Raw genomic sequence first — 72089 nt, 5'->3', positions numbered from 1 at the left:
TTTTTAGTGCCATAAAAATGGCACTAAATAAGTGTTTAAAATTTATACTATACCTTCATATAGTTTTATTTATTTCATATTAGGCAGCCAAGACACAGTTATAAATAACTGATTGTTTTCTGGTCACAAAACACATTTGAATCTTTTTAAAGTGTGTTTAAGCTAGGTCCACACTATGCTTGTGGCCATTGTTGGGTGAATATGCTAAGCAGATAAGTGCCCAACATTGGCCACAGTTAGGATGGCTAACCAGGCATCCATTCATCATAGGGACCCATTGTAATGAAGTGTATACCGTATGGTACATCATTCTTTGCAGTGGTCCTCTGTACAGGAAAAGTACAGTCTGCTGCGCATTATGATAAAGTTAAAGTTAGACTGTCACAACCAAAATGTCTTTTAGACTAACTATATACAGTAGTGATATAGGGGATTCCACCTCTATAAAATTCATATTAGCATTGTACTTGTTACTGATAGGGGGCTTGTGAAAATAGTTTTTAATTCATATGCTTTGGTGCACGCATAGCTGCTGGGTACACTGTTACGACTCTCAATTTGTGTTTTGGGGACTGTCCTAACTTGAGATGGTAGCAAGATGATACTGACTCTGCCAGTGTCATGTCGGACGCTGTTCACACCACAGCATCCGGCAGGCAGAGGTAGTTCCACCTCCAGCCACTATAGCCTCAGTGGCGCCGGTTTGATCTTCAGACTCTCGGGGGTTAATCCTGCTGGAGACCAGGTTGGAAGGTTAGTCACGCCCACGGTCTTTAAATAGTCATACTGGCATATGGGCGTCGCCGATTATAGCTTGTGTTTCATACCAAGTGGTTCCGGTCTGGAGTGGAGGTGTTCAAGAGAGAGAGATTCATATCTGGTGTCGTATGATCCGTCGTTATCCTTTCTCCTTCCCATATTTGTGTTTAGTTGTGCCCTGTTCACATTACTGTTTATTCCTGTGTGTGTGCGGCGCAGTGCAGTTTAAGTTCTCCCTGTCTGTCATTATTTGTGTGGGAGCTTTGGTGGTGTGACTCCTCACTGGGTGGAGGGTTAAGTGCAGGGCTGAGCAGGAGATAAGGAAAGGTCGGAGGCTCAGGCATTTGCACCTTCAGCAAAAACCCTGGGTTGAGGGTCAGACAGGGTTTCCCCTAGTAAAAGGGACACCACAGGGGCCCCGGGTATTTCAGCCTTAGTTGAACTAAGCCCCCGTGACATTATAATCGGCCCACATTTTTTCCAGGAGTTGCCCTTTTTGGGATATATTGTGTCCGCAGCCGGTTTTAAAATGGACACCGCTAAGGTGCAAGCGGTGTTGCAATGGGAGAGGCCGGAGAGTCTGAAAGCACTCCAGCGGTTCCTTGGGTTTGCGAATTATTATAGGAAATTTATAAGACACTTTTCGACTGTCGCCAAACCGCTCACGGACATGACAAAAAAGGGTGCCGATCTGGCGAACTGGCCTGAGGTGGCTATACGTGCATTTGAGCGTCTGAAGAATAGTTTTGCTTCAGCCCCCATTCTGGTGCAACCAGACGTGTCTAAACCTTTTGTGGTAGAGGTTGATGCGTCGGAGGTGGGAGTGGGGGCAGTACTGTCTCAAGGCTCGTCCTTGAGCGAGATGCATCCATGCGCCTACTTCTCCAAGAAGCTGTCACCGGCCGAACGGAATTATGATATCGGCAACAGGGAGTTGTTGGCCATCAAACTGGCTTTTGAGGAATGGCGACACTTCTTGGAGGGGGCGGCTCACCAGGTCACAGTTATCACCGACCATAAGAATCTGCTCTACCTGGAGTCGGCCAAGCGTCTGTCTCCTAGGCAGGCTCGCTGGGCATTGTTTTTTACTCGTTTCAATTTTCTTGTGACGTACCGTCCCGGGGCTAAAAACACCAAGGCGGATGCTTTGTCTAGGTGTTTTCCGGGGGGAGAACCTCGGGAAGAGCCGGTACCCATCCTCCAGAAAGGGGTAGTGGTCTCGGCTCTCACGACTGAGGTAGAGGCGGAGATTGCTGAGGCCCAAGAGGAGGTACCACCAGGACTTCCCGCCAACAAATCATTTGTACCCCTGCATCTTCGGCTTAAGGTGTTGAAGGAACACCACGATTCGGTACTGGCTGGTCACCCAGGGGTGAAGGGCACCTTAGAGCTGGTATCGCGTCGTTTCTGGTGGCCCAAAATCCGGCAGGATGTGGTCTCGTACGTGGCAGCTTGCATCACGTGCGCTAGGGCTAAGTCACCCCGAACCCGTCCTGCTGGCACGCTACAGCCTCTGGGGGTACCCAATAGGCCATGGACAGAAATCTCCATGGATTTTATCACTGACTTGCCAGCCTCGGCAGGGAACACGGTCATCCTGGTGGTGGTTGACCGTTTTTCAAAGATGGCGCATTTTGTGGCGTTGTCCTCTTTGCCCAATGCTAAGACGTTGGCTCAGGTATTTGTGAAGGAGGTGGTCAGACTCCACGGAGTACCGTCTGACATAGTATCTGATAGGGGTACGCAATTTGTGGCGAGGTTTTGGAAAGCTTTTTGCTCAAGGTTGGGGATCAAGTTGTCACATTCATCGGCGTTTCATCCACAGTCTAATGGACAAACTGAGCGCATGAACCAAAATCTAGAACAGTATTTACGATGCTTTGTGTCCGACAACCAGGAGGAGTGGTCTACTTTCCTTCCTCTGGCCGAATTCGCATTAAATAATCACCGCCAAGAGTCATCAGGAGAGTCTCCATTCTTTTGTGTGTACGGTCAACATCCTCAGTTTTGTACCTTACGTCAGGGTGACTCCGGGGGTGTCCCGGAGGAGGATCAGCTAGGAGCCCAATTGTCGTCAGTCTGGAGGCGGGTGAAACAGCGTTTGTTGAGCATGAGTGCCAGGTACAAACGGGTGGCTGACAGTAGACGCGTGCCAGGTCCGGACCTGTGTGTGGGTGAATGGGTGTGGTTAGCTACGAAGAACATAAAACTCAAAATCCCATCTTTAAAACTGGGTCCAAGGTTTATTGGGCCTTTTAGGATTTCTGCCATCATTAACCCAGTGGCTTATCGGTTGGAACTTCCTGCGGTGTACAGAATACATAACGTTTTTCACAGGGCTTTATTGAAAAAGGTGGTAGGCTTGGTGGACACGACGCCGATGCCACCTCCAGTCATGGTGGATGGCGAGTTAGAGTTCGAGGTCGCCAAGGTAGTGGACTCTCGAGTAGTACGCCGTACTCTTCAGTATTTGGTGCACTGGCGGGGGTATGGTCCAGAGGAGAGGTCTTGGGTTCCAGCCTCAGACATACATGCGGATCGGCTGGTCAGTTCTTTTCACCGTCGTCATCCGGACAAGCCGGGTCCTATGAGTCTTGAGGGCCCTGGGGTCCCTCGTAGAAGATGGGGTACTGTCATGTCGGACGCTGTTCACACCACAGCATCCGGCAGGCAGAGGTAGTTCCACCTCCAGCCACTATAGCCTCAGTGGCGCCGGTTTGATCTTCAGACTCTCGGGGGTTAATCCTGCTGGAGACCAGGTTGGAAGGTTAGTCACGCCCACGGTCTTTAAATAGTCATACAGGCATATGGGCGTCGCCGATTATAGCTTGTGTTTCATACCAAGTGGTTCCGGTCTGGAGTGGAGGTGTTCAAGAGAGAGAGATTCATATCTGGTGTCGTATGATCCGTCGTTATCCTTTCTCCTTCCCATATTTGTGTTTAGTTGTGCCCTGTTCACATTACTGTTTATTCCTGTGTGTGTGCGGCGCAGTGCAGTTTAAGTTCTCCCTGTCTGTCATTATTTGTGTGGGAGCTTTGGTGGTGTGACTCCTCACTGGGTGGAGGGTGGAGGGTTAAGTGCAGGGCTGAGCAGGAGATAAGGAAAGGTCGGAGGCTCAGGCATTTGCACCTTCAGCAAAAACCCTGGGTTGAGGGTCAGACAGGGTTTCCCCTAGTAAAAGGGACACCACAGGGGCCCCGGGTATTTCAGCCTTAGTTGAACTAAGCCCCGTGACAGCCAGCTGTGCACACAGTAGATAGCCATGTTCTACCTGGCTCTTTGCAGTTGATGCTCACTATACCTCCTGATATATGAGTAGCATCAGTAGATAGGAACCAGGAAAGAGAACGCGCTCAGCCACTGTGTGCTCTCGCAGGTGGCCCGGCCCCTGTGTGCTCACGCAGCTGGCCCAGACAGTATCATTATGCATACGCACACTCCTAGGACAGCGTTTACTCTAGGAGTGAACACTGTCCATCACAAGCTAGGACAGTCCCCAAGACACAAATTGAGAAGGTGTAACCTTGCATTCAGTTCGCAGTCACAGCATGGCTGTACCGAAGTCCCTTTATGCGCATATGGATTAAAAAGTATTTTCACAAGTACTTTATCGGTAACAGATACACTGCTAATATGATTTTTATAGTAGTGAAGTCCGCTTTATTGCTAAATAGCCTAAAAGGCATGTGGGTGGTGACAGACTCCCTTTTCACATACCTGTCAAATAGAGGTTGAAAGAAAACAGTTTTGGACTCTACCTGATGAATGCGGATATGGCACATTACAGTGTACATCGGGAAAAGCTCCTAACGTATAATATAGGCTAAATTCAAAGATACAATAAGCACCTGGCTATAGAGGCACTAGCATTACAGATAGTGGCATAACTAAAGTTCAATGGACCCAAGTGAAAAAACTGTAACAGGCCTCCCCCTATCTCAGCCCTTGTAGCATTTAAAATCTTTTAATGACATGCGTGTCGCCCCCTCCCTCATTATGCAGCAATGCCCCACATCCTGTACTAATGTCCCCCATCCTGGACCCCTTCCTGCTATATATCTACCTCATCATGGGACCATCCTAGTATATATGTCCATCTTCCATTATATATGTTCCCCATCCTGGTATATATGTCCCCCATCCTGAGACTATCTTGGTATATATGTTGTCCATCTTTGGCCCTTTCTGGATTATATGTCCCCCATCCTTGGTTTCTTCCTGGTATATATGTCCCACATCCTGGTATATATGTACTCCATCCTGGTATATATGTCCCCCACCCTGAGCTTATCCCGGTATATATGTGGTTCGTCTTGTGCCCATGCTGATATATATGTCTCCCATCCTGGTAAATATATATCCATTCTCCTGTGCCCCATCCTGGTATATATGTTTCCCATCCTGAGCCCAATCTGGTATATATGTCCCCACCTGCTGGTATGTATATATATGTCTCCCATCCTGGTATATATGTGGTGCCACGGCAGTCACAGTCACCACGAGCTACTGCACTTCATCCAGAGGTGTGGTACTCTGCTCTCAGGTAAGGATGGGACACTGCCTGAACTCACACACCAACACCCAACATTAGTCCCCATCTGGCCAGGGGGGAGTTAATTAGAGGGTGTGGTTGGAGAATGTAGAGAAGAGGTGGAGCTTAAGGGAGTGACAGTTGGTGGGTGGAGTTAGTGCTTAGGAAAAGAGATTGTTCTGGAAAGAGTCAGTCAGAGTGGTGTAAGAGGACAGAAGTCAGTCAGGAGGGTGAGAGAAGGAGTCGCTTGTGGAGATTGAAGTTGAGTGCAGCTTGTCTTCAATCTAAAGAGTGAGAGAGACGGAGTGAAAATAGAGACGAAAGGAAGGAAAGCTCCAGGAGGAGACGAAGAAGAGGTCTTAGGGGCACGGATAGTGAACAATCTATCCGTGGGGCCCGCATCCACCGGCGTGGTTGGTGGAGGGACCAGGTCGCAGTTAGGTGACCGGCCCCAAACTAGTGGAGAAACTAAGGACTCAGCTAGAAAACCGGAGGTGGCAGTATCTTTAAGTGCTCCAGCCGACCCCACATTCATTCGCCGAAAAGGCAGACATTTAGTATCCAGGAGTCTGACCAACATCGCTCGACGAGATCCAAGTTTGCTGGTTCGGGACACTGTGTGTGAAGATGCAGATCAGGAGAGGTAGTAGCCAGCGTAGTGAGATGGCCAGGAAAAGGAACATCAAAAGGAGCCCTGGCAGTGTGCACCCCAAGCTACCTGAGAGCTGTCTGGACCACAAGCCTGGAGGACACAGCACCCCAGCTTGGGACTGTAACAATTGAACTGTAAGTAAAAGTGTGAAGACTGCACTCTGCTGTGTCCTCAGAATCATTTACTGCGTCATCCACCCTGCACTGCACTATCTCCACTATCACCATCTTAAATCATATCACTACAACTGCCCTGGTGCCCAGCTCTGCCTGTGGAGAGCTGAACAAACTCTGCTGTATCAACAACAGCCCCAGCGGACTGAATCTGCAGCGTCGGCTAACACCTTATTTGCCGAATACCACAGGTGGCTTCACGAATAATCCCTATAAACTTTATTTCCCCTTTCAATCATCATTTTTTATTGGACCCCCAGAGCCACGAACTGGGTCACCGCTGCCATGACACATTCCCCCAAGAACTGGCCCGACACGAGTATCCCCATGGCCCTGGAGGGCGCTCCATTTTGGCTTCACAAATCTTTTATAAACTTTAAACCCCTTTTCATCATTTTTAGTGGATGCCTAAAGCCACGGACCGGATCACCGCTGCCGTGACACATCCCTTTAAGAACTGACTGGGCCCGGTACCGAGTATCCCCACGGCCCTGGAGGCGCTCCATATACGTCTCCCATCCTGGGCCCATCCTAATATATATGTCCTCCATTCTGGTATAAATATGTCTCCAATCCTGGTAGATATGTCTCCCATCCTAGTATACAGGTGCATCTCACAAAATTAGAATATCATCAAAAAGGTAAATTATTTCAGTTCTCCAATACAAAAAGTGAAACTCATATTATATGGAGTCATTACAAACAGAGTGATCTATTTCAAGTGTTTATTTATGTTCATGATTATGACTTACAGCTAATGAAAACCCAAAAGTCATTATCTCAGTAAATTAGAATATTTTATAATACCAGCTTGAAAAAATAATTTTAAAAGCCGAAATGTTGGCCTACTGAAATGTGTGTACAGTAAATGCACTCAATACTTGGTTGGGGCTCCTTTGGCATCAATTACTGCTTCAGTGCAGCGTGGCATGGAGGCGATCAGCCTGTGGCACTGCTGAGTTGTTATAGAAGCCCAGGTTACTTTGATAGCAGCCTTCAGCTCATCTGCATTGTTGGGTCTGGTGTCTCTGATCTTCCTCTTGACAATACCCCATAGATTCTCTATAGGGTTAAGGCAAGTTTGCTGGCCAAACAAACACCATGATACTGTTGTTTTTAACCCCTTCATGACCCAGCTTATTTTGTCCTTAATGACCTGGCCATTTTTTTCAAATCTGACCAGTGTCCCTTTATGAGGTAATAACTCAGGAACGCTTCAACGCATCCTAGCGATTCTGAGATTGTTTTTTCATGACATATTGGGCTTCATGTTAGTGGCAAATTTAGGTCGATAATTTTTGCGTTTATTTGTGAAAAAAACAGAAATTTGGTAAAAATTTTGAAATTTTAAAATGTTGAATTTTTATTCTGTTAAACCAGAGAGTTATGTGACACAAAATAGTTAATAAAAAACATTTCCCACATGTCTACTTTACATCAGCAAAATTTTGGAAACAAAGTTTTTTGTTAGGAAGTTATAAGGGTTAAAAGTTGACCAGCGATTTCTCATTTTTACAACAAAATTTACAAAACCATTTTTTTTAGGGACCACCTCACGTTTGAAGTCACTTTGAGGGGTCTATATGGCAGAAAAAACCCAAAAGTGACACCAGTCTAAAAACTGCACCCCTCAAGCTACTCAAAACTACATTCAAGAAGGTTATTAACTCTTCAGGTGCTTCACAGGAACTAAAGCAACGTGGAAGGAAAAAATGGACATTTTAATTTTTCCAACAAAAATTTTCTTTTAGCATCAGTGTTTTCATTTTCACATGGGTAACAGGATAAAATGGATCCTAAAATTTGTTGGGCAATTTCTCCTGAGTACAATGATACCTGATATGTGGTCATAAACCACTGTTTGGGCGCACGGCAGGGCTCAGAAGGGAAGGAGCGCCATTTGACTTTTTGAATGGAAAATATGCTTGAATATTTAGCGGTTGCCATGTCACGTTTGGAGAGCCACTGTGCGCCTAAACATTGGATCTCCCCCACAAGTGACCTCATTTTGGAAACTAGACCCTCCAAGGAACTTATCTAGATGCATAGTGAGCACTTTGAACCACCAGGTGCTTCACAAATTTTTTCATTTTCACATTGGCAACAGGATAAAATGGATACTAAAATTTGTTGGGCAATTTCTCCTGAGTACACCGATACCTCATATGTGGTCATAAACCATTGTTTGGGCACACGGCAGGGCCCGGAAGGGATGGAGCGCCATTTACTTTTTGATTGGAAAATTAGCTCCAATCATTAGCGGACACCATGTCGCGTTTGGAGAGCCCCTGTGTGCCTAAACATTGGAGCTCCCCCCACAAGTGACCCCATTTTGGAAACTAGACCCCCGAAGGAACTTATCTAGATGTGTGGTGAGCACTTTGAACCCCCAAGTGCTTCACAGAAGTTTATAACGCAGAGCAGTGAAAATAAAAAATCATTTTTTTTTGCTCAAAAATGATATTTTAGCCCCCTATTTTTATTTTAACAAGGCTAACAGGAGAAATTGAACCACAAAAGTTGTTGTCCAATTTGTCCTGAGTACACCGATACCTCATATGTTGGGGGAACCACTGTTTGGGAGCATGGGAGAGCTCAGAAGGGAAGGAGCGCCATTTTGGAATGCAGACTTTGATGGAATGTTCTGCGGGCGTCATGTTGCGTTAGCAGAGCCCCTGATGTGCCTAAACAGTAGAAACCCCCACAAGTGACCCCATTTTAGAAACTAGAACCCCCAAGGAGCTTATCTAGATGTGTGGTGAGCACTCTGATCCCCCAAGTGCTTCACAGAAGTTTATAAACGCAGAGCCATGAAAATAAAAAAATATTTTTTTTCCTCAAAAATGATTTTTTAGCCCGCTATTTTTTTATTTTCCCAAGGGTAACAGGATAAATTGGACCCCAAAAGTTGTTGGCCAGTTTGTCCTTAGTACGCTGGTACCCCATATGTGGGGGGAACCACTGTTTGGGCACACAGCAGGGCTCAGAAGGGAAGGAGCGTCATTTGACTTTTTGAATGGAAAATTAGCTCCAATCGCTAGCGGACACCATGTCGTGTTTGCAGAGTCCCTGTGTGCCTAAACTTTGGAGCCCCCCCACAAATGACCCCATTTTGGAAACTAAACCCCCTAGGGAACTTATTTAGATGCATAGTGAGCACTTTGAACCCCCATGTGCTTCACAGAAGTTTATAACGCAGAGCCGTGAAAATAAAAATATTTTTTTTCCTCAAAAAATGATTTTTTAGCCCACTATTTTTTATTTTCACAATGGCAACAGGATAAATTGGACCCCAAAAGTTGTTGTCCAGTTTGTCCTGAGTACGCTGGTACCCCATAAGTGGGCGGGATCACTGTTTGGGCACACGATGGGGTTCGGAAGGGAAGTAGTGACGTTTTGAAATGCCGACTTGATTGAATGGTCTGCGGGCGTCATGTGACGTTTGCAGAGCTCCTGATGTACCTAAACAGTGTAAACCCCCCACAAGTGACCCCATATTGGAAACTAGACCACCGAAGGAACTAATCTAGATGTGTGGTGAGCACTTTGAACCCCCAAGTGCTTCACAGAAGTTTATAATGCAGAGCCGTGAAAATAAAAAATATTTTTTTTTCCACAAAAATAATTAATCTAGCCCCCAATTTTTTATTTTTCCAAGGGTAACAGGAGAAATTAGACCCCCAAAGTTGTTGTGCAATTTTTCCTGAGTACGCTGATACCCCATATGTGGGGGTAAACCACTGTTTGGGCACACGTCAGGGCTGGAAATGGAGGGAGCACTGTTTGACTTTTTGAACGCAAAATTGGCTGGCATAAATGGTGGCGCCATGTAGCGTTTGTAGACCCCATGATGTGCCTAAACAGTGGAAACCCCTCAATTCTATCTCCAACCCTAACCCCAACACACCCCTAACCCTAATCCCAACCCTAATCATAACCCTAACCCTAACCATAATCCCAACCCACCCCTAACCCTAATCCCAATCCTAATTACAACCCTAACCCTAATTCCAACCCTAACCCTAATTCCAACCCTAACCCTATTACTAACCCTAACCCTATTTCTAACCCTAACCCTAATGGAAAAATAAAACTAAAAATATTTTCTTTAGTTTATTATTTGCCCCTACCTATGGGGGTGATAAGGGGGCGGTGATTTATTTTTTTTTATTTTGATCACTGTGAAAGTTTATCATAGTGATCAAAATAAATTAATGAATCTGCAGAGTTGCAGATTCAATTTGGCGCTCAGCACATGCGCCCGCCATTTTCCAAGATGGCGGCGCCCATGATCCTGGACGGCGGGACGGCGGGACACCGGGATGGCCAGAGGGAGTTCGGAGGCACCGTGGAGGGTGAGAGGGGATGATCGGAGGGCGGGGGGAGCAGAGGGAAGGTGGGGTGAGTAGATTATGATGGTGGCTGCTGATTGGTCCTGTCAGTCGGTGGCGGCAGCCGATCGGTGCCGTGAGTTGGTGTGGGGGGTCGGGTCTCGGTCTCCAGCCATGTCCGATGCTATTTCAGCATCAGCCATGGCTGGATTGTAATATTTCACCAAATTTCATTGGTGAAATATTACAATCACTCTGATTGGCTGTTTCACTTTTAACAGCCAATCAGAGCGATCATAGGCATGTGGGGGCTAAGCTACGCCCCCTGGGGTTAACCATCAAGTGTCCTGTGTGTGCGGGTCGGGTGACCTTTTAGTGACCCCGGTCACCCAACCCGCAGGAGGGCAATTAATTCATGACGCCACATAGGCGTCATGGGTCGTATTGACATGACTTTTCATGACGCCTATGTGGCGTCAAAGGTTGGGAAGGGGTTAAACCAGGAATTGGGACTTTTGGCAATGTGGACAGGTGCCAATTCCTGCTGGAGAATAAATCTTCACACTAGACCTTGGAAATCAAGGTCCCACCCAGAGTCTGAAGGAAGAGTGGAGAGACTGATATCCAAGCTACTTGAGGTCTAGTATGAAGATTCCACAATCAGTGATAGTTTGGGGAGCCATGTCATCTGCTGGTATAGGTCCACTGTGTTTTATCAAGACCAAAGTCAGCGCAGCTGTCTACCAGGAAATTTTAGAGCACTTCATGCTTCCCTCTGCCGACAAGCTTTTTGGAGTTGGAAATTTCATTCTCCAGCAAGACTTGGCACCTGTCCACACTGCCAAAAGTACCAATACCTGGTTTAAAAACAACAGTATCACTGTGCTTGATTGGCTAGCAAACTCGCCTAACCTTAACCATGCAAAGAATCTATGAGGTATTGTAAAGAGGAAGATGAGGGACACTAGACCACACAATGCAGACAAGCTGAATGTTGCTATCAAAGCAACCTGGGCTTCCATAACTCCTCAGCAGTGCCACAAATTATGAGTTTCACTTTTTGTGTTGAAGAACTGAAATAAATTAACTTTTTGATGATATTCTAAATTTTTGAGATGCACATGTATATGTCCCCTATCCTGGGCCCATCCTGGTATACATATCCCTCAACCTGGTATATATGTCCCCCATCTTGGTATATATATCTCCCATCCTGGCAATCGTGACCCCCATTCTGTCACAGTTCCTTAACGCATTAAAAAATGATTCTATTCACCTTCTTCCGACTCCCACGCTGTGTGGCACCCTCTTCCATAGAAGCCAGCAGCTGTCTTCAGCATACAAGCAAAGGTTCTCACATGTGCCGCTATTGACTTGCACACAGATATCAGCTGTTGGCCTCTGATTGGCCGGCGGTGTGTATTGCGGTGCTGGGCGCTATCGCAGTAGGTCTCTGTACCACAATGCATTTCAGCTGAATGTGCATTCTTGGACACACATCCAGCTAAAATATGTGCTGGCCTCGGCGGGCCTCCCTCTTGCTCGGGCCTGGTCGCAGTCGCATCCTCTGCAAATACAGTCATTACCCCCTGATTACCATTCCATGCCTCAAGGCACATACAGTATTTTTCCTATCCATCTGTATCCACATATCCAGTGCCCCTGATGTTCAGCATTTAGCACAAATGTATACAATAGCATAGGATTCAAATCTAATCAAGTATAAATTCAAGCTGTACAATAAGAACCTCTAATTTGATATGTTGCAAACAAGCTGTTTTGTAAGTGCCATAATAAATCAATTAGTCACATTAAAGCTATGGCCTCAGTTAATAATGGAGTCATGTTAACTATGCTGATTTTTTTTTTTCAAAATGGATTCTATTGTTGGGAAATCGTAAGAAACCTCAATAACTTTAACTTAAAAATTTAGTCTACCAGATACCACTGTTCCAGTGTTTATGATTTAAAAAATTGCACTGCAGGAAATATTCATGGACAAGCTATAGGAAATGAGATCATAGTGAAGATAGTAACAGGCATGTGTTTTGAAATAATGATCTTAGATAAAACTGGGATGTTTATTCCTATAACAGTAGATGTCAATAGGAAACTATTTTTTCATATGTTTAGCGCATGCAGTTTAGGAACCAATTCTTAGTTTGAACTATGTAACAGAAAAAAGGCATAATAAAGTGCTTATTTTGTAACACATGATTCAGCTTGCAGTGTTTTTACAAATAAACTATCATTATTCGTATTAAGTTTTTTTTCTTTTTTTCATCATTGTCATTTTACCATAAAACAAGTGTATGGCATATGTACATACCATGAAAGGGAATCTGTCAGTTGGATTAACCCTCTATAGCTGTCTAAGTGGGCATGTAAATCATAGGAAGCTGGATAAAATGATACCTTGCAGGGCCGTACATAGAAATCATTGGGCCCAATAGCAAAAGTCCTAATTGGGCCCCCCAAGACAGCAAGAGGGACATGCATTGCTACATTTACACAATAATTGTGCCCCTATTGAAGCCCCTTAGTGTAGTCACCCCCTACGATAACTCTTTCATTGCCCCCACAGAGATTGATGCCAACAAAAATGCCCCCACTCACCATATGCAGGGCCGGTTTTAGACAAAGTGGGGCCCTAGGCAAAAGTTTAAAGTGGTGCCCCAAATGCTCACATATTGTACCATCACACCGAAACATTTAGGTTGTATTTACATGCGCCACTGAATGAGCGCAATTGTCAAATATTGAAGTCTTTTGATGCTTGTTTCCCAGCCTCTTTACTCCGGCTTAGGAAAAAGTATTGGTACAGGTAGTCCTCTATACAGTATAATGCAGGCCCCATATAGTATAATGCACTCCCCATAGTCCTTAATAGAGTATAATGCAGTATAATGCAGCTTCCTAAGAGTATAATGCAGTCCCCTAAAAGTATACTGCAGCCCACTTCAGAGTATACTGCAGCCCCCCTCATAGAGTATAATGTAGTCTCCTAATAAAGCATAATGCAGCCACATCAGAGTATAATGCAGCTTCCTCAGAGTATAATGTAGCCCCCTCAGAGTATAATCCAGCCCCCTCAGAGTATAATGCAGCCACTTAAGATGATAATGCAGCCCCACACACATGGTATATTGCAGCCCTCCCACATATAATATTGTGCAGTCCCCCCACACACAGTATAGTGCAGCATCCCCAACACAGTTTAATGCAGCCCCCCCACACACACAGTATAATGCAGCCCCCCACCTACAGTATAATGCAGCCCTCCCACACACAGTAAACTGCAGCCCCCACACACAGTATAATGCTGTCCCCCCACACAGTATAGTGCAGAAGTCTTACACACTATAATGCATACACATACACACACGCACTATAATGCACACACACACACTCAATGCTCAACTCTCCTCCATGTTCCCTCACTGATCCCGGCTCTGCTCCGGTTTCAGCAGTTGCATTGCAGTCTGCCCGGCACACAGTAGGTACGCGATGAAGTGACGTCATCACGCACATGCTGAGTCAGAGGGGGAGTGATGGGAGGAGGAGCATTATCCGTTGCTCTCTCCTCCATCACTGCTTTCAACTATATCGGCATCTATGATGCTGATAAGTTGAATACACAATGGGAGGAGGGAGCGCGGCGCTGAGCCCCTCTCTCTCATGGCCCCGATAGCAACCATGTGGTGTGCTGCTTTTAGCAGCATGTCACTGGTTGGGGCCCCTAAAGGAGTGGGGGCCCTAGGCAGCTCCCTGGTCTGCCTGCCCCTAAAGCCGGCCCTGACCATATGATAGCCTCACATAGTATGATGGCCCTCGCAAGCAGTAAAAGGACCATCACAGCCGACGGCTCCCTGCTCAACCATTGCATTCATTTGTATCTGCATACTCTGGGTGGGGGCCACGTGGTCAGCCATTACTGTATCACAGAATGATTTTTGCTGCCACTAATTTGCTCTTATTAGCATTGCTGATGTTTATCACTTAGGAACTTCTACTTGATGTCAGGTTAACATCTCAATACAAAATTGATAAAATTAGCCAAGAAGACTTTTTGTGAACATTAAGCTCCCCATATACAACAGAGTTATTGTACAAACCATAGTTTAGTCAACAGTTATCTCTCACAACTTTCACATACACAGGAGCGCTTGCTGTGCTGAGTGCTACTGAGTCGTCTATAGAAGAGCCGCTGCCAGGCTCCTCTTGCGGCTTATCACTCTGAGAACATCAGCAGTCCAAAATCTAAGGGTACCGTTACACTAAGCAACGCACCAGCGATCCCGACAACGATTCGACCAGGTTAGGACTGCTGGTGCGTCGCTAAATGGTCGCTAGTAAGTTGTCAAACAGTCAGATCTCTGCAACGATGCAGCAACAATGTGGCGATCCGTATAACGACCTCGGCGGTCTTTGGGACTTTGTCATACAGCAGCTGTTCTGACGACTCCCGCCTGCATCCCTGAGTTCTGAGTCGCCAACGAGGTCTCTCGTTGGCATCAAACACAGAGATGCATGCTGGCCAGTGGGACACCAGCAATCAAAAAATGGCCCAGGACATTCGAGCACGATCAGCGACATCGCAGCAGGGGCCCGGTCGCCGCTATGTGTCACACATACAGTTGTGGCCAAAAGTATTGACACCCCTGCAATTCTGTCAGATAATAATCAGTTTCTTCCTGAAAATGATTGCAAACACAAATTCTTTGGTATTATCTTCATTTAATTTGTCTTAAATGAAAAAACACAAAAAGAATTGTCCTAAAGCCAAATTGGATACAATTCCACACCAAACATAAAAAAGAGGGTGGACAAAAGTATTGGCACTGTTCGAAAAATCATGTGATGCTTCTCTAATTTGTGTAATTAACAGCACCTGTAACTTACCTGTGGCACCTAACAGTTGTTGGCAATAACTAAATCACACTTGCAGCCAGTTGACATGGATTAAAGTTGACTCAACCTCTGTCCTGTGTCCTTGTGTGTACCACATTGAGCATGGAGAAAAGAAAGAAGACAAAAGAACTGTCTGAGGACTTGAGAAACCAAATTGTGAGGAAGCATGAGCAATCTCAAGGCTTCAAGTCCATCTCCAAAGACCTGAATGTTCCTGTGTCTACCGTGCGCAGTGTCATCAAGAAGTTTAAAGCCCATGGCACTGTGGCTAACCTCCCTAGATGTGGATGGAAAAGAAAAATTGACAAGAGATTTCAACGCAAGATTGTGCGGATGTTGGATAAAGAACCTCGACTAACATCCAAACAAGTTCAAGCTGCCCTGCAGTCCGAGGGTACAACAGTGTCAACCCGTACTATCCGTCGGCATCTGAATGAAAAGGGACTGTATGGTAGGAGACCCAGGAAGACCCCACTTCTTACCCCGAGACATAAAAAAGCCAGGCTGGAGTTTGCCAAAACTTACCTGAAAAAGCCTAAAACGTTTTGGAAGAATGTTCTCTGGTCAGATGAGACAAAAGTAGAGCTTTTTGGGCAAAGGCATCAACATAAAGTTTACAGGAGAAAAAAGAGGCATTCAAAGAAAAGAACACGGTCCCTACAGTCAAACATGGCGGAGGTTCCCTGATGTTTTGGGGTTGCTTTGCTGCCTCTGGCACTGGGCTGCTTGACCGTTTGCATGGCATTATGAAGTCAGAAGACTACCAACAAATTTTGCAGCATAATGTAGGGCCCAGTGTGAGAAAGCTGGGTCTCCCTCAGAGGTCATGGGTCTTCCAGCAGGACAATGACCCAAAACACACTTCAAAAAGCACTAGAAAATGGTTTGAGAGAAAGCACTGGAGACTTCTAAGGTGGCCAGCAATGAGTCCAGACCTGAATCCCATAGAACACCTGTGGAGAGATCTAAAAATGGCAGTTTGGAGAAGGCACCCTTCAAATATCAGGGACCTGGAGCAGTTTGCCAAAGAAGAATGGTCTAAAGTTCCAGCAGAGCATTATAAGAAACTCATTGATGGTTACCGGAAGCGGTTGGTAGCAGTTATTTTGGCTAAAGGTTGTGCAACCAAGTATTAGGCTGAGGGTGCCAATACTTTTGTCTGGCCCATTTTTGGAGTTTTGTGTGAAATTATCATTGTTTTGCTTTTTGCTTCATTCTCTTTTGTGTTTTTTCATTTAAGACAAATTAAATGAAGATAATAATACCAAAGAATTTGTGATTGCAATCATTTACAGGAAGAAACTGAGTATTATCTGACAGAATTGCAGGGGTGTCAATACTTTTGGCCACAACTGTAACAAGATCGCTGGTGAGATCGCTGTTGCATCACAAAATCGGTGATGCAACAGCGATCTCGCTAACAATCTCATTGTGTGAGACAGGGCCTTACATGGATGTCTGAGAGGTTATCTCATCACTAACTATTGGCTGAGCCCACCGATATTGATGAGTGCATGTGTTTGGCAAATAAACCTCACTTTTTTTTCAAAAATGGGAAAGCAGGGGGAAAGGATGATTGCTCACCAGACTATGCTTGGAGACCGGCCGTGGCTGGAATTCAGTGGCTGAATACCACATGTGAACAAGCACGAAGACAAAGGATTTTTCCGGCACTGGAGATTTTTCCATAAAAAACATCATCTTTATTCAAAAAATGTTCATGGTTAAAAAACAATACATGAGGGGGAAGCCTGCAAGGCGTTGGGGGCTTCCCCCTCACTTTTTTTCACCTGCTTCACTGGATTCTTAAGCATATACCCTATAGGATACAAGCTGGTTTTCTTAAGAGCATTGCAGCCAACATAGGCAGTGCTTTTTTCTTTGTTTTTATGTATATATGTGTACTGTGACAAAGACACTGGCAAAGTGCTGGCGGGGAGATGTGGCTATTAGTTTCAATGATTTGAATCCAGAAGTTTCCTTCAGTTTCCTGTTGACAGGGGTTAATCGGCCAGTACAAGCGTGGGTTTTTGTGGACAACCAAAGAGCGGCTGGGAGGTTGTCCATCATATCTCCACCCCAGGGTGTGGTCTGGGTCTTAAATAGTAAGTCTCCAGAGGCATTCAGTGTTCAGTAGGGCTGGAGACAGGAACCCCAGTGCTTTGTGTCCTGAGAAGAAAAAGCTGATTCAGTGTGTGGTTGGTATCCTGAGCGGTCGGATCACCGCAGATTGAGAGACTGTGTGCCATTTTGTTTTGTTGTCTTGTTTTTCCCAAAGGGCTGTGTTTATTTTCACTTTGTGTTGGTTTATTATACAGGTGCAATAAACTAGCAGAAGATTTAAAGAGACAGTGTACCTGTGTCTATCTTTGTGTGCAGACGAGTAAGCCGATCTAACACAGTACACACACACAGATTCATGTAGTAATCTTTTAATAAATAAAATAACTGCAGATGTGCAAACGGTGTCCATACCTGGTTCCTTTACTTTCCAGTCGGAGATGCTTTGTCACTATTATTTCGTGTTTCTCTGTTGCAACAGTGGCACATATGTGACCTTGCATTGGTGAGGAATGCTTTTATAAAATGAGGTTGTTTGTATGAAAGCTTTTTTTGGAGAAAAAGCAGGTATATCCACTTATAAAAATTATATACTTTATTTCAGATCCACAAAAACAGTTCTGTCAGCTCATACAGACATCTTCCATGCATTTCCAGCTTTGCTTGATGCTCTTAATCATAGAGAGCTCTGTGACTAAGGGTGGCCAGCAATGCCAGAAACTCGTCAGATATGTGTATGAGCCAACAGAACAGTTTTTTATGGATCTGAAATAAAGTATATCATTTTTATAAGTGGACATATCTTCTTTTTGTCCAAAATATTTTCATGTATGTTACTGCTGGGCAGCAGTCTGAAGCAGGTCCCACATGTCATGTGAAACAATACTACACTTGATGTCAGTGAATTATTTATTTTTCTCTTTGTATTCTCTTTCGAGGTTGCATGTACTTGAACATGTACATATAATTAGTGATGGGTGAACCCTAACAATAATGTTCAGGGTCCGTATCGAACACCTACTGTTCAGACACAGAGCCCAAACACGGACTTGTCCAGGAATTCCGTGTTACTGTTTTGGTTCAGCATCCCATACATCGGATGTTTCCTATGCTGTCATCTGCATGACAGCGTGAGAAACATTGGCAGCTCTAATCTGAGCCAACAGCTGTGACCGGCGGTAAAAAGTTTACCGCTGGTCACAGAGGCGTCAGATGGGAGTACCTCTAAAACTGGTAAAAACAAAACTTTGGTGGACAAAAACAGCATTGGAAAATTATTGGGATCAAAAGATTATACCAAGGGGATTAAGGATACAGGTATATCCAACCTTTAATTTGGAGGATGAAAATTTAATATATAGATGGATCATGGCAGAAAATACATACTCCTTAGAATTCATTCACATAATTATTGATAAAAACACTTTATCACTGGCCAAAATAGAAGATGAGTTGCAAGATCTTCAAAAAGCTTCAACAAGAAATGACAGCTGCATCTTTTCAAGAAGCCATCACCAATCTTGAAAAAGATATGGAGAAGTGGGAAAAGACAATCAGCTCTGATAAATTTAAAAAATATGAACAGGATAGTTAAGATTTTGCCAATGGAAAAATTTTCCGGTGGCAAATGAAAAGTTCCTCCACCAAGAGAATGGTCTCGAGTAGCTTGTCTATTCAGTTTATTCCATCAGTAAGTGACATTGGCAGCCAGGAAGCTGAACCACAACATGGACCCAGAACCAAACAATTTGGAAATAGAAACCAATATTATGCGCCTTTCAACAGGAATTGTCGAGATGACAATTTGAAGGTAATAAACTTATCTACGTATGAATTAATAGTTACACAGCTTACACTGTTGCAAAAAGGTTAACCTTCTCCCCTTCATCTCACCCAGACTCATTCACGTTAATCAAGGATCTACATTTGTTCTCAAGAAAAATAATTCTAAAAAACAACCGTATTTTTCGGACCATAAGACGCACTTTTTTCCCCCAAAATTTTTGGGGAAAGAGAGGGGTGCATCTTATGGTCGCTATATACTCACACTGGTGTGGGTGCGGCGGGTGCGGCTCTGCCATCTTCCAGGCATCCATGTTCTCAGAGGCCACTGCAACATGGCAGCAACAGATGTGCGGGGTCCTCCTGGCTTTGAATAAATGCCGGCGGAGCCTCCACCCCTGTACCAGAGCCACTGCCCCTGCACCTGAGCACAGCGCCACTGCACCTGAGCACAGCGCCCCTGCACCTGAGCACATCACAGCGCCCCTGCACAGTGCCACAGCACAGTGCCCCCAGTACAGCGCCCCAGGACGAGCACAGTGCCCCCAGCACAGCATGGTGCCCCCAAGCACAGCCCCACTGGACAGTGCCCCCAGCACAGCACAGCGCCCCAGCACAAGCAGAGTGCCCCCAGCACAGCACAGTGCCCCCAGCACAGCATGGTGCCCCAGCACAGCCCCACAGCACAGTGCCTCCAGCAAAGCACGATGCCCCCAGCTCAAGCACAGTGCATCCAGCACAGCACGGTGCCCCAGCACAGCCCCACAGCACAGTGCCCCCAGCACAGCACGGTGCCCACAGCACAGTGCCCCCAGCACAGCACAGCGCCCCCAGCACAGCACAGCACCCCAGCACAAGCAGAGTGTCCCCTGCACAGCATGGTGCCCACAGCACAGTGCCCACAGCCCGTTGCCATCAGCACACCATGGTGCCCCCAGCACAAGCACAGTGCCCCCAGCACAGCACGGTGCCCCCAGCACAGCCCCACAGCACAGTGCCCCCAGCACAGCGCCACAGCACGGCACCCCAGCTCAAGCACAGTGCCCCCAGCACAAGCACAGTGCCCACAGCACGGTGCCCCAGCACAGCCCTCCCTGCCCCAGCACAGCACCCTTGCCCCAGCACAGCACCCCTGCCCCAGCACAGAGCCGCCACCTCACCAGCTTGGGATGGGATTTCCTAGAGGCCACCGCACCAGCCTGGAACTCCGAATGACCCCTGTGACCACTTCTCCACCTGTGCCGGATCCCTTCCGTGGTAAGCTGAATTCGGACTGTAAGACGGACCCCCATTTGACACATTATTATTTTTTTCCCTATTTTCCTTCTGAAAATTTGGGGTGCATCTTATGGGCCGGTGCTTCTTATAGTTCGAAAAATATGGTACATTACAAAACAGATTCACTGGAGCTCTTCCCTAATAAGGAGGAACAGGAGGTCTTGGCAAATCTTCAATCACTGATGGATGAGCAAACTACCGAGGTGAGTAATTTCCTTACACACCTCATAAATAAATCAAAGACATTTTATTCATTGTCTGTAGTCCCAGCCATTGATGTGTTTACTTAGATGGTCTCTGATGACATTGAATCCTAAATAATAATAATAATAATTTTATTTCTATAGTGCCAACATATTCCGCAGCACTTTACATTATAGAGGGGACTTGTACAGACAATAGACATTACAGCATAGCATAACAATAAACACATAGATCAAAACAGATACCAACAGGAATGAGGGCCCTGCTCGCAAGCTTACAATCTATAAGGGAAAAGGGGAGACACGAAAGGTAGTGGTAACAATTGCTTTTATTGTTTTTATGGTTTGGACCTTCCCTAGTGTAAGAATCGGGTGTTCCTGTTGCTGCATGAACCAGTTAACAGTCTAAATATGTAACAGTACAGACACAGACGGCTATTAAATGCAAAAAGCATGTGAGAACATGATGCGAGGAACCTCGCTATGGTAAAAAATTTAGAAATGAGCCATACAGGGATATTTACGTTAATGCGTTGAGGTGATAGGCCAGTCTGAACAAATGAGTTTTTAAGGCACGCTTAAAACTGTGGGGTTTGGGGATTAATCGAACTAGCCTGGGTAGTGCATTCCAAAGAATTGGCGCGGCTCGTGAAAAGTCTTGTAGACGGGAGTGGGTGGTTCTGATTAATGAGGATGTTAACCTCCGGTCATTAGCATTTTTCGTGCTTATGCATGATTTAAGAGACCCCACCCCTCTCTTGTGTGACATGCACATAAGGAGCTGTCTCACACCATGTGCCCATACTAGAAAGCGCCTGTTTTAATCCTGCTCATTTAGACACTGTTCACATGTTCAGGTTTTAAATACATTAGATAGCGACTGCTTCAATACGGGTTACCTTGACGAGGTGGAGCAGCTTGGCATACATTTTTTTGCAAAAAAGTATCAACTAAATACCCTGCATTTGTTGTTACCTTTTATCAGCACTTGCTGACTACTGTCATATGTCTTACTGCAAGGTATTTCTGCACATTTGTCATTCTGTGCTTTTTGTTTGTGTCTCTTTTCTGGGAGTAGGTAAACCACATTTAAAGCCGGAGCTTCAGGAACAAGTTTTGGCTTACATTGCTGACACAGCCTCCAGCTCTCTCGCCTCCTCTTCTGAAGTGTCAAAAAATAAAAGCACTGAGTCGTCAGTGGAGGCTCCTGGTCAGGAACAACGCCCTTCCTTGTGTCCTTCACCCCTACCAAAAGTGAAGGATGTGGCAGGCCACACTACCGATTACTCCATGGAGCTCTTTTCACATACCATGCCTGGGTTAGCAAGTCAGATCGTGAATTCCCCAGTCCAAGATGAATCTGACATGGAGTGCACTGATGCACAGCCACTGCTAGATTTTTCTGCTGGTACATTCACTCAGAGCACTACATTGTCCTCGCAGTGTACTGAGCCAGAATCAGACCCTGATGAAACTCAGGTGCCCCTTCCCGCATACTATACCACCTTACACGGTGACACAGAGGAAGGTGCACATGAAATTGAAGAGGAGGTGATGGATGACCCAGTTGTTGACCCAGATTGGCATCCATTGGGGGAAGAGGGTGCCGCTGCCAATAGCTCAGAAAAGGAGGAGGAGGATCTGCAGCAGGCAACGACATCGCAACAGCTGTTATCTGGCATGACCGTAGCAGTCCAAAAACGTCTTATAAAAACCAAAAGAGTTGCAGGACAGCATGGCCAGACGGTCAAATTAGCACAGTGTGCAAGGTCTCAAAATGTCTTCCAGAGTAGGAAGAGTGCAGTGTGGCACTATTTTGAACAAAATCCTAATGATCAGGCAGAAGTGCGCAAAGACCTTTAGCCGAGGGAAAAATCTGAGAAATCTGAATACCAGTTGCATGCTTAGACATTTAACCACCATGCACTTGCAAGCGTGGACGGACTACCAAACCTCACGTACCACATGTGCACCTGCTCCGAATGAAGGTAGTCAGCAACGCTACATCGCTTCCCCCACTGTAAGCCCACCGGTTAGCACACCACCAGCAGCAAATGTCGAGGTGTCGTCGCAAGGGCAAAGCAGTCATGGAATCACAATGTTCTTGCTACGAAAGACTGAATCTAGGCCATCAGAAACCCTCTCTCAGTCCGCCATGTCCACTGCTAGTTCCACCATATGCAGCTCTCAAGTCCAGCTCACCCTACCAGAGACTCTGAGTAGGACAAGAAAGTACTCATCCTCTCATCCGCGTACACTGGCTTTGAACGCCCACATTGCCAAACTTAGAGATGATGCCCTACCGGTTGGTTGAAAGCAAAGCTTTCCGCAAGCTCATGGCCTACACAGTACCACGCTATGACCTACCCAGTCGGCACTTCTTTTCGCGAAAAGCCATCCCAGCCCTCCATGTGCATGTGAAAGACCGCATTGTCTTGCAGCGTGGAGGTGTTGACAGGCGCTGCCGATGGCATCGCAGCAGACGCAGTTTCTGCAGGTGCTGCCTGAGGGAGAACCAGTGCAGCGGCGGTGGGTATCGGTGGTGAAGGTACCGTTGGTGTAGGCCCCTCCTGGGCGCGCTGCAAGTTCAGAGTCCACAAATCCTCCTGCTTCAGCCGCAGATGGTGGGTCAGCTGGGCAATTTCATCCTCCAGCTGCTGGCGGTCCATGGTGGAAGTGGGGTTGGAGCCTTCAATCAGTGTGCCAAGGAAGATCCGCTCAGCCTCCTCGCGCTCTTCAGGCCTCCATGCTTCTTCCAATATGGCATTCTGGCGTTCTTTCTCTCTCCTGGGCTCCCTTCCCGCCACAGGGCCTCGCTCCTCCTTCTGGGGCAGCGTCTTCTTCCTCTGCCTCCATACCAAGCCGGTATATGAACCCCTCTGGGGGTGGGCCATGTTGTGGTTGCATAGAAGTTCAGGCATGGGAGGCCCAGGACAGTTTGCGCTCTTTTCTTAGGGCCACCTATGTTGTCACGCCCTTCTTCACTGTGCCGGCGGCCATTTTGAGAGTCCATTTTACAGTCTATTATTTTTGGTCCCTTTGCACATTCTCAGCAATCTTAAGACCAATATAATAAATCTTCAGCACACAGGACCCGGTGATACCGGCCTTCATCATCCTGTTCATGACGCCAAAAATGGATCGCCCGCCAGGGCCGTGGGGTACTCGGTACCGGGCCAGTATCTCAGAGGGAAGTGTCACAGTGGCGGCGACCCGGTCCATGGCCCTGGGCGTCCATGTAAAAGGGGGGTAGAGTGATGGGGATAAAGTTATTAAGATGATATGTGACGCCACCTGTGGTTTCTGGTCAGTTTGACCAGCGCTGCAGGGCTGCCTCTCCGGGACAGATGGTGTGGTGCAGCAATGATGCTGCAGCCCTCCACAGGCAGGGCTGCAGTCCCAAGGCAGAGTAGATGAGGTTGGCAAAATGAGGAGATAGTGAGGAGAAGAAGATGGTGCAGTATTAGGCACAGAGATGTAGCAGTGCTGAGTGGGTTGGCGCAGGAAGAAGGCAATGAGACAGATGAATGCAGTTCCAGTTCTTTTACTCACGATCTTGGCACAGACAGGTGCCCGCTTCAATGCTGCGGTCTCCAGATCAGGGGCTCAGCCAACTCCCTGGCAGATGGAATTAACCTTTCCAGCTCTCCCTTTCGTTTGCCTATTCTGAATGTCTCCACACTAGTGCTTATTTGAGGTACTCACAGTACTGAGTTACACTGAAGTTCCTCCTTTCAGATGTTCCTTATAACTCTACTTGTACAGCAGACAGCTGTAGCCTGCTTCGGGGACTCCTTGCTACCAAGTCCCAGCTCACTCACGTCTCTGTTGTGCCCCCAAGTCTTTAGTGGGAATAGAGTGGCGACAACTTCTATTACTCCGGTGTCTGCTGCAGGACCATTAGTATCCATACAACCTCGGGGAGCGGACCCCGGCCATGCGCTTAGAAATTGAGGAAGGGCTCCGCTCCGACCCTAGTCCTTAGTTCTCTTCTTCTCCTTACGTTCCGTACTAATCTTTCTTCCTTCTGGAGAATCAGGCTTTCTAGTTCTCTTTCCCGTGCCAGCAGCTCCAAGTCACAGGAGTCTGCTGCAGCACCTCCTTCACTCCATCCCTCTCAGGGGAGCTTCTCTCACAGATTGACCTCATCCTAATAATCTCCCGCTCACTTGTGCAACTAAGCTCCACCCACCTCCCAGCACTCTTCGTGTTCCAAGTAGGGAGCCACCAAAGGTTCTTTGCTAGACTACTATGTTGTGTGGGATGCAGATGTTGGAGTGTGGTCAGGTGTCTCCACCTTACCTGAATGGTGGGGTACCACACCTCAGGAGGAGGTGCAGTACCTCTGTGGCGACTGAACCCTCAGGGGCGCCACATAATCTATAGTGGGCCTGAGTTAATAGTTCAGCCTCCTAAAATCTCTAGGGAGCTTCCAATTCTCCCCAATACTATATACACACCTTGTACTTTGTCATACACCAGCCAATTTCAGCCTGTTAAATTGAGGTGTAATCTATAGTGGGCCTGAGATAATAGTTCAGCCTCCTAAAATCTCTAGGGAGCTTCCAATTCTCCCCAATACTATATACACACCTTGTACTTTGTCCTACACCAGCCAATTTCAGCCTGTTAAATTGAAGTGTAATCTATAGTGACCCTGAGATAATAGTTCAGCCTCCTAAAATCTGTAGGGAGCTTCAAATTCTCCCCAATACTATATACACCTTGTACTTTGTCATACACCAGCCAATTTCAGCCTGTTACATTGAGATGTAATCTGTAGTGGGCCTGAGATAATAGTTCAGCCTCCAAAAATCTCTAGGGAGCTTCCAATTCTCCCCAATGCTATATACTCACCTTGTGCTTTGTCATACACCAGCCAATTTCAGCCTGCTAAATTGAGGTGTAATCTATAGTGGGCCTGAGATAATAGTTCAGCCTCCTAAAATCTATAGGGAGATTCAAATTCTCCCCAATACTATATACACCTCGTACCTTGTTTTACAGTACCATATAGCTGGTGGTATTTTGGGTACATTTTTCTATAAATGAGGAAGTATGGTGGAAGAGGCCGTAGAAATGGGCGGGGGTTACCAGCTGGTACTGATGGTGGTGGGGGTGGTGGTGCATCTGCTGGTAGTGACAAAAGCACAATAGCATCTAAGGAAGGAGGTGTTGAGCCTGCGTCATCGTCTGGCTCCACAAGGCCTCGAAGTCTCCCTTTTCTGGGAGTAGGTAAACCGCTTTTAAAGCCGGAGCTTCAGGAACAAGTTTTGGCTTACATTGCTGACACAGCCTCCATCTCTCGCCTCCTCTTCTGAAGTGTCAAAAAAATAAAAGCACTGAGTCGTCAGTGGAGGCTCCTGGTCAGGAACAACACCTTTCCTTGTGTCCTTCACCCCTACCAAAAGTGAAGGATGCCGCAGGCCACACTACCGATTACTCCATGGAGCTCTTTTCACATACCATGCCTGGGTTATCAAGTCAAATCGTGAATTCCCCAGTCCAAGATGAATCTGACATGGAGTGCACTGATGCACAGCCACTGCTAGATTTTTCTGCTGGTACATTCACTCAGAGCACTACATTGTCCTCGCAGTGTACTGAGCCAGAATCAGACCCTGATGAAACTCAGGTGCCCCTTCCCGCATACTATACCACCTTACACGGTGACACAGAGGAAGGTGCACATGATATTGAAGAGGAGGTGATGGATGACCCAGTTGTTGACCCAGATTGGCATCCATTGGGGGAAGAGGGTGCCGCTGCCAATAGCTCAGAAGAGGAGGAGGAGGATCCGCAGCAGGCATCGACATTGCAACAGCTGTTATCTGGCAGGCCCGTAGCAGTTCAAAAACAGTTTACAAAAACCCAAAGAGTTGCAGGATAGCATGGCCAGATGGTCAAATTAGCACAGCGTGCAAGGCCTCAAAATGTCTTCCATAGTAGGAAGAGTGCAGTGTGGCACTTTTTTGAACAAAATCCTAATGATCAGGCAAAGGTTATCTGTAAGAAGTGTGCAAAGACCGAGGGAAAAATCTGAGAAATTTGAATACCAGTTGCATGCTTAGGCATTTAACCACCATGCACTTGCAAGCGTGGACGGACTACCAAACCTCACGTACCACATATGCACCTGCTCCGAATGAAGGTAGCCAGCAACGCTGCATCGCGTTCCCCACCGTAAGCCCATCGGTTAGCACACCACCAGCAGCAAATGTTGAGGTGTCGTCACAAGGCCAAAGTAGTCAGGGAATCACAATGTTATTGCTACAAAAGACTGAATCTAGGCCATCAGCAAGACCACCAACACCATCACTATCACCATCACCAACCCTCTCTCAGTCCGCATTGTCCACCGCTAGTTCCACCATATGCAGCTCTCAAGTCCAGCTCACCCTACCAGAGACTCTCAGTAGGACAAGAAAGTACTCATCCTCTCATCCTCGTACACAGTGTTTGAACGCCCACATTGCGTTAGAGATGATGCCCTACCGGTTGGTTGAAAGCAAAGCTTTCCGCGAGCTCATGGCCTACGCAGTACCACACTATGAACTACCCAGTCGGCACTTTTCTCGAAAAGCCATCCCAGCCCTCCACCTGCATGTGAAAGACCGCATTGTTCATGCACTCAAGCAATCAGTGAGTGGAAAGGTGCACCTCACAACAGATGCATGGTCCAGTAGGCATGGCTAGGGCCGTTACGTGTCCATCACTGCGCACTGGGTTAATTTGGTGGATGCAGGCTCCACAGGGGACAGCGGCGGTGGGACAGTGCTGCCTAGACCACGGTATAGGAAACAGTTGGCTGTAGGCGTTCGACCCTCCTCCTCCTTCAGAAGCGAAAGCTCGTCCACAGAGTGCAGTCGCACGAACACTCCATCCACAGCTGCCAGTGTTGCACACGAGGTGTCCCACTATCGAACAGCTAGTGGTAAGCGTCAGCAGGCTGTGTTGAAGATGATGTGTTTGGGCGACAACAGACACACCGCGGAGGTACTGGCCGACTACTTGCAGTGACAAACTGAGTCATGTCTGGGCAGTCTACATCTTGAGGTAGGCAAGGTAGTTAGTAATAACGGCCTGAATTTTGTGGCAGCCATAGCCCTTTCAAAACTCAGACACATACCTTGCCTGGCTCACACCTTGAACCTGATGGTGCAGTGCTTCCTCAATAATTATCCAGAGTTAACAGCCCTGCTCCATAAGGTGTGAAGACTGTGCTCTCACATCTGCCGGTCGGCCGTACACTCCAGTCGTATGCAGAAGCTGCAGCGATTGCTCCACCTTCCCAAGCACCGCCTAATTATCGATGTTGCAACAAGGTGGATCTCCACCCTGCACATGGTTCAGAGGCTGTGTGAACAGAGGCAGGCTGTAATGCATTTGTGGGAGGATACATGGGCAGGCAGTTTGAAGGCAGACATGGAGTTGTCTGGTGTGCAGTGGTCGAAGTTGAATGACCTCTGTAAAGTCCTTCAGTGTTTTGAGGAATGCACATGGCTGGTAAGCGCAGACGACGCCATCATAAGCATGAGCATCCCACTTATGCGTCTGCTCATGCAAACCTTGACACACATTAAGGCCAGGCGTCTGCAGCTGAGGAGGAAGAGGAGGAGGGAAGCCTTGATGACAGTCAGCCTTTGTCTGCTCAGGGAACTCTCCTGGACGAGGTGGAGGAAGAAGAGGAAGAGGAGGAGGAGTAGGATGATGGGGATGATTATTTAGGGGAGGAGGATGCTCCTCAGGGGCAAGAGAAAATGTTGGCGTCGCAAGGTCAGGTACAGGGTTTGTGTGTGACTGTAGGGATGTTGATTTGCCTGAAAGTGTTCCTCTACCCAGCACTCGCAGTGCATCACTGACACCTGGAACATTGGCCCACATGTGTGATTATGCCTTGCAGATCCTAAAAAGGGACCCCCGCATTGCCAAAATGATGAATGATGATGACTACTGGTTGGCCAGCATCCTGGATCCACGCTATAAAGGCAAATTCCAAAACATCATGCCACAGGAGAACCTAGAGCTAATATTAGCTAACAAAAAAGCAACTCTAGTAAACCGTTTGAGGCATTCCCAGCACACAGCGGCGGTGATGGTTCTCCCACGAGCCGTAGGGGGCAACATGGAAGAGGTGGTCGTGGTGCACACAGCTGAAGTGGCAGTGGACATAGGGGTTTCATGACCATTTTGTGGACTGATTTTTCAAGTACCACTCACACGACTGGTAATACTGCATCAATTGAAAGTGACAGGAGATAGCAGTTGTCAACTATGGTTACAAACTACTTCTCCTCCCATATCGATGTTCTCCCTCACAGGTCATTCCCCTTTGACTATTGGGCCTGTAAACTGGACACCTGGCCTGAATTGGCACAATATGCCTTACAGGAGCTCTTTTGCCCTGCTGCTAGTGTGCTATCCGAAAGAGTCTTCAGTGCTGCTGGATCAATCCTGACAGAAAAAAGGACTCGTCTGTCGACCCAAAATTTTGTTGATCTAACCTTCATTAAAATGAACCATGCATGGGTTTCAAAGGATTTTGTCCCACCTTCCCCTGCTGACACATAGGTTGCCCGAAAAATGGATCGCTTTTGTCCTCCTCTTCCTCGGACTTTTCCAATTCCTCCATTTTCAGCTGCTGAATGTCCAGCATTAACATATGCCTTTTTTCAACCTCCGTAACTGGGCTGCCTCCCCCCAGGGCCGGAGTCACCACCTGGCGCACGCACCCGTGCGAGTGCCGTTGCCCTGGACAGGTGGGTGGGCCCACTCTTGGGCGACGGCACTGACACAGGGTCCCCCATAGTACAATCAAGTGTCTCTGACGCTGGGGGTGCACACCCGCTGTCAAACACACCGGCGTACTATGAGGGGCCCTGTGCCAATACCGCAGCCCACGAGTGGGCCCACCCTGCTTGCTCAGGGCCCCAGCACTTGCAATACTTACCTCTCCCTGCTCCACCGCTGTGTAGTCTGTTGAATCCTTCACTGGGACTGCCAATACAAATTTGGTGAACAGATAGATGATGGTTAAGACATAGCTATGCCCTGTCCTGCTTGGCTCTATCTTCAGATGATCAATGGCTTCCATTTGTTATGGACTTCGACTCACAATGAGATGCAGTGGTGGTTTATCATCAGCTTTCACGGTTTTCCGACTCACAGACATGTGACATTCCTGCCCACATTTTTAAATGTGTTCTCTCATGCCAATCCAATAGAATCGCCTACGACCTGTTGCTTCTGTCTATTGCACTCAAAAGTTACCTGACAGATCATGATAGGCAGTGAGGACATTGACTACATCTCTCCCTGTGATCACAATTTGATGGAGATGAGTAACGGTGATGGGATCCACGGTACTGAGATACAGCAAACCTTTCTTCACAAGAACTGTCTTCGCTGTCTCCACAGACAAAATAATTGAGGGTCAGCATCGCCTCTGAGAATTCTCCCGGGAGATTTTCCCGTGATTAGTAATTCCCAAATTTCTGCAATCACTCAACTTCCAGTCTGTACTTGTATCCATCTCGTCTCCTCTTGCGGAGAGCCTGGACTGTCTTACTGAGACTGAAACATATATGAAGATTGAAAAATACCCCAACAGTGTATACTGGTGTACGCTTCGAATACATTACCCTTTTTCTACTTTTTAGATTCTTGTCTAATCCATACTGAGACTGTGTGTCTTTGTCGAACTACGAAAATATACACAGAGATTTTTAATGTTTAAATAAACTATGCTATATATACCTGGTATGCAGTGATACTGTACCCTTTCTCAACTTTCTACAATCTTGTCGAATCCATACTGGGCCTGAGACCATCTGAGTCTGCCTCCTGATTAGAGATGAGCGGTGTTCGAGTCGACCTGTTCGCCAAGTTCAAATTCAAACTGTTTTGGGCAGTGTTCGAGCCGTTCGTCGAACTCGAACACTTTGCTTAAAATTCGGCTGTTAGATGTTCCATTCGAGAACGATTTGTTCACCAAAAGCGTAACTTTATTTTCACATTAATAATGGTTTTAAATGTTAGTAGACAGTTTCATTATATAGTAGCGGTGTCTGGTAGCCAGCGATGTAGTGCACATGTCAATGAGCTACACCGTGTGTGTTTCTAATAATTTTTTACCGCATCTTGTCCAGAAAATCCTTTTGGGCCTTGTAGCACTGTCTGCTACTCAGCAGAGGAGCCCACCCGTGAACCTAGCTATGCCGCCTGTTTATGAAAGAACCAGTTTTTGACTGCATTTAGCCCAGTTAATACTTTGGGCCTAGTAACTGTGTCTGCTACTCAGCAGAGGAGCCCACCCGTGAACCTAGCTATGCCGCCTGTTTATGTAAGCACTGTCTGCTACTCAGCAGTTGCCCACCCGTGAACCAAGCTATGCCGCCTGTTTATGTAAGAACTGTGTGTTACTCAGCAGAGGAGCCCAGCTGGCAATTCGCAGGGAAGAATTGGAATCCCAGATCAACATCACTAACGGGGTTCAGCAGGTGACCCGCACCTGTAAGCGACACACACTGGTCCTTTCAGTGTAGCGCGCATGCAGCCCCAGACATGTAAGGGCATGACAGACCTGTTATTGCTCGATCTCGCGTGCCAGAGCCTCGCATGTCCCTCTAGTAAGCTGGACGTGGACCACATGGTCATGCCAGAGTCTCGTTCGTTAACGGAATTAAGCTGACAAATCGCTAGCACAGCTAAAAACGGCCATGCACCACCACCCACAGAATCGACAAAGCTTGCAATTTGTCCATCTTTTCCGTAGCTGGCATGGTTAAGGTTGCCCGTATGGAGTCCAATTAAGCCGCAGGCTCCACTCCTGGTGGTGCCCTTCTAGACATTCCTTTAAGGTTCAGCTTTGCAACCATACAGACCCCGGAAACCAAACACTTTGCCTTCATGGACGCTGTTCGGAGGGTCGTGGGAATAACGCCGCCGATCGGCAGTTGGCATAATTTATGGTGGGAAGTCCAACGGTATATGATCGTCTTCGATTTTAGAATTTTCGATTTTTTTTTATTTTAGATTTTTAGTCCAGCCTTTCTTGACTTTATAAGGGCATGACATGCCTATATCTGTGTCTCCTCCTCCTCCTTTTACTCCTTCACCGCTTTTCTATATGTAGTTGCCCTTTTCCATATGTTATTTTTGTCTTCTGAGCATTGTGTCTGCTTTGGGACACCTTTTAAGGTGTTTTGTAATTGTTTTCTATGTGTTTGCATGTGTTCGTGTTTGCCTGCCATTGTTTTCAATGGGGCTCGACGGTGTTCGTCGAACGTTCGACGAACATTCGCCGAACTTGCCTTCTGTTCGACGAACCAAACTCGAACACTAGTGGGGTGGCACAACACTACTCCTGATATATACACGTACATTTTTAATGTTTAAACTATGCTATATATACCTGGTATCTGGTGATTCTGTACCCTTTATGCCAGAAAGTCCTCCTCCACCCACCAGTGTATCATTGACACCTGGAACATTGGCCCACAAGTGTGATTATTTCTTTGCGGATCTTCTTTTCATATTGTGGTGTGATCCATCCTGAGCGTGTTTAAACTATACCATATATACCTGGTATCTGATGATACTGTACCCTTTTTCTACTTTTTATATTCTTCTCTAATCCATACTGAGCCTGTGATCGTCTCTGTGTGACTCATGAAATATATAGGGAGATTGACAATTATCCTTTAACTGTATAGAGCTGTACGCTTCTGATATAGTATCATATATCTGATGTTATTTTGGGTACATTTTCTCCAAAATTTGGAAGTATGGTGGAAGAGGCCGCGGACGTAGGCATGGGGGGGCCAGCTGGTACTGATGGTGGTGGTGCATCTGCTGGTAGTGGCAAAAGCACAATAGCAGCTAAGGCAGGAGGTGTTGAGCCTGCATCATGGTCTGGCTCCGGAACGCTTGGAAGGCTACCTTTTCTGGGAGTAGGTTAACCGCTTTTAAAGCCGGAGCATCTGGAACTGGTTTTGGCTTACATTGCCGAAACAGACTCCAGCAAATATGCCCTCCTCTTCTGAAGTTTCAAAAAATGCAAGCACTGAGTCGTCAAGTGCTGGCTCCTGGTCAGGAAGAACCCCTTTCCTTGTGTCCTTCACCCCCACCAAAAGTGAATGATGCAGCAGGCCACACTTCACATTAGTCCATGTAGCTCTTTCCCACATACCATGCCTGGGTTATCAAGTCAAATCATGAATTCCCCAGTCCAAGATGAATCTGACATGGAGTGTGGGTGGCCAGCCAGGGTAGTGGGGTTAATCGGTACCGGGCTGGTGTCTCAGAGGGATGTGTCACAGTGGTGGTGACCCGGTTCGTGGGCTTGGGCGTCCATGCAAAGGGGTGAATACCGCTTATAGGTGAATGATACGTGACACCACCTGTGGTTTCTGATCAGATTGACCAGTGCTGCAGTGTCACTTCTCAGGGACAGATGTTGTGCTACAGCTAAGATGTAGAAGCCCTGCACAGGTAGGGCCGTAGTCACAGGGCAGATGAAAGAGTTGGTAGATGGTGTGCAGTGCAGGATGTAGCAGAGCCGTGCGCCAGGCGCTGGAGAAAGATGACAGACACAGTCGTGCAGTTCCTTTACCTGTACTTGGTAAGTGCCGTACAGGACCCAGAGTACAGATGGAGAAGGAGATGGTCAGCCTGGAAGCAAATTAGGAATTCTCGCTCTGCAGATAGGTAGTGTGGCCTCCATTCTAGCTCTTATCTGAGGTACTCGCAGTACTGAGTTCACTGATGTTCCCCCTGTTGACTCTCTTTTGAAACTTTCTCGTATGGCAGGCAGCCGTAGCCTTTTCCTTCTGGCTCACACAAGTCGCTGCTGGGGCCTCCGAGCCTTAGTTGGGAACAGAGCATTTACAGCTGCTACTTCCTCCGGTTTCTGCTGCAGGACCGTCAGTGTCCCTACAAACTCGGAGACCGGAATCCGGACCATGCGCTCCAGCTAGGAGTGAGCCTTAACTCTGCTCATCCTCCAGCTCCCCTTCTCACATCCACACACTTCCCCTTCACAGACTGCCCTAACTTCCCTCCTCCCGACCACAGAGAGCAGCTCCTCAGCAGTCAGATTCAGAGCTCTCCCTGCTGGCCTGGAGTGGGAACTGTTGTGAGTTCATTTTCCCCTTCACCATTGAGGTCTGATGAACTCCCTCTTCTGGTGAAGGAAGGTAGTGAGGCTGATTACCAAGCACCTGGGCAGGATAATGATGACTAGGTGACGGGAATTACTGACTCGATATAAGGCAGCCGACGCCTTTCTGCCTTGCTGGTGATCTCTTTGAGGGATTCTAGGAGACCAGTCTGATTTCTTCTCCTCAAAAGCTAAGTTTTCTGCTCTACTTTTTGCATTTGTGTTTTGGTTTTTGTTTTGCATTGTTTTCCTTGATTTCTGCCATTCCCTGCTGTGGTGAGCTGAATTCCTTTTTGCTCTGTCTTCAGAAAATACCTGAGTACTGATATAGTCTTTTTGAAGCCTAGCGTCTTCAGGGCTTTTTTCCCTATCAGCTGTTGGCTCTTGTTTTGATAGGGTTTTGGCGGATTACAGACAGCAGCTTTTCTATCTTGTCCTATCTAGTTAGCTTGGGCCCCATCATTTGCTCAGCCTATCTTTCTATCTGTGTGAGTGTTTTTTCATCTTGCTTCACCGTCATTATATGTTGGGGGCTGCCTAGTGCTTTGGGGTCTGCTCTGGGGCAGTTTAGATTTCCCTTTCTGTCTTTAGTCTATGTAGTTCTCCGGCTGTGATCGAGGGGTCTAGGGCACCGTAGGAACCCCCCACGGCTACTGCTAGTTGTTGTTGATAGGTTCAGGGGTCTGCAATCCGATAGCTGCCAACTTCTCTGGTTTTCTGGACTTAGCTAGTATTTCTGTTTTTGCCTCCTACGGTGACTCATTCATAACAAATTCGAAAATGAACTCACAACAGGGAACTGTGTTGTGTGTTGGTTTAACTGCTAGAGAGATCCTTCATTGCTCCCAAGCATGACATCACACTCCCTAGGAGGAAGGTAATGTCACTGTGACGACCGTACTCCTGGGGGCGCCACAAGTGCACTGATGCCCAACCACTGCTAGATGATTCTGCTGGTACATTGACCCAGACCACTACATTCCCTTCGCACTCTACACAGCCAGAATCTGACCCTGATCAAACTCAGGTTCCTCTTCCCGCATACTATACCACCTTACACGGTGACAAAGAGGAAGATGCAGATGAAAGTGCAGGTTCCTTGAGCAGGGGGGGCATACTCATGGGCGATGGCACTGGCACAAGGCCCCTCATAGTACGCAAAAGTGTCTCTGCCAGTGGGAGGGCGCAACCACCGTCAGACATACCACCGTACTATGAGGGGCCCTGTGCCAGTGCCGTCGCCAATGAGTGGGCCCCCCTTGCTTGCTCAGGATCACAGCACTTGCAAAGTTGAAATACTTACCTCTCCCTGCTCCACCACCGTGACATCTTCCGTGTTTCCTGACAGTGACATTCTGGTCAGAGAGCGCGATAACATCACGTCTGTACACCCTCTGCCTAAACGGTCCAAGTGCAGAGAGATGGAAGATGGGGACGACGAGGAGTCCAGACTAGTACAGGGATTCCCTAGCGAAGAGACTTATTTAATTGTTTTAAAGGTTGGGAGCAATTTTTGGGGAGCACTATACTCTGGAGAATGATATATGGGGCCCACCATACACTGGATCATTCCAAAGGTGGACATCAGACACTGGAGCAGCATTTACAGGGCCCATTATACACTGGAGCATTAGAAATGGGGCCCATTATATATGGAGCATTATTTGGGCCCATAAGACAGTGGAGCTTCATCCATGTGGACCAACATATACTGTAGCATTATGTGGAGCTCATCATATACTGTATGGAACTTGATATGGGACCAAAGATTCTGTATGGAGAAATATATGGGCCTCATTACTCTGTATAGCGCACTATGCGGTGGCCATAATACTGTATGGAGTAATATACTGTCAGTTTTTGGAGCTATTGGAGAATTTAAAATGGGTATCAGTCATGTGATGTAAGAAGTGAAGTATTTTTCATTGTACTATACCGCTATTTCTCTGCCGTATCGGAGCATCATGAGTTGTGGCATGTGTTAAAGGAGCCCATTGACACTCTTTGGCCCTGGGCCCACGAAAATCTGTAGCCAGCCCTACTCCCCACAACTTTAGCCAAATAGCCCCCACTTTTCAATGCCTAACTATTATTATAAAGTAAATTAAGGTTGACAAGCTTAAGTAATAAGAATTGATGTTTTTGGCATTAAAATGGGCACTGTAGGTGTGTTTCCTGTCCTCCACTCACTGCTGACTTTTCTTCCCCATTGACTTGCATTGGGTTTCGTATTTCAGTCGGCCTTCGACTTTTCACGATAATCAGCCGATTTCGTTTGACCCGACTTTTGTGAAAGTCGGGTTTCATGAAACCCGACTCAACCCGAAAAAAGGCAAAGTCGCTCATCTCTATTCAGCTGCTTCTTTGGAGACACAATTTTTATAGTTTTTAGATTATTCACATTATTATTTGGATATGCACCCCCTGTCTTCCTGTTGTATTACTCTTGCACATCTATTGTTTGGTTAATAAAGTTTAGATATTCAATAACACGATCTATATTTGTCCTTTACTTTATTTTTTTTTCTTGTAGTCTCTGCAGAATGAAAAGCACAATAAACAGACTGGTTAAAAAATAAAAAAACATACACTTATATCGCCAATCTCCTGTCTGTGCCCGGTCCTCCACTGGCTCGCTTACTCCCTTTCTCCCACCTGAATTCCCTACTCGCAGCCTCCTTACTAACAGCCCAGCACCTTGTAATTCAAGTGGCACAAACCTGAGAACACCAGAATTGGCCGGTCCTAAGTTCTCTGCACAGATGAGAGCATGTTCACACTGAGAAAGTGACAGATGTGATAGTCTGGAGACGCCGTGGTGAATGTTATGCAGTCTGCACCATCACCTGGTAGGACGGGTACTATGTGATAGCCAATGTCTCCTGACTAGTGTTGAGCATTCCGATACCGCAAGTATCGGGTATCGGCCGATACTTGCTGTATCGGAATTCCGATACCGACTCCCGATATTTTTTCAATATCGGAATTCGGCATCGGAATCGGAAGTTCAAAGTTGATTGACAGACTGACGTCATCATGATGCGCGGTGTGTGCGCATCATGATGCGCCGTCATTTCGGGCCTTCCGGGGGTCTCTGCCGGCCTGCCGGGGGGCTGTGCCGGCCTGCCGGGGGGCTGTGTGGACTGCCCGGGGTCTGTACCGGCCTGCCGGGGGGCTGTGCCGGCCTGCCGGTGGTCTGTGCACCCTGTGGGGGTCTGTACCGGCCTGCCGGGGGGCTGTGCCGGCCTGCCGGTGGTCTGTGCACCCTGTGGGGGTCTGTACCGGCCTGCCGGGGGGCTGTGCCGGCCTGCCGGTGGTCTGTGCACCCTGTGGGGGTCTGTACCGGCCTGCCGGGGGGCTGTGCCGGCCTGCCGGGGGGCTGTGCTGATGTCCGGGGGTCTGTGCAAGCATCGTCCGATGGGACTACAAGTCCCATCGGGCGATGCCTGCTACCATGACAGTGATTGACACATTAGCCAATGATGGGACAGTAGTAGTCCCATCATCCGGCTAATGTGTTAAATGTTAAAAAAAAAAAAAAAAAAAAATACTACATACATACTACATGCATGCTACATACATACTACATGCTACATACATACTACATATATACTACATACATACTACATACATGCTACATACATACTACATGCTACATACATACTACATGCATGCTACATACATACTACATGCTACATACATACTACATATATACTACATACATACTACATATATACTACATACATACTACATACATGCTACATACATACTGCATGCTACATACATACTACATACATACTACATACATACTACATGCATGCTACATACATACTACATGCATGCTACATACATACTACATGCATGCTACATGCTACATACATACCACATACATACTACATACATACTACATACTACATATATACTACATGCATGCTACATACATACTACATGCTACATACATACCACATACATACTACATACATGCTACATACTACATACATACTACATGCATGCTACATACATACTACATGCATGCTACATACATACTACATACATACTACATGCTACATACATACTACATATATACTACATGCATGCTACATACATACTACATGCTACATACATACCACATACATACTACATACATGCTACATACATACTACATATATACTACATGCATGCTACATACATACTACATATATACTACATGCATGCTACATACATACTACATGCTACATGCATGCTACATACATACTACATACATACTACATGCTACATACATACCACATATATACTACATACATACAATACATTCATACAATACATACATAGACATACAGTACATATAACATAGAGTAACATACTTACCAATACTTGTCACATTGTTCCCCGAAGCCATTGTCTTTTCCGGAATAAATATTAACATAACAAACCACAAAAATACTCACCCACGATCCAAAGCAGTCCACGAGTGTGTCCCACGACGATCTTGGGTAGAGAACTGCAGCATCAGATGATGCTGCCGTTCTCTACGGGCTGCAGGAATCCAATGACGGAAGGTAGGTATCCTTCCGCACTGTATTCCTCCGCCACTTAAAAAAAAAAAGTCCCTAGTCTCACTTTATGCCATTGCTGCGTGGGAAATTCCCACACAGCAATGGCATAAAGTGAGACTAGGGACTTTTTTTTTTTTAAGTGGCGGAGGAATACAGTGCGGAAGGATACCTACCTTCCGTCATTGGATTCCTGCAGCCCGTAGAGAACGGCAGCATCATCTGATGCTGCAGTTCTCTACCCAAGATCGTCGTGGGACACACTCGTGGACTGCTTCGGATCGTGGGTGAGTATTTTTGTGGTTTGTTATGTTAATATTTATTCCGGAAAAGACAATGGCTTCGGGGAACAATGTGACAAGTATTGGTAAGTATGTTACTCTATGTTATATGTACTGTATGTCTATGTATGTATTGTATGAATGTATTGTATGTATGTAGTATATATGTGGTATGTATGTAGCATGTAGTATGTATGTAGTATGTATGTAGCATGTAGTATGTATGTAGCATGCATGTAGTATGTATGTAGCATGCATGTAGTATGTATATGGTATGTATGTAGCATGTAGTATGTATGTAGCATGCATGTAGTATATATGTGGTATGTATGTGGTATGTATGTAGCATGCATGTAGCATGCATGTAGTATGTATGTAGTATGTATGTAGTATGTATGTAGCATGTAGTATGTATGTAGCATGCATGTAGTATATATGTAGTATGTATGTAGCATGTAGTATGTATGTAGCATGCATGTAGTATATATGTAGTATGTAGCATGTAGTATGTATGTAGCATGCATGTAGTATATATGTAGTATGTAGCATGTAGTATGTATGTAGCATGCATGTAGTATATATGTGTTATGTATGTAGCATGTAGTATGTATGTAGTATATATGTGGTATGTATGTAGCATGCAGTATGTATGTAGCATGCATGTAGTATATATGTGTTATGTATGTAGCATGTAGTATGTATGTAGTATATATGTGGTATGTATGTAGCATGCAGTATGTATGTAGCATGCATGTAGTATATATGTAGTATGTATGTTGCATGTAGTATTTATGTAGTATGAATGTAGCATGTATGTAGTATGTAGTATGAATGTAGCATGTATGTAGTATGCATGTTGTATGTATGTAGCATGTAATTTTTTTTTTTTTTTTTTTTTTTACATTTAACACATTAGCCGGATGATGGGACTACTACTGTCCCATCATTGGCTAATGTGTCAATCACTGTCATGGTAGCAGGCATCGCCCGATGGGACTTGTAGTCCCATCGGACGATGCCTGCACAGACCCCCGGAGCCTGCACAGCCCCCCGGCAGGCCGGCACAGCCCCCCGGCAGGCCGGCACAGCCCCCCGGAGCCTGCACAGCCCCCCGGCAGGCCGGAACAGCCCCCCGGCAGGCCGGCACAGCCCCCCGGCAGGCCGGCACAGCCCCCCGGAGCCTGCACAGACCACCGGCAGGCCGGCACAGACCACCGGAGCCTGCACAGACCCCCTGGCAGGCCGGCACAGCCCCCCGAAAGGCCCGTACAGACCCCAGAGAGGCTGTACAAGGGCAGGAAAGGGTTTTTCTTATTCCGATACCGGAAGTCCCATAGACTTGAATGGGACTTCCGGTATCGGAATCGGCGATACCGATACTTTTTTTAAAGATCGGCCGATACCATCCGATACGATACTTTGAAGTATCGGACGGTATCGCTCAACTCTACTCCTGACTGCTATTAGGTACCAGGATGAAATTCTGTCAGACCTTACCGCGGTGCAGTGGACCCTGGGCTCCTAGTGCAGGACATTACTCGACCTCATGTGACCAGACTGGGTACGCAGTTACTGGATGATGAAGGTATTGATGAGTCCACAGGGCCGGTTTTAGGCAAAGTGGGGCCCTAGGTAAAGTTTAAAATGGGACCCCAAATGCTAACATATTGCACATCACAGAAGCATTTCGATTGTATTTACAAGCGCTGAGTTCAGGCCGGTAAATGAGATTGACAAAATTGAAGAAGTCGTTCAACACTTGTTTCCTGGCCTCTTTCCACCATCTGAGAAAGAATGATGGGGACAGAGTGATCACTAATGGATCACGAAGGGTGTGTGCACATGTTGCGGTTTTTGCTGCGGATCCGCAGCGGATTTGGTCCTGCGGATCCGCAGCAGTTTCCATGTGGTTTACAGTACCATGTAAACCTATGGAAAACCAAATCCGCCGTGCACATGCTGCGGAAAATTCCGCGCAGATTTGCTGCGGTTTATTTTCCGCAGCATGTTACTTCTTTTTTGCGGAACCGCAGCTGCAGTGTATGCTCCGGGACATACAAATCAATCAATCTCTCGCTCTCATCCGCACTGCCAAACCACACTAGAACCTGCATCAAATCCGCTGTACACATGCTAGGAATCCGCAGGAAAAATGCATGTGTTTTACCCTGCTTTTTCTGCCAAGAGATATGGATTCTCTGCAGAAAAAGCCACAGATTAATCCGCAACGTGTGAAACTGATACTTTCACTAATTCGACAATTTCGCGAGTCTTTAAGATTGTTCACCCAATAAATTGTAAAACAACATCGGTGATTTATCACTTAACATGTCCATGCGGATTAATCTATATAGGTTTGACTTCAAGACAGCTACGTGTCCGTGTTTTGGAACACGCAAGGGATATACGGGCTGCTAGATTGATTGATTCAAATAATAAGGGGGATATTGCTAAATTAAAAACCTTACCTCAGCACTATCGGGATTTTCATCCATCTGGCCCTATTAATTTTGAAGTGAGGGGCATTGATGTGGTTCATCTGGGAATTCGTGGTGGACACCTTATGAATAAGTTGGCACAAAAGGAATGCCATTGGATCACTATCCTTAGGACTATGAAACCATTTGGTCTTAATGACCAATGGGGTTTCTCTAGTTTCTTGTGAGATATGTTTCTTGGCTGCTGTTCGTCCATTATTTAATAATTAGTGATGATAAATAATATTTTTGATATTTAATTATTATTATTATTATTATTATTATTACATTTATATGTATTATATATATTATGTAAAAATATATTTTTATTTCTTGTTTTTAATATATATATTTTTTTGTTTTTTAAATTTTATCGGGGTTTGTATAATTGATATCGAATATAGCCATGTGGGTAATCCTTTTTGGATGGGTATGTTAGCTGGAGGATTAACAAAATATTCTTGATTATTCTTATCTAGATATGATATTACCTCCTCTTTGGTATCTAGTGGAAATGTGTGGATCCTTGGTGGAGAAGGAATTGAAGGGAGGAAGAAGTAGAGCAGAGAGAGAAATTAGGGAGTGAAAAAGAAGTAAAGAATGGATTTGACGAGAAAAAGAAGAAGATTCTTCTCTCTCCTCATTAGTATTTATTTAATTGAGTCACTAACCTTCTGTTTAGAAGATGATTGTATTTGTAATCTTGAGATATTCTTGGTGTCTGTTCACATATTTATTACACTTGTTTGCATCTTATATATTCTTTATATTGATATATTAATTTATTTTGTTATTCACATATACACTCACTGGCCACTTTATTAGGTACACCATGCTAGTAACGGGTTGGACCCCCTTTTGCCTTCAGAACTGCCTCAATTCTTCGTGGCAGAGATTCAACAAGGTGCTGGAAGCATTCCTCAGAGATTTTGGACCATATTGACATGATGGCATCACACAGTTGGCGCAGATTTGTCGGCTGCACATCCCTGATGCGAATCTCCCGTTCCACCACATCCCAAAGATGCTCTATTGGATTGAGATCTGGTGACTGAGGAGGCCATTTGAGTACAGTGAACTCATTGTCATGTTCAAGAAACCAATCTGAGATGATTCGAGCTTTATGACATGGCGCATTATCCTGCTGAAAGTAGCCATCAGATGCCTGTTCTTAGCTGAGAGGAGTGGTACCCAGTGTGGTCTTCTGCTGCTGTAGCCCATCTGCCTCAAAGTTCGACGCACTGTGCGTTCAGAGATGCTCTTCTGCCTACCTTGGTTGTAACGGGTGGCAATTTGAGTCACTGTTGCCTTTCTATCAGCTCGAACCAGTCTGCCCATTCTCCTCTGACCTCTGGCATCAGCAAGGCATTTCCGGCCACAGAACTGCCGCTCACTGGATTTTTTTTCTTTTTCGGACCATTCTCTGTAAACCCTAGAGATGGTTGTGCGTGAAAATCCCAGTAGATCAGCAGTTTCTGAAATACTCAGACCAGTCCTTCTGGCACCAACAATCATGCCACGTTCAAAGGCACTCAAATCACCTTTCTTCCCCATACTGATGCTCGGTTTGAACTGCAGGAGATTGTCTTGACCATGTCTACATGCCTAAATGCACTGAGTTGCCGCCATGTGATTGGCTGATTAGAAATTAAGTCTTAACACACAGTTGGACAGGTGTACCTAATAAAGTGGCCAGTGAGTGTATAAGATTTTAATATATTTTTGTATGGTATAATGTATTTCTATATCAATTTCACTTTCATGTTCATTCACTTTTTAATTATTATTATTATTTATTTGTTAAGAGAAATTTTTCTCTTTTTTTGTTTTCTTCCCCCCTCCTTTTTTCTCGATCGTATTCATATATTTATGTCATTATATCCTAGATTGTGTGGTTCTTTATGGTATATATTTTTGGTGTCCATGCATATCTATATATTTATAACACTTTATTCTAGATTGTATGTTTTTTATGGCATTTTTATTGGTGCCCATACTTCTTGCCCGGATTTAATATGGCTGCTGGATACTGTGCGCTTAGTGTGTTCTCCTATGTGGGCTCGCCCGGTCGCGTGTCTCGCCTGTGACGTCACGATGGGAGCGACTGCGCCCATTAGTGACGTTGCCGCGGGGCTCGCGACAGATGGCGCGTGCGCTGGGACAATGCATGAAGCGCCGCCTATTATCTGGCTACACATAGTGTGTCGGCCCGCCTGGTCACGTGTCTCGCCTGTGACATCACGATGGGTGCGAAGGCACCCTTTAGTGGCGTTGCCGCGAGGCTCGTGACAGGCGGCGCGCACGCCAGAATAACTCATGGTGCGCCGCCTATTATCTGGCCACACGCACTGCCTTCTGATTAGGAGACACCTGCATTGATACATCACTGATGCATGGACGATAATCATTTTAATTAGGATACACATGTATGGATGCACTGCTATTGGTGCATGGGTGATTATTGCCTTATATAAAGCCCTCATTGCCCCTCTGCTCTATCACTCCCTGAGGAAGCAACGTGTGAAATGCGCGTTGGAGTGTGGGGTGGCAGTGACGGCACATTTAGGATGAATACCGGTTAGTAAATGAAATCTTTCTTTAATATTTAAATTTATTATGGGATTTATTTTTATTTTTTACTGATATGCACTTTTTTTGACTAGAAAATTACTTTACATATGCACTGCTCTTTATTTAGATATATTTTTTTTGGTCAATACTTTTGATTATAATATAATTTATTAAATTGGGATTGCTACTATATGGTATATATGTGCTGTTTCACTTCCCCCTCTTTTTGCTTTTTTATTATGTGTCTTTTTGTGTTGTGATTTTAATGTGTCCTTTGGTTTCCTTAATAAAAGTATTTATATTGATTTCAATATTGTAATTGTGTTACTGGCTCTTTTTGGATATGTGGCTTCTTTTGGTTTTATTAAGTTTTTTTGTCCATATCATTGATAAATGTTGTAGGTTATTCATACTCCTAAATTTTTGGTTAAGTATAATCCGCAAGGTGTGCACACACCCTAACAGATCACCATACAGTATCATGTTATCAGCAGCACATCTACAGTTTACACCCCATAGTCCTCCAAATAGTATAATCTGCCCCATAGACCTCCATATAGTATAATACACTCCTCAGTCCTCCATATAGTATAATGCACCACCATAGTCACCCATGTAATACAATTCACTTCCCATAGCATAATGCACCCCATAGTTCTTCATATAATGTATTCCCCATAGTCCTCAATACAGTATAATGCAGCCCACATATAGTATAATGCAGCCACCCTATAGAGCATAATGCAGCCACCCTACAGAGTATAATGCAGCCCCGCCATACAATATAATGTAACCCCCATAGAATATAATGCAGCCCCCCTATTATAGTATAATGCAGCCACCCCTTAGAGAATAATGCAGCTACCCCAGAGTATAATGCAGCCACTCCACAGAATATAATGTAACCCCCTCATAGGATATAATGCAGCCCCTTATATAGTATAATGTAGCCCCTCCATAGAATACAATGTAGCCCTCCTCATATAGTATAATACAGCCCCCATCGAATATAATAAATATAATACAGCCCCCCATAGAATATAATGTAGCCCCAAATAGAATATTATACAGCCCACCTCCCCATATTATATAACACAGCCTCCCCTATAGAATATAATGTAAAATGTACCCCCCATGGTATATAACACAGCCGCATAGTATATAGCCCAGCACCACATGGTATATACCCCAGCACCACATGGTATACACCCCAGCCCACCATGGTATACAGCCCAGTCCACCGTGGTATACAGCACAGCATGGTATATAGCCCACCATGGTATAATACAGCCCACCATGGTATAATACAGCTTACCATGGTATAATACAGCCCACCATGGTATACAGGCTGTATACCATGCTGGACTGTATATCATGGTGGGCTGTATAATACAGCCCAGCATGGTATAATACAGCCCAGAATCGCATATAGCCCCCCAGAATGGTCTAACGCAGCCCAGCATGGTATATAGCCCCCCCAGAATGGTATAATACAGCCCAGCATGGTATATAGCCCCCAGAATGGAATAATACAGCCAAGTATGGCATAGTACAGCCCAGCATGGTATATAGCCCCCCCAGCATGGTGTAATTTAGCACAGCATGGTGTAATACAGCCCAGCATGGTATATAGCCCCCCCAGAATGGTATAATACAGCCCAGCATGGTATATAGCCCCTCAGAATGGAATAATACAGCCCAGCATGGTATATAGCCACCCGGCATGGTACAATACAGCCCAGCATGGTATATGGCCCCCCCAGAATGGTGTAATACAGCCCAGCATGGTATAATACAGCCCAGCATGGTATATAGCCCCCCGCAATGGTATAATACAGCCCAGCATGGTATAATACAGCCCAGTATGGTAGATAGCCCCCTAAAATGGTATAATACAGCCCAGCACAGTATATTACAGCCCAGCATGGTATATAGCCCCCCTGAATAATACAGCCCAGCATGGTATAATACAGCCCAGCATGGTATAATACAGCCCACCACGGTATAATACAGCCCAGCGTGGTATGATACAGCCCAGCATCGCATATAGCCCCCCCAGAATGGTCTAATGCAGCCCAGCATGGTATATAGCCCCCCAGAATGGTATAATACAGCCCAGCATGGTATATAGCCCCCCAGAATGGTATAATACAGCCCAGCATGGTATAATACAGCCACCACGGTATAATACAGCCCAGTATGGTATAATACAGCCCAGCATCGCATATAGCCTCCCCAGAATGGTCTAATGCAGCCCAGCATGGTATATAGCCCCCCCAGAATGGTATAATACAGCCCAGCATGGTATATAGCCTCCCAGAATGGTATAATACAGCCCAGCACAGTATATTACAGCCCAGCATGGTATATAGCCCCCCTGAATGCTATAATACAGCCCAGCATGGTATAATACAGCCCAGCATGGTATATAGACCCCCAGCATGGTATAATACAGCCCAGCATGGTATAATACAGCCCAGCATCGCATATAGCCCCCCCCAGAATGGTCTAATGCAGCCCAGCATGGTATATAGCCCCCCCAGAATGTAATAATACAGCCCAGCATGGTATATAGCCCCCCGGCATGGTATAATACAGCCCAGCATGGTATATAGCCCCCCCAGAATGGTGTAATACAGCCCAGCATGGTATAATACAGCCCAGCATGGTATATAGCCTCCCGGAATGGTATAATACAGCCCAGCATGGTATATAGCCCCCCTGAATGCTATAATACAGCCCAGCATGGTATAATACAGTCCAGCATGGTATATAGCCCCCCAGAATGCTATAATACAGCCCAGCATGGTATAATACAGCCCAGCATGGTATATAGCCCCCCAGAATGGTAAGATGCAGCCCAGCACGGTATAATACAGCCCAGCATGGTATGTAGTCCCCCCAGAATGGTATAATACAGCCCAGCATGGTGTAATACAGCCCAGCATAATATAATACAGCTCAGCATGGTATATAGCCCCCCCAGAATGGTATAATACCGTCCAGCACAGTATAATACAGCCCAGCATGGTATGTAGTCCCCCCAGAATGGTATAATACAGCCCAGCATGGTGTAATACAGCCCAGCATAATATAATACAGCTCAGCATGGTATATAGCCCCCCCAGAATGGTATAATACCGTCCAGCACAGTATAATACAGCCCAGCATGGTATGTAGTCCCCCCAGAATGGTATAATACAGCCCAGCATGGTGTAATACAGCCCAGCATAATATAATACAGCTCATCATGGTATATAGCCCCCCAGAATGGTATAATACCGTCCAGCACAGTATAATACAGCCCAGCATGGTATATAGCCCCTCAGAATGATATAATACAGCCTAGCATGGTATATAGCCCCCCCAGAATGGTATAATACAGCCCAGCATGGTAAAATTGGGTCACCCAGCACACCCAGGGCAGCGGGGTACCCGGTACCGGGCCGGTGTCAGTGGAATGTGTCACAGCAGCGGTGACCCAGTCCGTGGCCCTGGGCGCCCAATATCAATGGCGGTGATGTTAATAGTATAGTTTATATGGATAGTTTGTGATGCCACCTGTGGTGTTTGACAAATAAGATGTTGAGCCAACGCTGCATGCAGATCTACTGGGACTGATGGTGTGGTACAGCAAAGATGGTGTAGCTCCCACAGGTGGAGCTGTAGTCCCAGGGCAGTGTAGGTGCAATGGATGAGGAGAGGCACAGAATGGTATAGTTGCTGGTACCCAGATGTAGTGGTGCTGAAGGTGATAGCGACGAATGAATGGAGGACACCAGGGCTTGCAGTTTCAAAGCTTTACTCACAGTTCGTGGTACCCACTGGTGCCTGCCTCCATGCCGTGTCCTCCGGGGTAGAGACTCAATCAACCTCCCAGGCAAGTCAGGGTTCTCCTCTCCAACACTCCGCCAACATGTGCCTTTCCTGAACGACTCCTCTATTGCGCCTTTAATGTGAAGAACTCCAGTACCGTAGTTCTGTGGAATTCCTCCTGTCAGATGTTCCTAGAACCTTACTTGTATGACAGACAGCTGTAGCCTCTATCGGGGACTCCTCTCAGAGTCCTGGCTCGCTAATCGGTTGCTGTTGGGTCCCAAATCTTTGATGGGAGTAGTGCATTTACAGCCAACTACTCCACCGGTGTCTGCTGAGAACCATAAGTGTCCATACAACCTCGGGGACCGGGCCCCGGCCTTGCGCTGAGAACCTATAGGCAGGGTTCCTCTTCCAACCCACAACTCCTCTCTGTTCTCCTACTCCTTCGTTCCGCGCTGTTCCTTCTCTTTCTTATGGAAGCTTAGGTTGCAGGTCTACGTCTTTCTCCTTCTCTTCTCTTTCCCGTGCCAGCTGCCTCAGATCACTGCGGCAGCTACAGCACTCTTTCTAAACTGGAGCTCAAACTGAACTCAAACTAACTTCAGAACTGAACTCTTCTCGCCTGACCTCCAGTCAGACTGACCTACACTTCTTCACTTTCCCCCTCTTTCATTCTAACTCCACCCACCTCCCAGCACATCTCGTGTTACGAAGCAGGGTTCCACGAAGGGTGCTCTGCTTCCCCCAGCCTAAAGCTGCTAGGTGGACCTACTGAACTATCCTGTGTGTGGGATGCAGGTGTTGGAGTGTGGAAAGGAGTTCCTTCTTAGGAGAAGGTGCAGTACCTCTGTGGCGACTGAGCCTCAGGGGCGCCGCATAATACAGCCCAGCATGGTATATAGCCCCCCAGAATGGTATAATACAGCCCATCATGGTATATAGCCCCCCAGAATGGTATAATACAGCCCAGCGCGGTATAATACAGACCAGTATGGTATATAGCTCCTCAGAATGGTATAATACAGCCCAGCATGGTGTAATACAGCCCAGCATGGTATATTGCCCCCCAGAATGGTATAATACAGCCCAGCACAGCATAATACAGCCCAGCATGGTATATAGCCCCCCCAGAATGGTATAATACAGCCCAGCATGCTATAATACAGCCCAGCATGGTATATAGCCCCCCAGATTGATATAATACAGCCCAGCATGGTATAATACAGCCCAGCATAGTATATAGCCCCCAAGAATGGTATAATACAGCCCAGCACGGTATAATACAGCCCATCATGGTATATAGCCCCCCAGAATGGTATAATACAGCCCAGCATGGTATATAGCCCTGCCAGAATGGTATAATACAGCCCAGCATGGTATATAACCCCCCAGACTGGTATAGTACAGCCCAGCACAGTATAATACAGTCCAGCACGGTATAATACAGCCCAGCATGGTATATAGCCCCCCAGAATGGTATAATACAGCCCAGCATGGTTTAATACAGCCCAGCATGGTATATAGCCCCCCAGAACGGTATAATACAGCCCAGCATGGTGTATAGCCCCCCAGAATGGTATAATAGAGCCCAGCATGGTGTAATACAGCCCAGCACGGTATAATACAGCCCAGCACGGTATAATACAGCCCAGCACGGTATATAGCCCCCCCAGAATGGTATAATACAGCCCAGCATGGTGTAATACAGCCCAGCATGGTATAATACAGCCCAGCATGGTATAATACAGCCCAGCAGAGAATGGTATAATACAGCCCAGCACAGTATAATACAGCCCAGCATGGTATATAGCCCCCCCAAAATGGTGTAATACAGCTCAGCATGGTATATAGCCCCCCAGAATGGTATAATACGGCCCAGCATGGTATAATGCAGCCCAGCATGGTATATAGTCCCCCCAGAATGGTATAATACAGCCCAGCATGGTATTTAACCACCCAGCATGGTATAATACAGCCCAGCATGGTATAATACAGCCCAGCATGGTATATAGTCCCCCTAGAGTGGCCCCACAGCCACAGTCCAGTACTCACACGGATTTAAAAAAAAAAAAAGCACTCCTCACCTTCTCCTCGTGCTTGCGCTGCTGGCTACTCCTGTCTCCTCCTGCTCTATCTGGCACACAGTGAGAGTGTGATAATGTCATCGCGCCCCCGCTGTGTCAGAGGCAGAGCGGGGAATGATGGGAGAGGAAGCGTCAGCTGACGCTCTCTCCTCCATCACTGCCTCCTTCAATGCGGTGGAAGTCGGCACTGGAGGTAGGCAGACCACCCTGGCTCACAGGGGCCCCATAGCGGCTGTGTGATGTGCTGCTGCTGGGGGCTCCTGGAGGAGTGGAAGCCCTGGGCAGCTACATGGTCTGCCTGCCTGTAACGCTGGCCCTGTGAGTCCATGATCCCCAGGCCCAGGCGCAGACCTGGTGCAACTTGTACAGCCATGCAGGGGTCCAAGAGGTTAGGGGGCCACTACCACCTCCAAAACAGGCCCAGACCTGAATCCAATTGGGAACCTCTAAAACATTATGTATCAATGCATCTAATACCGGGGTCTGGGAGGCTGTGGTTGGTGTTGCTCAAAAAGCTGATTGCAACAGACTCCATGGATGAGCGGCTTATGTCTATTAATGAACAGAAGGGCGGCTATATTGGGCACTGATATATATTTTTTTTAAATGTCAGAAATGTATTTTTTCACTTTTTGAGTTCCTTCATTATTATTCTCACTGTAAGAGGAAAATAAACAAATGAGATGAGAAAATGTATGCTTTTCATTTAGTTGCATAATAATTCTGCACAATAATAGTTGCTCAATACTTCTGCGTACAGAGATATTCTCCTAAGAAAGAAAAAACTTTATTTTTAATTTCCTAAATATTGAGGTTTCAGATTTATTAACATTTTGAATCAATCAGCAGCACAGTAGTTGTTCAATAATAAAATGAATCAAAAATACAAATTGTGCACACAGGGTATATATGTACATGCATACATCTGCAAAAATTTGGTTCATCATCCTTTAAATTTCATTTCTATCTATTATCTATCTAGCTATCTGTCTATCTATCTCTATCATCTCTCTTATGGTGACATCACAATAAAACCAATGTCACAAGTGATGTGATGACATCATCACATTCTATATTCCATTGTTGCGGCCTAAGGGAAATCACTGCCTTACAGACTCCCAAGGGTGAGGCAACCCCTTTTGTTTTTCGTGATGAACAAAGCAAAAATTCATTCTAAAATGGATAAAGAGAGAAGAAGAGCCCAAAGAGATTGGGTTCTGAGAGAGAAGAGAGGAATAAATGAAGAGCAGGTACCATTGTTCGCTTTAGGGCGAAAAGACTCTATATTACTGGACATGGACACTGAAGCCTCAGAAATGGCATTCAAACGACAAAATCTGGAGAAAATGAGAAAGACCAAAAGACATGACATCCTTACAGAGAAAAAGAAAATGGAGACCCTCATGGAGTCTCACTCTGCAGCCTCCGCTGAGCTTCAGAGGGCCATTCTTATCTCCTTGAAAAAAAATCGGAGATCTGGTCCCTGAAATACGGAGGAGGAACAAAGATGACATCCTCAATAAGTGGAGAAACATCAGCGCAGAGTTAGAGCTGGAAGAGGTTCTCCAAGAAACACCGAGACATGTCACATTCTCCAGATCTGAAAGTCTGGAGACACCAAACCTACAAAGAGCGGCAGCCCTGAAGAGGATCAGGAACAGCAGAGACTTGGTTGTCCAATGTACAAGACGTCTCATCTATGCTAAACCCATTATAAATGGGAATGGTGCATCACGGAGGTCCAGGACATCAGCTGAAAACATCTCCATCCCAGATAACAAACAGCTGAGTGATTCTCCACCAAACACTTCACTGGATAAAGAGGGACCAGGTAAGATGGACACTGCTCAGTATAATAGGACTGGGGTGAGTGGGATTATACTCCTAATATTATGTACTGGCCACAATTATCGAAAGTGCAAAAAACTGTCCTTGTTGTCCATAGCAACCAATCACAATGCACTTTCATTGTTTTATAGAATGTTAAGAAATAGAATCTGTGCTGCGATTCATTGCTATGGGCAACAGGAACTTTTGCTAATGGACAGTTTTGATGAATGGGAGCCCAAATATTAGACATTTCCTGCTCATTTACATAATGCTGTATAAAATTGTAATAAGTCTTCTGCAGCTATATTTGTTAACCCCTTCTTGAGCTGGTAACTGTCCATTTTTTTTTCTTACTCCTTATAAAACTAATAATTAATTTTAATTTTTCTGCCAAAGTAGCCGTATGTGGACTTGTTTTTTTAGTGGACCGAGCTGTAGTTTTGAACATTATTTATTTTACCATTCAATGTTCTGGAAAATAAGAAAATAAGGAAAAAGATTTAAAGTGTGGGTAAAAAAAAGTGGTAAAAATGACCTCACAAAATATTTCTCCACGTCAGTGACAACTATGATAATGCTGAATATACATAGGGGTTTTCATTTTACTTGATGTTGAAAGAAAATTGTGAATTTAAAAAAAAAAAAAATTGATTTGTTTCTCCGTATTTTGAGACATTGTGTCTTTTTGATTTTGATAGCTTGATGGAACTGTGTGAGGACTTATTTTTTGCGTGTCGAGTTGTTTTTATTGATACCTTTCTTGGGTAGAGCGGACATTGTGATATCTCTTCATTACAATTGTTTAGGTGGTGTCAAGGAAAGCCTAGGTAACTTTAGGCTGAAACCCCGGGGCCCCTGCGGTGTCCCTCAGACTAGGGGAAACCCTGTCTGTCCCTCAACCCAGGGTTTACACTGAAGGTGTGCCTGCCTGGTCCTCCACCCTGTCCTTGTCTCCTGTCCAGCCCTAAGCTGAACCCACCACCCTCCACCCAGTGAGGAGACCAAGCACCAGACCCCACAAATAAGTATGGACAGGGATAACGGAAATGCACCACACCGCGTACACACAGGGGAATACAGTAATGTGCAAGGGCAACCAAATAATAATAATAATAATAATAAATTTTATTTTTATAGCGCCGACATATTCCGCAGCACTTTACATTTCAGAGGGGATTTGTACAGACAATAGACATTACAGTATAACAATAATCACATACAGTAGATTATAACAAATACCAAGAGGAATGAGGGCCCTGCTCGCAAGCTTACAGTCTATGAGGAAAGAGGTAGACACGAAAGGTGAGTGGTAACAGTTGCCCTGATTGTATGGACCAGCCATAATGTTAAGTGTGTGACAGTACAGACACAGAGGGCTAATGGATGCATAAAGCATGTGGGAACATGATGCGGGAAATCTGGTTATGGTAAAACTTTTGGCTGTGCCACACAGGGATGGATTAGGTTAATGTGTTGAGGCGATAGGCCAGTCTGAATAAATGTGTTTTCAGGGCACGCTTAAAATTGTGGGGATTGGGGACTAATCGTATTGACCTGGGAAGTGCAATCCAAAGAATTGGCGCGGCACGTGTAAAGTCTTGGAGACGGGAGTGGGAGGTTCTGATTATTGAGGATGCTAACCTCAGGTCATCAGCAGAACGGAGGGCGCGGGTAGGGTGGTATACTGAAACAAGGGAGGAGATGTAGGGTGGTGCTGAGCCATGGAGGGCTTTGTGGGTGAGGGTAATAAGTTTATACTGAATTCTGGAGTGGATGGGTAGCCAGTGTAATGACTGGCACAAGGTAGAGGCATCGGTGTAACGATTGGTGAGGAATATGATCCTGGCTGCAGCATTCAAGACAGATTGGAGAGGGGAGAGTTTGGTAAGAGGGAGACCGATTAGAAGAGAGTTACAATAGTCGAGACGAGAATGAATAAGAGAAACAGTAAGAGTTTTTGCAGAGTCAAAAGTAAGAAAAGGTCGAATTCTAGAAATGTTTTTGAGGTGCAGATGACAAGAGCGAGCCAGTGATCGAATGTGGGGGGCAAAGGAAAGCTCGGAATCAAGTATGACCCCAAGACAGCGGGCCTGTTGCTGGGGAGTAATAGTGGAGCCACCCACAGAAATAGCAATGTCGGGTATAGGTACATTAGTAGAGGGAGGAAACACCAGTAGTTCAGTTTTTGACAGGTTCAGTTTCAGATATAGTGAGGACATGATATTAGACACAGCGTTTAGACAATCGCCGGTGTTTTCTAGAAAGGCTGGCGTGATGTCAGGAGAAGAAGCGTATAATTGGGTGTCATCAGCATAGAGATGGTACTGGAACCCAAATCTACTGATTGTTTGACCAATAGGGGCAGTGTACAAGGAGAAGAGGAGGGGGCCTAAAACCGATCCTTGGGGGACCCCAACAGTAAGGGGAAGGTGAGAGGAGGAGGAACCGGCAAAAGATACAGTAAAGGAGCGGTCAGAGAGATAGGAGGAGAACCAGGAGAGAACGGTGTCCTTGAGGCCAATGGAACGGAGCATAGTGAGGAGGAGCTGATGATCCACAGTGTCGAATGCTGCAGAGAGATCCAAGAGAATTAGCATGGAGTAATGACCATTTGATTTAGCTGTTAGCAGATCATTAGAGACTTTAGTGAGGGCAGTTTCAGTGGAGTGTAAAGAGCGGAAACCGGATTGGAGAGGGTCGAGAACAGAGTTTTCTGAGAGATAGCGGATAAGACGGGAGTGGACCAGGCGTTCCAGGAGTTTAGAGATGAAGGGAAGATTAGAGACAGGTCTATAGTTAGCGGCACAGTTTTGGTCGAGGGATGGTTTTTTAAGTAGTGGATGTATGATGGCATGCTTACATGAGGAGGGAAAAATACCAGAAGAGAGAGAGAGGTTAAATATTTTAGTTAGGTGAGGAGTGACAGCAGGGGAAAGGGACTGGAGGAGATGTGACGGAAATGGGTCACTGGTGCAAGTAGTTGGGCGAGAAGATGCAAGGAGCCTGCTTACTTCTTCTTCTGTGACTGGTTCAAAATCAGAGAGTGAGCTAGATGCAGTGGGGGAGGGAGGACAGTGCGTGGTATGAGGTGATTGGGAGATAATTTCCTGTCGAATCTGGTCAATTTTTTCTTTGAAGTAATTGGCCAGATCGTCAGCTCTGAGATCTGTGGTTGGGGCCTGTACTCTAGGATTGATTAGAGAATGAAAAGTGTCAAAGAGACGTTTCGAGTTATTTGACAGTGAGGTGATGAGGGTGTTGAAATAGGTTTGTTTGGAGAGGTGAAGGGGTAGTGTTGTATGTTCTAAGCATAAGCTTAAAATGGATGAACAATAATAATACAACACAGGGAGGCAAAATGGCAACAATGGAATATACTACACCAGAAACCGTATGCTCCTTAGACCACCACTCCAGACCGGTATCGCTTAGCACAAGGCAAGAGCTATAGTCGGCGATGCCCATAGTCACACAGGGCAATTTAAAGACAGAGGGCGTGGCTAAGCCCTCAGCCATAATGACAGCCTGGTTAACCCAATCCAAGCCGGATCAGAAGACCAACCAGCGCCACTGAGAACCATGTGGTAGGATGGGGTATTACCGCTGTCTGCCGGACACCCTGGTGCAAACAGTGTCCGACATGACAGGTGGATAGGGCACTCTCAAAAAAATCAATTTTCATTTTTTTCTCATTTCAGTGTTTACGTTTTGTGTTAATAATAATAATAAGTATTGCATTTTTGTGTATCGGACCAATATAGATGTGGTGATAATAGAGATGCAAATTATTATTATCTTTATTATTGCTATTATTAATGGGAAAGTTTAAGTTTTTACACTTATTTTCTGTTTTCTTCTGTAACAATTTTTTCAGTTACTTATTTTCTTTAGTCTCCTTAGGGGACTTGAACCTGTGATTTTCTGATCGCTTGTACTATATACTGTGATAGAACTGTATATAGCTAAATTAATGTTCTCCTATGAAATTAAGCCAGGCTGGTCTTCACAGGACAAGGAAAGTGAGAGACAGGGGCTTTCAGCAGGCCCAGGTAGTCATTTCAAACAATCAACCCCCAGCAATTATGTCCTGCAATTGCGTGGACACAAATTGGAAGTCACTTAGTTTAAATACAGTTGTCAGCATTGAAATGGATAAACTACAGTATTCGGAGAACGCTCTGGTCGCTGAAGTTATAGGCAGGTGGCAGCTATGTAATACAGCAGGCATTGGTACGATGCATGCTCAGCTTCTGAGCCCACTCCATACATTTACTACACAACCTGACAAATATTTCCATCATGTGTTCGCTAAGGGGCTAATCTTGTATCATCTCTTGCAGATGGAATGGATAAGATATCCATCAACGGAGTGGAAATGATGTCCATCGACACACCATACATGCCTGCACGATGCCTTGGTAATGCCAGTGTACAGATTTCGCCACACAGAGGACTGGTCCACACAGACCAACCTATGGACCTTTACAGTCTTGAGTTCCTGAAAGATCTTGGAAAAGGAGGCTATGGACAAGTAAGTGTCAATTTATATTTGTCCGTGACCCTCAATGTATCCTGCACAGATACACAGGAGGGATGGACTTATTCATTACAGGATGTTCATATGTAATGATACTTGGAATAAACCAGTGACATATTACAGAGTAATATTTGGGAGTTTGGTCTGATCTGTTGTGATTTTTCTCCAGGTCAGCTTGGCATCAGATCCGGTCAGTGAAGGACTGCTGGCCATTAAGATCATGACAAGAGATCTTGTGAGCACATAATCTCTTCAGAGGTAGAAGTCCTGAGACTGGCTGCCGGGTGCCCCTATGAGGGCGCTTATGGAGACACCTACAGAGTATGCAATAACCATGGACTATATGGCCGGAGGAGACCTGTCTCACCACTTGAAAGATTCAATGATGTTTAACACAAAGACAACAAGGTAAATGTCTTATACTGAATCTTAATAATCCGCTGCCCGCACATTGTAGTCCTGGAGCAATGGAGAATGACAACAAGAGCAAATAATGGGGTGAAAAGGACACGTGTGTGATCTCCTCATGTTCTCCGTATGATTGTGTATGTACCACTGATCCATCTTTTACTTTCTACTCCACAGACTCTTTGCGGCAGAGATGGTGTGCGGACTACAATTCCTGCATGAACACGGCGTCATACATAGGTAATCATTTCACCTCCATAAATCTGTCACCTGTGACTCTCTGTTGTCTCCTTACATATCTATTGTAGAAAGTTATTTTCATGAATAATCCTCACAATCAGTGTCTGTTCCTTCTCCCTGCAGGGACCTGAAGCCAGAGAACATCCTCCTTCAAGACACCGGACATATCAAAATCTCAGACTTTGGCTTATCAGTCATGAATGTGTCTGAGGGTGACATAGTGAGATACATTGTTGGCACTAAGGGTTACGTAGCGCCTGAGGTAAGGAACATCTCTGTGTGATTGGTGCCGATAGCAGGATTGAGGGATAATCTGATCCCAATGTATCCTGCTCACATCTAATCACAGACTGGCACTCATATTCTCTGTGTGTCATTCTTCCCGTTATATTCAGCTTCTCTCCAATCTCATGTTCCCACAGATAATGAATGAGGAAGGATGCAACCATCTGGCAGACTCCTTTTCCTTCGGAGTCATCCTATATATGATGAGTGTAGGTGACTGGCCATTTTACAGCAAAGGCTCACTGGACGAATACCACCAGTCTCTGCGTGAGCACATCCCTTATTTTCCACCAGGGATATGCACTAATACCATTGACATCATAAAAGGGGTGATTAGTATCAGATGAATAAAGATGACTGTGGACTACAAGAATAGATAGAAGATAAGATGTGGACCGTCCATAGACATTGTGTAATAACTTATCAGTAATAATACATCTAATGACTAATGGTCTCATTCATTTTCTAGCTTCTCTGCAAAACCCCATCTACCCGATTTGCCATAACAACATCCATCAGGTCGCACTCGTTCTTCCACTCCATAGACTGGAGCGATGTGGAGTGCGGCAGATCCGACCCACCATTCCCATATTACTATGCAAGTATAACACATACGGACATCCATAATGTTACCCAGTAACGCACTTACCCACTATACCCCTTATTGTTATATCCCCCAGTAAACTGTATATACTGAATGTGAGGAGCTCATTCTCAAACGTGTATATTTCTCTTCTTACAGCAAGACTATTAAGCTGATAACAATCAGCCCATTCCAGTAACATCCAGGAATGAAGATTTACATTAATCGGATGAGACGACAAAACTGGACTCTCATTAACCGGACTGTGACAAACCTACTGAGCTTCCACCACATAACACCCACGTAGATTTGAGCACCAAACATCCAGAGATTTATTCCGATCGCCATATTTGGGATCAGGAAGGAATTTTTTTCCCTTGATATGAGGACAATCCATCAATGAGTCCTCAGGGTTATTTTTCGCCTTCCTCTGGAGCAACATAGCAAGTAATTAAAGGCTGAAATTGAAGGACTTCTTTCAGCAATACTTGCTATGTCACCATCTGGACGACTCATCTACAATGTGGTGGCAAGGATAAGACTACCGAATATGGACAGACAGAAGGCAGCAGCTGCTCCTTCACCTACCGGATATTTACAGAAAGAAGGAAGCGGCTGCTCCTTCACCTACTTGGCCATGTACAGACAGAAGGAAGCGGCTGCTCCTTCTCCTACTTGGCCATGTACATACAGAAGGAAGTGGCTGCTCCTTCACCTTACTGCCCATGGTCAGACAGAAGGCCATATGGTTGATCACAATGCTGTAGGAATCCAGGAAAACTTCAACTACACAGATCACATGTCACACATTCCTGCTCTTCTCATCTGTCATGTGTGATCCAGAACTGGATGTCCAAAATCAGCACAAGTGCAAACCAAGGCCCAAGAAGCGGAATTGTCATCATCTGCTCCTTTATAGAGAAAGTCGCTGTATCTACACACTTTCTTTTTCATATTTGCATAATACTAACAACTTTTATGTACATATATATATATATATATATATATATATATAAAACATCTATGTTGCTTTTGGTTAGATTCTTCTCATATACAGACCTGCTTTTTGGTATCTTTAGTAATATGATCAGGGTCAGGACAAGGTATTTTGAAGCCTTAGGCAGATGAAGCCAATGGCATCCTTACAAGCAAAGTAATGGGTCAGAAACTATGCTAACAGGACCCCTAATGCAGCACCTCCACCCTCCGAACAATCAGGAAATACGCTTTGATGACCACTTCCACTAAAATTGTTTCCTTTTTCACCAAAAATACCAGCAAAAGTGAAAAAAAGTGGCGTACTTTTAGGGGTGAGGCTTAACAGGGAGCACATTTTCAAAGTTTTATGTAGAACCAATCATTGTAGATCATTTACGCAATACAAAGGTCAAATAATAATATTCATCCCTGACATCTCATATTTTAGATGTCAAACCCAATAATGGTCATGGGAACTATCATAGCTTAACTATAATGGGGGCTGTTTGGTTTCAATTAATGGTCAACGGGTAGACAGTCGCACTCAAAATTGAATGTCACTTGCATCAGAGTCATTAAAGGAATTATTATGATTTTTATGCTCTCTCCTCCTACAGCGCTTGCTCCAAGTGAAATCTCTTCCTCAGACGCTCCCAGCCTCTTACCGACGTCATGACGTCGCTTACTAGCTCTTGGACACCTGCGCCCGTAATCTCCCCTCCTCCCAGCCTCATAGTGACTCTCAACATATATAAACCGAGGCATTCTTGCCTCCACCCACAACACTGCAGATCCCTGCCGCTCTCTTGCAACAGGTCAGTACAGCAGCACCCCCTGGCGCCTTGCTTACCCTCTGTTCCTCTTTTCTTATTATCTCTCCTTTTTTTTTTTTTGGGGACTCTGAAAAATTGTCCTCTTTCCATATACCTTGACACTCCTATTGAGGTTAGTATCTCATGTTTGCTATACTTTCCTGAGCCAGCCGCTCTCTCCACCACCCAGCTTCGTTTTCCATTTATCCAAGCACATTATGATTAGTATTGTATATTTGTTTGCCAATAGTCTGCAATATCTCCTATGACCATCTTCTTGTCTTACACTGCATTCCTGTTATTGCGCAGATCCATGTGTAGTCCTATGTGTGCATATATAGATGTTTATATATTTTGTATCTATAGGGTTTTTCAGCATACACCCTTCTTACATTTTATTAATTTTGTATATATTTATGTCCACTATGTCTCTAGCCTTTTGTACATTATCTTGATCACTTTGTATAGTGTGGTAAATAATTTTTCTTTGCATTTTTATCTTGCAGTATGGTTTGAGAAAGACCTAGGTATAGGTCGAAACGTAACCGTGTAATACTCATGTTTGGAATCTGATCTCTGTTTGCGGTGTTTTTTCACTTTTCTTGATTTATTGAAAAAAAAATTAATAAAAATCATAATAATTCCTTTAATGACTCTGATGCAAGTGACATTCAATTTTGAGTGCGACTGTCTACCCGTTGACTTTTACCTGTGGTATATCCACGTTCAGTCAGCACCTCCTCCTACAGCACGAGTGCGCGTCTTTATTTTTTCTATTTGGTTTCAATTTCTTTCATGCTGTAAGGGTGAGGACTGTATTGCATGTATTGTGTCATGCATTATATTTATAATGTAAACGGAGATGTGTCCTTGTGACTGAAGACTTGACGGCTGCGCAGTGTGGAGTCGGGAGCAGCGCATGTGCATACTGCACTGCAGCACCATTTTATTGAAGAGTGCCTTCGATAAAATGATGCCATAGTGCGGACACCGCCGGCGCCAGCCCCTACTTCAGCTGAACGTGGGTAATCGGACGCACATCCAGCTGAAGTGTATTGCAGCTCAGGAACGTGCCGGTCCCTGCTCCACAATATAAGTTGCCGGCAAAACAGAGGTCAGCAGCTGATTTCGGTGTGCACGTGACTGGGCGAATGGCAGCGATGTCATGCGGCTCCGTGACTTGGACACTGAAGCCAGGAACTGGCTTCAGAAGACAACGTTTTGCAAGGGAAAAATTAGTAGGAGTGCAGGCAGTGTGAGAGAACATATGTTGAACTCACAGGTACGCGGGATGCAGTGACAAGCAGAAGGCAGAGCAAGAGTTAAAGGGTTTATTACAGGGGTTACTCCACGCACGGAGAGAAAGAGTTATGAGGGGGAGTAAACTGAGTAATGTATCAGGGTAAGAACGAATGTTTATGAAATGGGTAAACTTATCAGTCTGATGGTTTCCAGGCAGGGGAAGCATGAAATATGAAATCCCACGGTAGCGCCGCAAGTAATGCGTGAAGTCTCTCGCCTGATCCTGAAGAAAGTAGATCCACTGTCTCCTGACAGAAGCACATATCCGGGCTCTTCTAGGTGATGTCCTACGTTCCCAGAACAATGAACGTGGTGTGACGTAGTCTGTGGCACCGCCGGTGTGTCACTCAGTTCAGTGGCGGAGACTGGGGGTGAAGCAACCCGGTTCTGTATGATTTATCTGGTCAGAATTAGGCCACACACCCGTGGCAGTCAGCGGAGCGGAGTGGGACTGATTCTCAGTCACCGGAGTCAACGGACACACATGAATAAGTTGCTCACAGTCAGTGTGTGTATGGGCTGGGGAGCTGCAGGTCGGGCCTGAATTATCGCGTAGCTCCACGAAGAGGGAATCAACCTTCTCCTGCTGTGTGCTCTGTCTTCCCTCCAAGTGTCCTGCTTTCTCGGGCACCATCTCTTTTATTTCTGTCATGACCCCTACAGTCGGGTGCAAAGGTCTGTCCAGGTCAGAAAGCTTCCCACCCAGCAGCAATGGTGACAGTCCCAATGATTTCATAACCAACGCGAGAGAGGTACCACCGGCCCGATACATCTTCCTACACTCCCCCTCCTCTCCTTTTGCTCGCCATTTTACGGGCGAGTGTTCTTGTAAAACGCTTTGGCAGTCTTCTTTTCCGTGGACAGTTTGCTGTCAAATAAATTGGTCCTGATTGTATTGATTGGTGGTATTCTGGCTGTAGTTCGTTCGGAGCGCCGTAAGTCAGAAGGAGCAATAGTCTGTTGTGAATTTTCTTTCTGGGATATCTCTGGTGGTTACTGAAGGTAGTGGAGCTGGTCAGATTGACAGAGGTGTTGCGAGTTCTCTTTCTGGGCTCCCTCTGGTGGTTACTGGAGGTAAAGGAGCTGGTCAGATTGACAGAGGCTTGCCACCTGATAATGATCATGACTAGAGTTGAGCGAAATGGGTCGGTCATATTCAAAAGTCGGCGACTTTCGCTGAAGTTGGGTTTCATGAAATGAAACCCGACCATAGCGTGAGGCCGGCCACGAGGTCGGCGACCAGAGCGCCAAAGTCGCGTTTCAAAAGATGCTTCCAGCGCACTTTTTCAGCCAATGATGGAGGACGCACACTGTGGGCAACGCGATGACATAGCCATTGGTCACCACCATCTTTGAGAAGGGCATGCAAGTGATTGGCTGGCTTTGTGTGGCATCACAGGGGCTATAAAAGGGCGTGAACACCGACCACCATCTTACTTATGCCGATCTTAGCATAGGGAGAGCTGCTGCTACTGCTGATTCTGTAGGGAGAGCGTTAGGCAGGGAAGAACAAAAAAACTGCTTCTGCTGTTAGTGATTTCCACTTACAATACAACACTTTGTGTGCAGTTACAGGGGAGGCTCTATTTTTGCGCATCAGCTCTGTTGGTTATTAGGCCGCCTTATAAGGCTCCCTGATAGCTGCACTGCTGTTTGCACACTGCTGTGCAAACTGCTTTTTTAAAAGCAAAAATACTTTTCTTCCTCTTTTGTGCACAGTTACCAAGCATTCATTTTTCCACCCTTTTGTGTGTGCTGCAGTCCTGCTTATTAGGCTGCCTGCATCCATACTCGGACTGAGAGCATCATTGTCAGCGTCCTCAAATCTCTAGTGAGATCCAAATTCTCACCAATCCTATAGACAGCCTCCACCTTGTCAAATGGGTCACCCTCCCAGGGCTGTGGGGTACTCGGTACTGGGCCAGTCTCTCACAGGAGATTTTCACAGCAGCAGTGACCCGGTCCATGGCCCTGGGCGCCCATGTAAAAGGGGTTGAGTTGGGAATAAAGTTTATAAGTGATTCGTGACGCCACCTGTGGTGTTTGGCAAGGGAGGTGTTAAGCTGACGCTGCAGACAGATCCTCTGGGACAGATGGTGTACTGCAGCAATGATGTTGTAGCCCTCCACAGGTAGGGCTGTTGGTCTCAGGGCAGTGTAGCGTAATGTTTAGGAATAGGGTGCAGTGTTTGGCACAGAGATGTAGCAGAGCTGAGGATCTTGCAGGAAGGAGGCAAGGACACAATAGGGTGCAGTTACTTTACCTTTACTTGGCAAACGCAGTCCAGGGTTCTGGTTACAGATGGCACAGGAGCAGGCTAGCCTGGAAGCAACTCAGGGATATCTCTATCAGATAGGTTGTGTAGTCTCCTTCCTAGTGCTGGCTTGAGGTACATGCAGTACAGTGTTATACTGAAGTTCCTCCTTCTTATCTTCTCTTAGAACTACCTCGTATGGCAGACAGCTGTAGCCCTCTATCTCTCTTGGCTCACACGTCGCTGTTGTGCCTCCGAGTCTTAGTTGGGAATCGAGCATTTACAGCCTCCTATTCCTCTGGTTTCTGTTGCAGGACCTTCAGTATCCATACAACCGTGGAGACCAGGCTCCATATCATGAGCTATCACTGGGAGGGAGCTCTCTATCCTCAGCTCAACCTCCAGCTTCTCTCCACACATCTACACTCATTACCCTCCTCACACTCACTCCTCATTTCCCCTCCTGGCCCTCAGAGAGCACTCCCCCCCAATTCTGGTTCAGAGCTCCCTCTGCTGGCCTGGAGTGGGACCTGTGCTGCATGACATGGATAACTGTTAGAGAGACCCTTCATTGCCTCCAAACCTGACATCACCCTCCCTGGAGGAAGGCAATGCCACTGTGGCGACCATACACTTGGGGGAGCCACATTCCCCCTAGTGCAAGTCAGTACTCCTGGACTGATAAAAGAAAAACATGAAAAACATATAAACATGTAAACAATATGAAGATTACAAGATTTAAGAAAAATGAAAAATTTACGAAAACCAAAGGCTCTAAAAATAGTCCTATGATGATAAGTCCAAGCATCAATGTCCATGGTCCATTCCTGGGCAAATGGTGAACTATGTACAAGTTGGTTTTGACCACACAAGTCCTGTGGTCCAATGTCCATCAAAACGTGAAACAAGAACTTCAAAAAGGCTTCTTACAGATTATCTGTAGGCACAAAACTTGAGAACAGTTACATATATACACAATTTCAACATTCACATAAACTTATCTATACACGATATCTGATGGGCGGTATACATTGTGTAGTACGGGTAGACCTGCGTAACTCTGGTGTGGATAAACTGGGTAGTATTCTCCTACCAACTCTTAGTCTCAGCATGGGTATGACAGATTCACCATTGGCAGGGCGAGGGTTCTCTGGCTCCACTGCTGATATGGCATCTGCTACCTGAACTTCTTGATTTTCAGAGTTCTCATGAGTCACTTCTTCTTGTACTACCAGTTGGGGAAATGTCAACACTGGCACCACTATGGCATCATTTACTTTAGTCCAATTGGCAGGGAATTCTCCAAGTATAGTGCTGACCTTTTCTTCTTCTATGGGTTGGATGTTATTCTGTTCTTCCATTCTTTCCTTTAGCTGGTCAGGGCATAAATTCAAATGATCCCTTGATACTGCTGCTGAGGTTTCTCCTCCATCTTTACTAATAAGGCATACCTTGGTATTGTAAAAATTTGAGGGTAGAATGGTGCAGGGTTCAGCTTCCCATTGGTCTTCCAATTTATGCAGTCTTCTTTTCCTCTTGAGGACTTGTTCTCCTGGTGACAAGGGGACTGCAGGTGCATGCTGATTGTAGTTCCTCTCTTGTTTTTGTCTTGCCTGAGCTAGACTCTTTTCCACACACTCTTGAACTCTTCTTTACTGTTGCTGCCTCTCTGTATCCCAGTCAGCATCTGGTGATGTCACTTCAGGGGTAAGGACTCCCATATCCAAATCAACAGGCAGTTTACCAGGCCTCGCTCTCATTAGGTAGGCTGGAGTGCAGTTGGTGGAATTCACAGGAATGTGGTTGTAGAGGTCTACCAGATCTGGCAACTTTTCTGGCCACAGATTCCTCTCCTCCTAAGGCAAGGTCTTCAGTAGGTCAATCACTACCTGGTTCATCTTTTCACACATGCCATTGGTCTGTGGATGGTACGGTGTCGTCCTGATCTTCTGGCAAGCGTACAAGTTACAGAATTCCTGGAACACTTCTGCCTCAAAAGCTGGACCTTGATCTGTAAGCACTCGCTTACATGGGTATCCATGTGGTCTACAGAAGTGCTGTTGGAAGGCTCTGGCTGCTGTCCTGGCTGTTTGATCTTTGACAGGCACAACTACCAGGAATCTTGAGTAGTGGTCCACGAGGGTAAGAGCATAGATGTAGCCTGAGCGGCTTGGGACCTGCTTTACATGGTCTAGGGCGACCAACTCAAGTGGCTGTTTGGTTATTATTGGCTGTAGAGGAGCTCTCTGGCTGTTTCGATCCTTTCTGCACAGGTTACATTGTCCACACTCTCGGCACCACTTTTCAATGGCTTTCCTCATACCAGCCCAGTAGAACCTCTCCCGGAGCAATGCTTCCAACTTCTTGCCTCCGAAGGGGCCAGCTCCATTGTGGTATTCTTCCAGGACCATTGATACCTCTCTCTTTGGGACTACCACCTGCCAGACCAACTCATGAGTACGGGCATTGATACTCCTCCGATACAGCTTTCCTTCATAGATGAACAGCCAGCCTCTTTTCTTCCACAACTGCTAGGTTTCTTCAGGAGCATCCGACTCTGGGCGTGAGTCAGCTCGTGACTGTAGCTCCTTCACCATGCAGACTGCGGGGTCACTATCCTGCGTTTCTGCCCAGTCATGATGGGGCAATGGATTTAGGGTGACCTCTTTCAAGCCAGACTGCCTGTTTCTCACTCCTTGATCACGTTGGGCCGCAATTGGCCGGTGGAAGGGAGGTAACTCTATTTCTTCAAGAGCCTCAGGGTCTTCTCCTGCATCTGGCAGATTAGGCATTCTGGACAGCGCATCAGCATTGGCATTCTTATGCCCTGCCCGGTACTTGATGGTAAACTCATAGTTAGACAGCCGAGCCATCCATCGCTGCTCCAGTGCACCTAGTTTTGCAGTTTCCAAGTGAGTCAACGGGTTGTTGTCCGTGAAGATGGTAAACTTGGCTGAAGCTAGGTAATGCTTGAATCTTTCAGTCACAGCCCTGACTATGGCCAGGAACTCCAGCTTGAAGGAACTGTAGTTGTCAGGGTTCCTTTCAGTGGGACGAAGCTTCCTGCTGGCGTAGGAGATCACCCTTTCTTTACCATTCTGTACCTGTGACAGTACTGCTCTAAGTCCCACGTTGCTGGCATCAGTATACAACACAAAGGGTTGGTCATAATCTGGGTAGGCCAGAACTTCTTCTCCTGTGAGAGTCATCTTCAGTCGGGTGAAGGATCTCTCCAACTCCTCAGTCCATTCAAAGGTGGAACTTTTCTGTTTGGCCTTCTTGGACTGCCCCACCAGAAGATTTTGCATAGGAGTGGCTATTTCAGTGAAGCCCTTGATGAACCTTAGGTAGTAGCCTACCAACACAAGAAATTGGCGTACCTCATGGAGGTTGCTGGGCTTTGGCCAATCCCGGATGACTGTGACTTTGTCAGGATCTGGTGCCACACCTTCTGCACTCACTGCATGACCGAGGTACTGTACCTTGGGCTTCAGGAGGTGGCATTTGGAAGGCTTCACCTTCAGGCCAAAGTTGGACAAGGCTTCAAACACCTCAGCCAGGTGCTTCAGATGGTCTTCATAAGTCTTGGAGAAAACAATGACATCATCAAGGTATAACAGGGCCATCTCGAAGTTCTTGTGTGCCAGGCAGCACTCCATCAGCCGTTGAAATGTTCCTGGGGCGGTGCAGAGCCCGAATGGCATATAGTTGAACTCAAAGAGACACATTGGCGTGGTAAATGCTGTTTTCTCCTTGTCTGCCTCTGCCACGGGAACCTGCCAATACCCACTAGTGAGATCTAAGGTGGAGAAATAGTTAGCAGTTTTAAGTGCAGCTAATGAATCCTCGATTCTGGGTAATGGGTAGGCATCCTTATTTGTAATACTGTTAATTTTTCTGGAATCAACACACATTCTCATGGTACCATCCTTTTTCTTTACAAAAACTATTGGAGCTGCCCAGGGGCTACAACTGTCTCTGATAACCCCTGCTTCCTTCATCTCTCTCAACATACCTTTGGCACATTGGTATTGTGTTGGGGGTATAGGCTTTCTTTTATGGGTGGATGATCTCCAGTGGGGATATGGTGTTGAACTCCTTTTGCCTTCCCAAAATATAGGGGGTGTTTACTGAATACCTGCTCATATTCCTGGGTCACCCTGTAAACCCCATTTTTCTGGTATGAAGGTGTAGAGTCAGTCCCCACTTGCAGTTGCTGGCACAACTCCTCCAGCTGCTTGACAGAGCCATTGTCCTCCACCTGGTCGGATGAGACCAAGGGCTCTGCTGCCTGCATTGCATTGCTACTGACAGTGAGCAGCTTAGCAACTGTGGCATACCGAGGTATTGTGGCCTCCTCCTCCCCACAATTCAAAAGGTGCACAGGTACTCTCCCTTTACGTACATCAACTACCCCTCTGGCTGTCTGGATAGTGGGCCTGCTATCAGAGTACACTGGTTCTACCATTGCCTGGTAATCTTTTCCTCTGAGGCCTATGGCTGCCCGACACCAAATCAACATTTCACATCTTGGGGGTATGGCAATGGGGAAAGCATCACTCACTCTGACACTGCCAATTTCTCCGCCAGAGAGTTCTACCTGCTGTCTTTGCATCAGGGCCTTGATCTCCTTCTGCAGGACTCGTTGTTCACTGGAACCAGCAGTCTCAGCCACCTGTTGCAACAAGATAATAACCTCGGAAAGACAATTTTCAATTACATTTGTACCAAGAGTCATCATGGGATTACGTTTTCGTCGATCAATATCCACAACTATCAGATCTTGAGATTTTAACTCCACCCTCCCCACTTTAACAGTAATTTCTTTGCATCCCTCTTGTGGTAAAGACTGACCATTACTGGCAACTACTGTTAGTTCATCACTTGGGCCATGGGTGAGTTCAGAGTCAGCCCAATACCACTTGTAGAGGATATAGGGCATAGTGGTCACCTGGGAGCCAGTGTCCAGCAAAGCATTCATGGGGATGCCGTCAATCACCACTGGAATGATCGGTCTCCCTCCAACATACTTGGCTCGCCAGTTCCTTGGGCCTTGTGGTCCTACTCCTGGGGGTTGGCCCTCTGCCCCAGGGGTTACTCGTTTAAAGGACAGAATCTTGCGAGGTGGCCTGCTTTGTGGCTGTGATGACAGATGGGACGTCCGTCCTGGTCATAGCGATCGTTGTTCCTCCCTCGGAGTGGCGGGGTTCTCCTCCGGAGCCACGGGACATCCTCTGGACTGGAAGCAAGCTGGATCTTTTCCTTGGAGGACACCTGCAGGGACTGCATGGTTTTAGTAAGTGCAGCCATCCCTTTGGTCAACTCCTGGACCTGAAGATGCAGCGCTTCTGCAGGATCTTTATCCAGAGTCTGTGCATCAGCCTCCACAGGGATGGAAGGGAAAGATGTTGCTTCCTGGTGGTAGGTGATCGCTGGGCGCCTAGGGGACGCTGGACGGCTGACAGTTGGTTCATGCAGCACCCGGATAGCCCTGTCCTTGAAGTCTGCAAAGTCCAGGTCAGGGTTCTGCAGGGCTATAATGCGCAGCTGTGCTCTGTGGGTACTGGAAAGGAGTTCTTCAATAAACTGCTCCTTTAACAGTCTTGTCTCCGTCCTGCACACTGTCTGGATCCATCTGCTTTATGTCTCACAGTGCCTCCTGCAGGTTAAGAGCATAGTCCCGTATACTGTCCTGCGCTCTCTGCTTACATCCAAAGAATCTCATCTTTATTTCAGCTGCAGTGCGGGTGTCAAAGGTGCTTCTGAGCTTAGCCAGGATCTTTTTAACAGTCTCTTTGTCAGTGTCCTGCCAGGTTTTTACTTCTCTCTGTGCTGCACCTGTTAGCTGCCCAATAAGAATGTTCACTTTCTGACTTTCAGATAGAGGATACACCTCAAACAAACTGCACAGTCTCTCTTTGAATTCACTCAGGGTATGTGACTCACCCGAGTACTGCGGTAGCCAGGCCACTCCCGGTATATAGGGCATAGACAGCGGCATTATGGGGACCGCTGCGGTGGGCGCTGATTCTTGCGGTGCCCTGGAGGCAGCTGGCTGCCGGATTCAGTGGCGCTGTTGGAGCCATAGCTGTGCTGCTGGACCCTGCATCCTGCAGCACATGGAGGTTAGCGGGAGCGTCCGCCGCTACATTGGCATTGTCCACTCCTCAGACATTTTCTCTCCCCCCTCGTTAACGTGGGCCAGGCCGCGGGGTTGCGCTGGCTTACCGGATGCTGCTCCTCGGTGGGATCAGGGGACGCCGGAACTGCAGGCCTCAGCTTCTCACTTCCCGCGCGCTCTTCTCCTTTCACGCTTCTTGGCTGGCTCCGCCCACGAAGGCCTGCCCCCTTTTCTTCCAGCACGTGCCAATCAGCGGGATAATGGCGGCAATGGCGCCAATTTCGCACACAGTCTATAGCACACAACACAGTCTCTGGCACACAGGACCCGGGGATACCGGGCTCCGTAATCCTGTTCATGACGCCAAAATGGGTCGCCCTCCCAGGGCTGTAGGGTACTCAGTACCGGGCCGGTCTCTCAGAGGGGATTGTCACAGCAGCGGTTACCCGTTCCGTGGCCCTGAGCGCCCATGTAAAAGGGGTTGAGTTGGGAATAAAGTTTATAAGTGATTCGTGACGCCACCTGTGATGTTCGGCAAGGGAGGTGTTAAGCCGACGCTGCAGACAGATCCTCTGGGACAGAGGGTGTAGTGCAGCAATGATGTTGTAGCCCTCCACAAGTAGGGCTGTTGGTCCCAGGGCAGTGTAGCGGAATGTTTAGGAATAGAGTGCAGTGTTTGGCACAGAGATGTAGCAGTGCTGAAGATGTTGCAGGAAGGAGGCAAGGACACAACAGGGTGCAGTTTCTTTACCTTTACTTGGCAAACTCAGTCCAGGGTCCTGGTTACAGATGGCACAGGAGCAGGCTAGCCTGGAAGCAACTCAGGGATCTCTCTATCAGATGGGTTGTGTAGTCTCCTTCCTAGCGCTGGCTTGAGGTACATGCAGTACAGTGTTACACTGAAGTTCCTCCTTCTTATCTTCTCTTAGAACTACCTTGTATGGCAGACAGCTGTAGCCCTCTATCTCTCTTGGCTCACACGTCGCTGTTGTGCCTCCGAGTCTTAGTTGGGAATAGAGCATTTACAGATTCCTATTCCTCTGGTTTCTGTTGCAGGACCTTCAGTATCCATACAACCGTGGAGACCAGGCTCCAGATCATGCACTATCACTGGGAGGGAGCTCTCTATCCTCAGCTCAACCTCCAGCTTCTCGCCACACGTCTACACTCGTTACCCTCCTCACACTCCTCATTTCCCCTCCTGGCCCTCAGAAAGCACTCCTCCCCCAATTCTGGTTCAGAGCTCCCTCTGCTGGCCTGGAGTGGTAACTGTTGTGAGTTCATTCTCTGGTTCACCAGTTGTGAGTTCTCCTTCCAGACTCCCTCTGGTGGTAATAGGAGGTAGAGAGGCTGATTTGATCAGTGGAGATCTGCCACCTGAGAATGAGAATGACGATTGGATCTCAGGAGTCTCAGATTGGATTTAAGACAGCCGACGCCCTATTCAGTTGCTGGTGATTCCTTCTGGCTTGTCAGCTCTTGGTTTTCAGCTCTGTTCCAGTCATCTAAAGCTAAGTTTTTCTGCTAATGTTCACACTTGCTTTTGTTGGTCTATTCAGCTTTTTGGTGTGTTCAGCCAGCCCCTGCTGGGGGCTGTGCTGAATTTCCACTCTTATTTATCAGTATTTTGCCAATTGACTTTTTGTCCCTTACTAGTTCGGTCTCTTTTAGCTCTGTCTCAGAATATTTCAGAGTGCTGATATAGTGGGAGAAGTCAAAGAATTGTAGAGTTGGAAGGGACCTCCTGGGCCATCTGGTCCAACCCCCTGCTCAAAGCAGGATTCTCTAAATCATCCCAATCAGATGTCTGTCCAGCCTCTGTTTGAAGACATCCATTGAAGGAGAACTCACCACTTCTCGTGGCAGCTTGTTCCACTCATTGATCACTCTAATTGTCAAAAAGTTTTTTCTAATATCTAATCTGTGTCTCCTCCCATTCAGTTTCATCCCATTGCTTCTAGTCTTTCCTTGTGCAAATGAGAATAAAGTTGATCCTTCTACAATGTAACAGCCCTTTACATATTTGTAGACAGCTATTAAGTCTCCTCTCAGTCTTCTCTTTTGCAAACTAAACATTCCCAAATCCTGCAACCTTTCCTCATAAGACAGGGTTTGCAGACCGGTCACCATTCTGGTCGCTCTTTTCTGAACTTGCTCCAGTTTGTTGATGTCTTTTTTAAAATGTGGTGCCCAAAACTGGACACAATATTCCAGATGAGGTCTGACCAAAGAGGAGTAGAGGGAAATAATGACTTCACGTGATCTAGACTGTATGCTTCTGTTAATACATCCTAGAATTGCATTTGCCTTTTTTGCTGCTGCATCACACTGTTGACTCATATTCAGTCTGTGATCTATTAGTCTACCCAAGTCTTTTTCACATGTGCTGTTGCTTAGCCCTATTCCTCCCATTCTGTATATGCTTTTTTAATTTTTATTGCCCAGATGTAGGACTTTGCATTTTTCCCTGTTAAAAATCATTCTGCTAGTTGCTGCCCACTTCTCCAGTTTACTTATATCTTTTTGAATCCTCTCTCTTCTCTAGTATTAGCTATCCCTCCTAGCTTTGTGTCATCAGCAAATTTAATCAGTTTACCCTCAATTCCTTCATCTAAATCGCTGATAAAGATGTTGAACAATACAGGACCCAGGACAGAGCCCTGTGGTACCCCACTTGAGACATTCTTCCAACTGGATGTGCAGCCATTTACGACCACTCTTTGGGTCCGATCACTAAGCCAGTTATGAATCCACCTAACAGTTGCCTTGTCCATTCCATACTTAGTCATTTTTTCAATAAGGATTGTATGAGATACTTTGTCAAATGCTTTGCTGAAGTCAAGATATACTATATCTACAGCATTTCCTTGATCCACCCAATCAGTGATTCCATCATAGAAGGAAATTAAGTTAGTCTGACACATGTTTAAGCACTTCATTCTTATCCAGGTACATGTTGTTTAATAATTTGTTCAAAGATCTTTCCTGGTATAGAAGTCAGACTCACCAGCCTATAGTTGCCTGGGTCCACCTTCTTCCCCTTTTTGAAGATAGGAACAACATTTGCTCTTCTCCAGTCTTCTGGGACTTCTCTTGTTCTCCAAGAATTTTCA

This window comes from Dendrobates tinctorius, unplaced genomic scaffold (assembly GCF_039654945.1).
Source record: "Dendrobates tinctorius isolate UK_male_01 unplaced genomic scaffold, ASM3965494v1 ptg000191l, whole genome shotgun sequence".
NCBI classification, from domain to species: Eukaryota; Metazoa; Chordata; class Amphibia; order Anura; family Dendrobatidae; genus Dendrobates; species Dendrobates tinctorius.
The sequence above is the reverse complement of the archived record's forward strand: the minus strand, read 5'-3'. Positions refer to the sequence as shown.